The sequence below is a fragment of the Colius striatus genome, chromosome Z (genome assembly GCF_028858725.1).
Source record: "Colius striatus isolate bColStr4 chromosome Z, bColStr4.1.hap1, whole genome shotgun sequence".
In the NCBI taxonomy this organism is placed as follows: domain Eukaryota; kingdom Metazoa; phylum Chordata; class Aves; order Coliiformes; family Coliidae; genus Colius; species Colius striatus.
In genome coordinates this window covers 36406838-36478926 of record NC_084790.1, presented here as the reverse complement: position 1 = coordinate 36478926, position 72089 = coordinate 36406838, and the positions used below count along the sequence as shown (strand labels likewise).

The 72089-nt window shown below is 41.2% G+C and overlaps 1 protein-coding gene across 2 annotated transcripts; it reads right to left on the bottom strand.

Moving 5' to 3' along the window:
- Positions 1-24915: 24915 nt before the first annotated feature.
- On the bottom strand, positions 24916-68430 carry RAD23B (RAD23 homolog B, nucleotide excision repair protein). Of its 2 annotated transcripts, none has more exons than XM_062017399.1 (10): positions 68211-68417; positions 52358-52439; positions 46264-46343; positions 44049-44299; positions 40547-40602; positions 36703-36830; positions 30944-31067; positions 29702-29829; positions 29113-29289; positions 24916-27356 (listed from the first exon to the last, which is right to left on the bottom strand). In XM_062017399.1, the coding sequence occupies exons 1-10, from the start codon at positions 68274-68276 to the stop codon at positions 27243-27245; spliced, it is 1206 nt and encodes a 401-aa protein (XP_061873383.1). In that variant the 5' UTR covers positions 68277-68417; the 3' UTR covers positions 24916-27242. The 2 variants fall into 2 exon arrangements, with proteins under 2 accessions (XP_061873383.1, XP_061873382.1); XM_062017398.1 differs by lacking the exon at positions 24916-27356 and adding an exon at positions 27363-27630 and having other exon boundaries at positions 68211-68430.
- Between the last annotated feature and the right edge of the window lie 3659 nt (positions 68431-72089).

Genomic DNA, 72089 nt, shown 5'->3' with positions numbered 1-72089 from the left:
TTTTTTTGCAGATCAGGAAGCAGGCATGTACTAAGGGGGTCTGAACCATTGGCTGGAGCTCTGCACAACAGTCTTCTGTTAACGGAGGCTTGGGATGAGCTCTGCTGTCAGGAGTGCAGAGGTCCATTCCCACCAGAACAGTACCGCTTTCACCACAAGCATTCTGAGTTTTATTTGCCTCTTGAACTGAGTGTGAGGAGCACATAGAAAGTATAGGGTCAAGAAATGCCCTTTTATAGTGAAATATGTCAAGCAACACTATTTGTTCAGGCAGTAGAGCACACTGCCTGTCCACTTGGTAACACTTCCTGGCTCTGGTGCCCAAGAACCCTATCAGTCAGGAAACGCTAAAAATGCCCTTAAGTTTACTCATGGGATGTAGGGCTCTCTAACACATGCCATTAATGAGATTTATGCTGGCCTTTTCAATAGCCAATGTGTAAAAATGGGCACAGCCCATCGGAAATAAGCAGGCCAGTTTGGCCAAAACACAGAGGCTGAAGAAGCTGTGTCCCTCGGGGAGAGCTTAGCCTGCAGCTGGCCAGTGATGGAGTTTGCTGGAAGCACCTGGCTGTGGGGGATACTGATGAGATGATGCAGTCGGGGCTGCTGGAAGCTGAGTTGGGCACCCTGGCACAAATTCAAACAGAGGTTGCATGGCCACCAAGTGTTACCTACTGCAATTCTCTCCAAGCTAACACATGCCCCCTCCTCCACATGTCTGGACAGCTCTCCTTCCACATTCCCTCTGGCTCTGGCCTTTCCTGGTGTTCCTTTGCATGACTGTATTTGGTCACCTGCATGCTCCCTGGAGCACAAGGCAGCAGTAGTGCTAGTGAAATATGGAGAGACTAGGGCAGTAGACCCGTGTGTGAAGACTGGAGTAAAGCTACCTCACTATGCTAAGCCTGGGTTGCAGTAAGGCACAACTTGGACACTACCAGACCACTAAGCATATCAAACACCAAGTAAGCATCAGTTGTGGTGCCAGAACTCAGATCCTCTTCTCCTCAGTTTCACCTTTTAGATATTGAAAAAAAAAAAAAAAAAAAAAAAAAGAAAGAAAAGGGTTCATTTGTTCAAGTTTTGGCCAAACTCTTGCTTTCTGCAACAATATATGGATGTGATAAAGTTTACTCGACTTAAAACATATACTTAAGCCACCTGTGTGCTCAGTAAAGCTTACAGTCTTTCTTTGGAGAGCCAGTAATCTCATTTAAGGGAGCAGGACATTGCAGCAGCTTTGACCCCTGACTTAAGTTTCTTTATGTTTCTCCCAGTGTGGATCATGCTCCAGTGCCACAGCACAGGCATTGTCAAAGGGGAAGATCACAGAATCAGATAGAAGTGTCCTGAAGACATCTCTTTACCACTGTGGGCTACTGACTTTAGGTTCTTCTCACAGCTGAGGGTGTTAAAGAGTCCCTACCAGCAAGTTAGTCTTGGACCAAAGACCAGGTCAAGGAGGTGGCCTGAGCTAAGAGAAATGATTTCGCCTTCCTAAACCAGATGATGGACAAAGCTCACTCCTTCCCCGGCTGGTGAATGAGAAGTAAGTCAGAGACCTGAGTAGATCACTCCCCCTGTGCTCAGATCTCTGCTGCCACAGTCCTTGCTGCGTTATCCCATTGCCTGGCCACCTTCTCGTTCCAGGCGGCCATGGGGAGGGTGCAAATTCCTGAGGAGTCCACCGCACAGCAGAGGCAGGCAGACACTGGTCTTGGTGGTGACATACTCTGCTGGTGGAGATCACTAGGATGCCTCATGAGGAAAAGACCCACAGCTATTCTGATACACTTTCTTACACCTTTCATTACCCAGACCCTAAAGAAGTACAAGAGTTTGAAGTGACATCCCTCTCAGATCAGCTGCTTCATGAAGGTATCCCAGAAGCAGACACCCAAGCCACTATGCCACCACGGGAACACTCACATTGAATCAGTTTCTTAACAGCTTTCTACCCAATAGAATCATGTCCCTTTCTTTTTTGAGCCCCCCCTCCCCAAATATCCCTGTATCCTTTCCCTGTCTCCAGCTCGCTTTTGCTAAGAAACCACCTCTTTTTTACACCCCTTCACACCTCAAGTGAAGACAAGAGGAGCTGAATCACAACAGACATGTGGATTCAGGCAACAATGAGGTAAGAGGCTGGTGCACCAGCCCTTCCACCTCCTCATGTAAAAAATCCCTCATGATATGGAGTTCACATGCTCTGAGGCTGTTTACTGCTGGGTCACCTTTGTGTGGTTAGCAAATGTATTCAGAAATTATCCGGGGGTGAGTCCTCAAAGGCAGAGATGGTCAGAGAGGGACAGGCAAGGTGAATGCCTAATCCCTGATTTCCTTAGGAAACCAATTTAAAAACAACTTTGCATCTGAATAAGTACTGGTTTTCCAAAGCTCCTGGGAGAATTTGGCCCAAGGTGTTGCAAAAAGGCTGATCTCTGCAGTCAGCCAGGAAGAAGGTATAGTAAGTCCTGGGGTATCACCACCTATCTGTGCCCTTAATGATGTATTTACATCACCTGTTCCTTGATACAGGATCATTACAGGTAAAGGAATTCTGCAGAAAGTGCTCATTTACATTATGCAGACTTCTCCCTCTGTAGTTTGGCTAACTGATGTGCTTCACACTGAGATATCTCACAGGACTCTGAAAGAGGTTCAGGAAGCATTAGCTATGAATTGCATTTTTACTTTCTCCTCCCACAATGGAGCTGATGAGAAAACTGCAGTTGGAGGAAACTGGAAAACAAAGCAGCACAAAAGCAACCCCATGCATGCAGTGAAGGAGCCTGAAGTCTGTTTGCTATGTACATTTTAGATGTGGCAACACCGACACACAAGAAGAAGGGTTTAACAGCTCCATGACCTCACACACACTCACACAGAGCCAGCCCACTGCGGGAGCCTGCAGCCTGTGCCCACTCCATTGTCAGCCTCTTCGGCCATCCTCAGCGCACAGAGAGGAGTGCTCCCCCATCACAGAGCCCTTCACAGACAGTCCTGTGTGTTCCATAAATGCCCCGTGCACACACGCATAGACGAGCTCTGTTCTCACACACACAGGTGCCCCTTCTCACGGGGCTGAGCTCTGAGTGAGCAGAAATGCTGCTGGTGCAAGGGACCCCCAGCCAAACAGACTGCTGCGGGGTGGGATCCACAGTGGGATGATGCATGCTCTTCTCCTATAGTTAACTGCAACTGATCCAAAGCAGTGGGAGAAAGATGTGCCTGGTGTAGGAATGTTTGTGCGTGTGTTTTTCTAATTCTGGAAGAATTTGCAAACAGCTGGCCCACAAACTGCCACCTCATTTCTGGTACATGCTAGTGCCAGACTAACACCTTTGACTGCTGCTCCGGGGATATGCTGAAAGAGTCCACTTCACATAATTCATACTAGCCAGCACACCTTACAAACATTTTATTTCTGTGAGATTATTGTGTTGACTTGACGTACTTGAATTTTCCAGGGTGTTTTACCTTACAGTCTGCTTTAAGATCTTACATTACAGAGGTTTAGAGGATAGATATGATGATATGAATAAATACCATCTCCCATGACAGGTCTTCCAAGTTCTGTGGTTGCTAATGAGACCATGAGAAAGGTGTGGGTCTGGTTTACCAACACCCCCAGATGCAAGCCTTGCTGCAATATTGTTTTGTTTTACTACCTGCTAGCTAGACAACAATGCCAAATCTTTGCAGGCAAACTCAGTGGATGAATCAGAGGAGATAGGCCAGAAGCTAAGGAGGATGGGTCAGCCTCACAGAATGATACAAAATAACCAGTTAATGGTCACAAGACCACAGACATGTTTTTGCAGAGCTAAAAACCAGAAGCCATCTTCTGTGTATGAGAGCCTAAATCATGCCAACAACATGGGACACTGTCCTGACCCTCCCTATAGCTAATCCACATCCATCCCTCCTCCAAGGAGCCCAAAAGACCAGGTGAAAAGGGCTCATGACTATCCGGAGAGCTCCAGAAATAAAGTGCAGAGAATGGGAGGCACTGTGGCTGAGACACTGTTGAGCCCTTATGTTGGTGCATGGAAAAGGCCTCATGCTCACCAAAAAGGGCAGGACAGCTGCAGAGCCAGCCAGTAGCTGGAACTGGGCAGTTCTTAAGATACAGGCTGTAAAAGTTTACATGGTGCCAGCTATCAATACCAGCGTGTTTCACCCACCACAATTTACTTTTTTACTTTTTTTAACACATATATGCCCCAATTTTTTAACAAGCATTTAGTGCACAAGTTTAGGCAGGGGAAGCACAAGTTTTCTAGAGAGGCCTTCGTGCCGAGGAGAAACATGCCCTTGTTATAGAGGAATCAGCCTCTGAAGCTTTCTTAACCAAACAGAATTTTATTAAACCAATTGTAGCAAGCGATAAAAGGGCAAACAGCGCTGGGTGACCGGGGGAAGTCCAGCAGTTCCGCCACGGCACACACATTCATCCTTTCGTATGTACTTATATATGTTATCCCCGCCCTTCATGGGCTGGGACACTCCGACGAATCGGCCCCTGGTTGGTCAGTCGACAGTGTCCACGCGCCGTCCTCACTCATCTACCAGCTCCAGATTGGTGAAAAATGTTGCTGGGTGTTCCTGCCTCTGAAGTTCCGCTACTTTGTTGCACCATCCCAGCGCTGACCAGGTGTTGGCCCAACCACCACCACAAGGTTCCACAAAACATAATCAAACTTACACAAACACAGTCATTGCTTACAACAATATGCACAATACAACTGAATCCCACTCGATTTGCTCAACAATAACAATTTTGACCATCACCCATTACAATTCCCCCCTTTCCTTTTCACTCATTTATTTGTTGATCAAATCGAGTTACTACGTGTCGGGCTAATAAGGCCATTTTGGCTTCTTCATTAGTACCACGTTTCTGTAGCAGCATAAGGTGAGCCTGCTCTATGCGACTTTTAATTAGTTCAATAAATCGATTTAGGATACAGGGTCCAAAAGTTAGGGTAAGTAATAATATTATCAAAGGTCCAGCTATTGTGGATAGCAATGTAGTTAACCACGGGAACTGAGTAAACCAAGACTCGTACCACCCTTTTGCAGCTTTCCTTTCTCTTTTTCTCTGTTCCAGTCTCTCTCTTAATTTTGCCATTGAGTCTCGGACCACCCCTGTGTGATCGGCATAAAAGCAACATTCTCCTTTCAAGGCTGCACATAATCCCCCTTGCTGTAAGAAGAGGAGATCCATCCCTCTCCTGTTTTGTAACACCACTTCAGATAGTGATGTTAGAGATCTCTCTAAGGCAGTTATGGAGTTCTCAATCCTCTCTAGGTCCTCATCTATTGCAGTCCTCAAGGAGTTGAATCCTTGATTCTGTTGAACAAGTGAAGCTGTCCCTGTTCCTGCGCCAGCTGCTCCTAACCCTAACAACGTGGCTATGGTAATAGCCGTAATGGGTTTCCGCTTGGTATGAGGGATCCCTGTTTCCCAAATATTATACATCACATCTTCCGGATGATACAATATCTTTGGAATAATGGTAACTGACATGCAATACTCTCGGGAACTATTAAACACTTTCAAAGATACACATGGAGTAAGTCCCGTCCTGGAACACATCCATTTTGTTCCATTCGGGGGAATAATATATCCTGTGGTTTCATTAAGGCTTGGTATGATATTCCCACAAAGTGACCTCTTGGAATTTGGTACTTTACCTATACAAGTTCCTATCCCAACTACATGTTGCATAGTTATTCCCCTTTTTTGCTTTTCCCAGAGACATTGATTAGGCACAGATTCTTTGCTTATGGTATACAGACGACTGTCCCCTATAGCTTCATAAAAGGGTGGATTAACGTTATAACACAACCAACAACCAGTGTTTAGGTTGGGTTGAGTATAATTTAGGGTTTGATAAGTAGCCTGAATAATTTCCCATAAAGGATTCAAAGATTCCGAGACTTCAGTATTTAGAGATTTCAGGACTTCAGTGACAGTTTCCTCTCTTACTATTATATTCTGTTTTTCTACTGCCTTTGTATCCTTACTCAGAGGGGAAGAGGATTTCACCACTGGATTGGGACCTATCGCTCGAGGGGTCAATTTAATTTCTTCTTTCTTTATGATGAACATGCCTCCCCTATCATCTCCCAGTTCATAATACCGCATTCCCCAGGTTTTTCCAACAAGCCACCCACTATGCTCAGGATCTGTTACATTAAGGAATATATATTCACAGTTGCCGTCCTTTTCTCGCTCGTTTTGCTTGCAAGCATGACGGTGACACCGACTCCAGACTCCTGTAGGGGGAATGCATCCTGGAGGTCCCCATCCGACCCTTAAAAACTTATCAGTATTTGCTGAAGGAACTGGCCAGTTTGAGGCAATTGTTTCACACCCCCAATAAGCGCAATAATAGTGTCCTGGGGCATTACAGTATGAGGGCCCTGTACTGGGACACATATAACACCCTATTTTGTTAAGGCATGGCTTAATCCGAACTAATTGGCATAAGGTTGAAGTAAAAGAGGGTGACCCTGATGTGGTCTGTTGTTGTATTATCGTTTGGTCTTCCCAACAATAGAGGGTCCATTTAAAAGGTTGGTGGGAACTCCCCTGATTTATTGCTATTATTACTGGTAAGGTAAGGAGGATTAGGGAGAGCGACCCAGCCCCTGGTTGGCTGAAAGTCTACCAGCGAAGTCTCATTTTGTTGAGGGTTGTTCTATTTAACGGAGCTACTTTATTTTAGAAGTTTTCGGAGGCACTTGCTAATCCCCACAAGGATACCCCTCTGCCTTACCCTGGGCCTATGCCGTTGCTTCAGAATAGCCGGGTGAGTTATCTTCTCGGCAGCAGTTGTAGTCTTCAGGGGACTGCCTCCTAAATTCTCTCCTTGTTCTGCCACAATCCACTTTCCAATACTCAACCCAATAGGGCTATTTTCGAATACAAGGGTTTAGCCACTGTCCCGAATCCCCACAGTGTTTGAAACGTTCCCTGTATCTTTTTCTTACCAACACGCTTCTTACAGTTTCTCTTGGTTATCTCCCAAATGCCTGAACTTACAGTCCAGAGGGTACCTAAATAGTTTGCTACACTCTATATCCCTAGTTATAAATTCCTCCTCTAATTGTGGAACCGTTTTGTACCGACCTCCTCTACAGTATTCGTTATCTAAGGTTTCAAGCTTTTTCACTGCTGTATCCTGCACCCGTTACACACGTGACATACCCACAAATTGCATTGCTTACATACATGACATGCGATGTGCGACTTATATGATTCTTTACAATTGTCCATAAGAAGCCTAGTATCCAGGGCTATGCGTCACGTCTCTGTTTCCTCTTGAGGGTCAGCTTCAAATCGTCCAGTTTCCCGGTGACCTCCCAGTCTGTGTGCAGGACAGGACCCTTTATCCGACTAGTGTGTGTCCAACCTCTTTCCGCGGTGCGGACTGCGGTGTCTGTGGTAAGTAAAACAAGGAAAGGTCCCTCCCAGCGAGGGGTTAATGATAATTCCTTCCATGTCTTTATGAGTACCTGATCTCCTGGTTTAATACTATGTATTGCTATATCTAAAGGTGGTCTCTGAACCACCAGGCCTTGCTTTAACAGTTCTTGCCTCTTTTTCATGAGCTCTATAAGGTATTCTTGTAACACTTTTTCTTCCACTTTAGGATGTTCTATTGGTTTTTCCAAATCATAGGGCACTCCGTATAACATTTCAAAGGAGGAAAGTCCTGTATCAGCCCTCGGTTGTGTCCTTATGTTCAAGAGGGCTAAGGGGAGACACTTCACCCAACTCATTTTGGTCTCTATCATTAATTTGGTTAGGTGCTTTTTAATTTCCCCGTTCATCCTTTCAACTTTCCCTGAGCTTTGGGGGTGCCAAGGAGTCTGATACTCCCATTTGGTTCCCAGAGCTTCTAACGTTTCTCTAATTATTTTGGAAGTAAAATGGGGCCCTCTGTCCGAATCGATAGCTGACATGACTCCATATCTAGGTATGATATGTTCTAATAATATTTTTACTACCGTCCTTGCAGTGGCCCGAGCTACCGGGAAAGCCTCTACAAAGTGAGTTAGATGATCTGCAAAGACTAGGAGATACTTATATCTGCCTACCTTCGGTAACTCCGTAAAGTCTACCTGAATCCCTTCGAATGGCTTCTTGGCTAGTTGCCTCCCCCCAGGGACTCTTTCCCTAAGGTGCTGTTTATTTATCCTTTGACATGTTAAACATTCTCCAACAATTCTTTTTGCTAGATCATACACCCCCAGGGTCATATATTTATTGGCAAATTGGTCTACTAGAGCCTGCACTCCCCAATGGGTTTGCCTATGAAATTCTCTCAAAACTCGCCAAGCTACTCCTTTCGGGACTATTTCTCTCTCATCAGGTAACCACCACTTTCCTTCTCGTTCAACTACTCCCATTTGCTCCAATTTTCCTTTTTCCTGATTTGTGAATTTCATAGCATACTTAGTTTGTACAGGATCTTGTTCAATTGCTTTTATCACCAGTAACGCAGCTTTCTTAGCTTCCTCGTCTGCTAAATTGTTCCCTCTTATTCGTGTGGAGGTTCCCTTTCGACGGCCCTTTACATAAACTACCGCAATTTGTTTCGGCTCTCTTAATGCCTCCAAAGTTTGCTTTATTAAGGTCTCATGTATTAATCCCTTACCTTGAGAATTCATTAGGCCCCTCTCTTCCCAAATTTTTCCGAACGTGTGAACTACCCCAAATGCATATTTAGAATCCGTAAATATTGTTCCTCTCTTATCTTTTAACAACTGTAATGCCCTCAATACTGCGAATAGTTCACAGGCTTGTGCCGACTAACTTATATTAAGGGGGCCTGATTCTTTAATTGTCCAACTGCTCCCGTCTATTATAGCGTATCCTGACTTCCTTTTCCCGTTCACTATCCGAGAGGATCCATCTACGAACAATTTCTCTCCACATAACAACTCTTCTTCCTCTAAATCCTCCCTTATCTTGGTTTGATATTCTATTACCCTGATACAATCATGGGAAAGAGATTCACTTGGTTCTGCATACAAAAATTGAGCTGGATTTTGCAAATTAGTTGTTTCAAGCTCTAACTTGGGAGAGTGCAATGAGATCCCTTCATATTTCAGTAACCTGGCATCCGTAATCCATTTATCAGCTTTCTGCTGTAATACCCCTCGTATATTATGAGGGGTGTATACCTTTAATTCTCCTCCCATCGTTATTTTCCCAGCTTCTTCGACTAAGAGGGCAGTAGCAACTATGGCCTGTAAACAAGTAGGCCAACCACAACTAACTGGATCTAATAACTTGGAATAATACCCCACGGGTTTCTTTTTACCTGCCCATTCCTGCGTTAGGACCCCGAAGGCCGTTCCACCCTCCGTGTTAACAAATAGATAGAAAGGCCTCCAGGTATTCACCAGACTCGATACTGGGGCATTTACTAAATCAGTTTTTAAATTCTCTAATTGCTCGTCATCCTCTGTATTCCATTTCATCAGACCTTCCCCCACTAGTTTCTGATATAAGAACTTAACCTTGATGCTGTAATTTTCAATCCATTGCCAATCTTCCAACTTTTCTAACTTCTTTCTAATATCTGGCCATGACTTTGCCACAAACTGAGTTTTTAGAAGGGCTTGCCCGACCGGTGTCATAGGGTCTATCCCAGAGTAAAGCTGCAAGCTCTTTCTTAATCTTTCTAACCATTCTGTGGGAGTCTCATCTTTCCTTTGTTGTTCATTAAAGGCTTTATTTACGTTCTGCCCTCGAGGAACCGATTCCTTAATCCCCTGTACAATTATAGTGCAGAGATCTCCCATATGGCCCCTGTGTTCCTGGTTTTGATTATCCCAATTAGGGCGCTGCTGGGGCCACTTAATGTCAGCACCAGGCCCCTGTTGGTGTTGTTGGTCCCAGACTCTCATCCCAGCCCTTTGGATCATCTCCCGCTCTTCCGCGGTAAATAGTATCCCTAAAATGGCTTGCAGTTCATCCCAGGTATATAGGTTAGGTCCTAGAAACTGGTCTATCCTTTCTGAAACTCCTAAGGGATCCTCTAGCAAACTCCCCATTTCCTTCTTAAACTCTCTTACATCCCCCGAGCTTAAAGGCACTGACACAAATCCCACGCCGGGTTGTGGGCCTCTCATTGCTATTTCTCTTAGTGGGTATAGCCCTGTTTTTGATGATGTTTGTAGCCCCGTTTCTGATGTTATTTGCTGTCTAGCCCGACTCCTCGTGAGTCTTCGGGTCCCTCCAACTGTCCCCGAAGAATTGGGATTCTCCTCAGGGGCCGAAGGCACAGGGGGAGAGGGGGGCCTTGGATTTTCTACTGTCAGGGGATCATGGGGAGGGGGAGGGAGTGGAGGTTCCTCAGGGACCCTCTTCTTACGGCCAGATTTATTTTCACCTAAAGCGAAAATCCCAGCACGAGTAGCAGAAGATAGCCAACAACGCGCATACTCGCTCTCCTCAGGATTAGAGGGCTCCTTATCATTTACATAAAGGTTTAGAGCCTGACAAATCCAATTCTCATATGACCCAAAAATTGGCCAACACAAGTGATCTGGTCTAATCTGCTGGTTTCCCCAGACATACATGCAATAGTAAACCATCTTTTCCCTACTTTTGTTTCTTGTGCAAGGCGCACCTTCCCAATTCCTGAGCATAAGGCCCAATGGGGAATCTCGGGGAATATCCAGTAACCTCTCCTTGGGTCCCTTCCCCATGAGATCAGAAGGCTTGCTCTTCTTCTGTCCCATCTTCTGGAGTGCCTTCTTACACACACACACACGCACCCCTCGTTCATGGCTCACGCCCTCGCGGGCAATGAGAACCGCACTACAAGAGAGTCCCGCCCTGCCTCATGGCAGGGTCCACACTCGCTTCGCTTCCCCCAAGGGGGGCGTCTCATTCAAACACACTCCAGGAAACCCACCCCAACCGAACGGAATCCTTACCCTCCCTGGGGTCTTCGTCCAGTTCTGAACGGAATCGCTTTCTATACTTACCCTCCCTGGGGTCTTCGTCCGGTTCTTCGTGCACAAAGTTTACGGGGTTCAATTCTTTGCCCAATTATCGAAAATTTAGGGTTTGGAATTCAAGGGCCTCGAGGAGTCCTCAACTCACCCCGGGATCGTCAAAAAAAAGACGAGGCACACTGTCCTGATGTGCGAGGGTCCTCCACCGAAGCTCGAGAATCCGAGTCACGGCACCAAATTGTTATAGAGGAATCAGCCTCTAAAGCTTTCTTAACCAAACAGAATTTTATTAAACCAATTGTAGCAAGCGATAAAAGGGCAAACAGCGCTGGGTGACCGGGGGAAGTCCAGCAGTTCCGCCACGGCACACACATTCATCCTTTCGTATGTACTTATATATGTTATCCCCGCCCTTCATGGGCTGGGACACTCCGACGAATCGGCCCCTGGTTGGTCAGTCGACAGTGTCCACGCGCCGTCCTCACTCATCTACCAGCTCCAGATTGGTGAAAAATGTTGCTGGGTGTTCCTGCCTCTGAAGTTCCGCTACTTTGTTGCACCATCCCAGCGCTGACCAGGTGTTGGCCCAACCACCACCACAAGGTTCCACAAAACATAATCAAACTTACACAAACACAGTCATTGCTTACAACAATATGCACAATATAACTGAATCCTACTCGATTTGTTCAACAATTTTGACCATCACTTATTACACCCTCGTTACACTCAGAAGTCAAAAATTCCCCTAAAACCCAGGATGTTTATAGATGATGTGAATAAATTGCTTCCCTACAGCAGGTCAGGTTGGTATGGACACAGCAAGCAGGCTAACTCTGCAATAAATTACATGTATTGCCAGCAAGGACCACGGGGCTAGGTCCCAGAAATCAAGTCCCTGGGACTTCATCATCTAAGTGTGGCATAATTTAATCTCCTAAAAAGGGCAATACCTTTGTGTAACCTAAAACTCTTGGCAGGAGAGCGGGAGGTATTTTATTGTACTGCTGATGTTCCCTGGTTTCCAACTCCGATTTTTACAACAGAGCCTGAGTTACAGGAGATTTGAGTGGACCTGGGTAGTCAGAACAGTTCAGAAGCCCCAAGGACTTGAATTTTTCAAAAGTGATCCAGGAAGCTGAATACACAGGGCTCATATTTTCTAGAAATGTGCCTGGCATAATGTCTATCCAAACAATTATTTAAATGCATTGCTCCTTCCTGGAAGGCCCCCTCCACTCTTACTTACAGAATTCACTCTATGTCATGCAACACACCATCCCCTTCCCGTCAATTTTATGTAAAATGTAACCCCCAACCATGGCTGATAACCAAGTGTACCTAGGATGTCTCTGTTTTGGAAGAAAGCTTTTAGACTTTTATAGGAACTGCAATCCTCCCAAAAATCTCTGTTCAGAAAACATGCCAGAGATGCTTATATTTTTTGTGATTAGAGTAATAAATTACATCACTCACTCTCTCACTCCTTACATTGCAGAGTCTGCTGGGAAAAAAAAATCTCAGGCCACCTAGAAATGTTTCACTGGTTCAGCTCTGGAACCCAAACAATTCACAGATTTCATTTTCTATTCAGCGCTACAAGGTTCTGTAATTATTTTGAGACCTTCATGGCCACTGAGCAACAAGCACAGGACCATTCCTTCTTTTAAGTATTACACCTCACCAACAGGACAAAATAGCACACTGAAAGAGCTTTTACCCCAGGACAAAATAGCACTGTAAGAGCTTTTACCCCAGGCTTAGAGACAACATCACCAGCCCACGTGCTAAAAACATGAAGGACTTACCCCAGAACACACAGGAAAGCAGTGCTGAAGGTCAGCATTGATGTTTCTCCAGCACTGAACCAATACCCTGCCTTCTAAACACGGCAGCTCCTCAAATGCTGTGTGTTCACTGGTACGCTCAAACTCCAAAGATGCTCTAAAGGAGTCTAGCTCATTGTCTGATACAGGCTACAAGCCCCAGTAATGCACAGAGGTGTTTAATTTCACAGCTCCAAGATGAAGATGGCCTGGCCTGCCTCCCTAGGGAGGCTCAGGCAAGGGGTTAACCCCAATTCCCAGCCCCAGGGAGCAAACCCAAGCTCTGCTCCTGCACTCAGCTTGGGACTTCAGCCCCAGAGGTATGTGTGAATCCTGCCCTCTGTGCACAAGGCACAGAAGAGAGCTATTAAGACTATATTCACATCCATACTTTGTTGCCTCAGCTTTTGAGCTTGGGGTGGAGGGGGGTAAACAAACCACTTCTGGTTCAAAATACTTTTATGATCAGACTTTCCTTTTGAAAAGACTTAATTATCTAGCATTAAGACCCCACTCTCCCTCCCCTTCCATCTCTCAAATCCAACGAACAAGAAGCAGGTGGAAAGGAAACCACACCACTGCTGCTTCCCACACACAGGTTGTTAGTTTGACTGTGGCTTCAGCTCAGTGTAACAGCAATGTTGTCCCCATCCTAGAGGATGAAAAGAAGAAATTAGCTAACTAGAAGTCCTTGTGAATGCCTGAGTGGGTTTGCTAGGAGAAGGCTCAAAAATTTACTTTTCTCTTTCTGTGTAGTGCCATATCCGTATCCTTTGAGAAAGGGCATAGCATCTGCTGCTCATGGCTTTATTAAGGCTTAGGAAGAATTTAGTTGTCTACTTTCAGCTGGAAAAGGCTCTTTGAATAGCAGGGTTCCCATCATTTGCACTGTGTTAGCTCGAAGTAGTCCTGAGCTTATGTGCCACAAACTTTCCTTAACTAGTAACTGCAGTTGCTATTTTCCAAACCATCCTTCTCCAAAGTGCCCTGAATATGTACCAGTGTAACAAGAAGAAAATTTGGTAAAAAAGCCATGTTTGTTATGAAGATGTGCAGTCAGTATCTTTCATTCTGCAGCTCCACGCATCTTATTGCAATTCTTCTTACATTCTTCATTGCATTACAGGGTTTAGACTGTCCTTCATGTGGTTGAGATGCACTCGGGAAGTGTTTATGTGTTTATATATAATTATTACTATTATTATTACTATGAGACTTTCAACACTCAGAGACTTCAAAGATTCCAGGTGAAATGCTAGGTCTTCAGATCCTGGGCCAGGCTTTAATGAGGAACTCCATTTTTGGAGGTACAACTAATTGCTAGCATACCAAATTGCTGTAGCATGTGTATTTGAGCACCTCAGAGAAGCCATAAACCAGGGAAAAATCTTGTAGGTAAGCTGAGAGCTGGAGGGTTGAAGCAACAGGAACAAAGTGGTGGTTTCTGATGCTTCTAAAATACCTTTTTAAAAAAATAAGTAAATTTAAAAATCACATCAGACTGTCACTCACATGTTGAAAACCTAGCCTTTCATCTTTGCCACTTACACTCAGTTGAAGATGGGGACACACAGAATAATGGAGACACTATTAGTCCCCTGCCTTATCACAGAACAGAGAACAAGAGTAGCTGAACAAGACAGAGTAATCTTACTGCTGACTGAAATGCTCAGACACGATGGGGACAAAGGCCAGAACAAGAACAATAAAAAGGGACCCTGACCAACTAGTTTCTAGGAAGGAAAGATGAAAGACTCACACCCAATTGCCATTAAAGTGAGTGGAAAGACTCAGTCAAGTTCAACAGAAGGACTTGTTTGTGTTTTCCCCTGTGAAGCAAGAGGCAGGAATGCAAACTGCAGATAGGGCTGGGAACTGTCAGAGAGAACAAAGAGGGCTTCACTGCATATGGAGGGGGCAAGAACAGGATTTCTCATCTGGTTAAAAAGCAAAATGCTATACCCTCCAACAGAGTATACCGAACTACACAAAAAGCTTCAGTGGGAAGTAATGCAAGCAACACCTGTCTCAACTTTGGAGGAATCGCTTGCATTTGGCATTTGAAACTACTTAGGCTGACTTAGCCTAGCTATAATGCCACTTGGTTGGGTCACAGGTGCTTACTCTTGGAGCCTTATCTGTAAACCAAATCACTCCAGTCTTCTGAAGAGAAAATGCACCAGTAAATATGCTGTACAACCAACCAGAAGCGTTAAATGAGTATGATTACCTGTCAGCCCACAGGACAATGTTATTGACCTCTTCTCCTTCCACTCCCCTGCCCCAGCATCATGCAACTGGACTAAAGCACCACTCTGAGGAAAACAGCAGAGGCAGGGAGGAGACAGCTCCCAACCCAGTTCACCAGCAGTGAGACATGCTGCTCCTCGAGCACACTGTTACCAGGAATGCATCATCCGCTCCCCCGGCACCTCACCTTGAGAAGCTGGCAATGCAAGAGCGAGATGAGTAATGCATTTGCCATGAGTAATGCATTTGACGACTGACCAGACTGGCGTTCTAGCAAGAATGTCACCAGCCAGAAGTTAATTTCAGCCTTTTGTTACTACCCAGGAAGCAATGCATGGCAAAGTAATCTACTATGTAAAGAAGGAATGGAGAAAAAAACAAAATAAAAGAGAGAAAAATAAAAGAGCTGTTTATTAGCAAGTAATGAGATTACACTAGGAATTTCCAGAGGACTTTGGTTTGGTTTTCAGAAGTTACACTAGGAGACACCAACCTAGAAAACACAGAATGAAAATAACAGCTCTGCATTTTATTTTGCTCATGTGAATAACCCCTTTGAAGGCTACTTAAATGCATACTTGAACACTTTCAAGAGCAGGGCACTAATTTTCACTTTCTTAAGATGATTTCATCTGTAAAGCTAATAATTACAAACAAAACCGCTCATATTTAACAAGACCACCTGCCCATACAGTTACACTATTTGTACAGTCACTAGAACCACATTTCCAAATTACGCATGAAGCATAGACTTCTGTTTCAAAGCAGGCCTTCAATGCCCCCTAAACTGACCTAAGCAGATGGCCTTTTTCTAATTTTTTGTCTGTCTCAATGTTGAGGGTGTAAATCATCACACTATCTCTTAGTGACACATTCCTAGCTGAGATGAAGGGATATGAATCCCCTGACCAGTACAACTATAGTAATTTGTATCAGCAGATGTTCTGGCCCTTGCAATATCCTTTGTTGCTTGATTGCAAAAAAAAGGGAATTAATGGCTCTATTTGGCATCCCTTTGCACTCTAAACAGTGTCTGATTCTTGTTTATGCTTAGCCTTCCTTACAGCACCCTGGCTTTGAAAAGAAGCCTCCAGGAGATGTGGAATTTTCATGGAGACTTCTCACAGGCTTTGTTTCAGTTCCTCCTGTTCTGTAAAGTGCTTGGAAAAACAATCAGCATCAACACTGTCTCCCATAACATCATCAGAAAGCCCAAACAGTGTGACTTGGATGAGTGGACAGTGAGGTGGATCGAGAGCTGGTTGAATAACAGAGCCCAGAGGGTGGTGATCAATGGCACAGAATTGAGTTGGAGGCCTGTGGCCAGTGGAGTCCCCCAGTGGATGGGTTCTGGGGCCAGTCTTGTTCAACATCTTTTTCAATGACCTGGATGAGGGGACAGAGTGTACCCTCAGCAAGTTGGCTGATGACACCAAACTGGGAGGACTGGCTGATTCCCCAGAAGGCTGTCCTGCCATTCAGCAGGATCTCAACCAGCTTGAGAGTTGGGCAGAGAGGAACTGGGGCTGTTTAGTCTGGAGGAGACTGAGGGGAGATCTTATTAACATTTACAAATATCTAAGGGGTGGGTGTCAGGAGGTTGGGACATCCCTTTTTTCTCTTGTAGCTAGCAACAGGACAAGGGGTAATGGGATGAAGCTGGAACACAAAAAGTTCCACTTAAACATAAGAAAAAACTATTTCCCTGTGAGGGTGAGCGAGCAGTGGCACAGGCTGCCCAGAGGGGTTGTAGCGACTCCTTCCTTGGAGGTCTTCAAGACCCACTTGGACATGTTCCTATTTTGCAACCTGATCCTCAGTCTGCTCAGGCTCAAATCTGGAGATAGGCTGGGCAGGCAGACACTCAAAATGCAGACCTTCATTCAGGAACATAGCAGAACACTCTCCTAGCCTGAATATTTCTTTCCACATCCACTGCAGAAAGTTCTGTTCAATGGTTTGTAAGGACACTTTTAATGAGCTTGAGAATTTATAGGCTGGAGATAACTTAGATTGTGTGCATTAGCAAGAGACAAGCTTGAGAAGCAAATGCTTTCTTCTCTCTGTTTTCCCACAGCTCGAAAGGGAGATGGCAACTTCACGACAGAGGGAGTTCTTTGAAGTGAAATACTGACAGTTAGAGAACCTCATTTAGTGCTGTCTCCTGCCTTGTCATTCCAGAACAGGAATTCTTCCTCCCACCCCCAATCTGCTCTTAATTGTTCTATCAGGTGAAAAATCTTCCAAGAAACCTCCACATGGACATTCCTTTTAATTTGTCCGTTTTTCATTGAACAAGGTGCTTTAGTGACATGGAGATCAAAGCAGTTCAACCTTAAAAGGATCAGGAGACATTTCAAGATGCATCTCCCACGAAGCAAATGCATTACTTTTGTGGATGAAAGGGAGTTTTGACCTTTTGTCTCCTAGAAGTCTAGATAAAGATTAGACTGTTTTATACCTCATGGACTGACAGACTGATTCAGCTTCATTTTTCACTGTAGACAGTTGGAATGTGCAAGTTCCAAAGCATAAAAATCCAAGGAAGAGATGTGGCAGAAGTAGTCACCATGGTGAAGTGGTAAAAGACCGGGTTTGTTTCTCAGTTTTCAGTTCTAGCAGTTAAGATTGTAGGACAGATTTCCACCCCTTCCCAGCTTCCACCCAAAGAAATAAATTGACAAAGTTAATTCTCTTTAGAAATGCCATTGTGTTACTTCCCCCTTAATCATAAATGTTACGAGATGAACTTAAAAATATCCCAACAAAGTAAATGAACCCACTGTGGCAATTGCTTACAGCAGTGCCACAGCCAGAGACCACAGCCAGATACCAACCCAGAGCAGAAAGTAGGAACGGCAAATAGTGACTCATGCATCTGCTTGGTCCCATGCTCACCAGAATGGTCTGAAAACCAACACACTGGCACACTACAAAAGACTACCTTGATTCTTCCAACCTCAGCATATAATTTCTAAGCACTGCCTGTTACATCCCACAGGAAATCCACTACGTGACTTCTCCCACCTTGTCTGACAACTCATCCAAGGGACTTGACAGGTTTGCCTCAGAGGCAAGGCTGGGAGTCCAGGTGACTGAAATGTTTGATATTTATGATTTATTGTATTATTTTCTTCCCAACTCAACAAGACTGTTGAGATGTATGAGTGATCTGAAAATAGTAAAAGCTTTCTAGTAACGTTTTCTAAAATTACTTGCCTACGCATTTAGAAAAATTCATGTTTGAATTCATCTGGATGATCTGTTAAAAAAATACCACAGAATTAAGCTGTTGGGGAAGGCTTTTGCATTAGTCTGTTGTTTGTGATTTTTTCCACAAATGATAACCGATACAGCTATGTGAAGTAGATATGGGAAAGTAAGCCCATTGTGGAAGCAATGTCTGTGAAAACAGATGGTCAGCGCTTCCATTCCAGCTAAAAAAGGCCAGATAATCTTACAGTAAACAATGCAGAGATGCATAGGGCATTTATATTCTAAGCCACTCAAAAATCCTTTTTGGAATTTGCCTTAATGTCACATGCCATCAGCTAAGAATTGCCACCTAAACACCTGATTTTGCAACTCAGAACTGCAACTTGCACATTAGAACCTTTGAAAGAAAGAAACGTAAGCATAATATAACTTGCCTTGACATCACTGATGAATTTAAGATCTGTCAGCCAAGCTCACTGTGTTAATGTCTACAGGTCTCTACAGCTAAAGGAAAAAAAGAAACCCAAACCACAAACCAGAAAACCAAAAGAAAGGACAACATATGGAAATGGAAGATAAGACATCATAGAAGTTATATCCACATCAGAATGCTAATGTTGCATGATGAAAGTACTTAAGCTTGAAGCACCGCAGCTATCAGAGACCTCAGGAGATCCTTAGGACAAGCTCCTGTACCATGCTCAGAGCTTCAACCAGTCTGGACTCGAAAACCTATAAAGATACGAGACAACACAACCACTGTGGACAACATGCTCCCACATTTTACTCATATCTTGCTTCGTTACATTAAGAAAAAATGTCCTCTGTTATTCAAATAAGCTTAGACACAAATGATCCTGAAACATACAACGATCCTGTGTGAATGGCACATCCATCTGTCACCCTGACCATAAAGTTGCCCATGTGAAAAACTGATTCAAATTTCACTTCTTTGTGGTTCTTAGATGGCAGTCAAAACCTTACAGCCTTCATGCTTCATCTAAAGCAGCAGCGTATTAACTGTTACAGAGTATTATCCTTCAAGTAGAACTGCAACGAGATCAGGATGACAGAAACTTTCTTAATAGCCCTCACAGACATTTGCTGACAGCAGAGGACAGGCAATGCTCCAGCTTCTCAAGAAGCATTTCCAGAGTTGAACGTGCCATAGCTTGGTGATCTGTACATGCCCTGCGATCTGCACAGTATCTGCAAGTAGGCTCACAAACTGCTGCCAAAAATGGAACATCTCAAAATAATACATAAGGAAAAAGTTAATAAAAATGTCATCAATGGAGAGCTCAAGTTTTACATACTTGTAAATGGAAGTTATTGTAATAGCACAACATAGTCTCATTTGCTTTTGTCTATTTTTAGTGAGCCAGTGGCTCAGAAACTGTCTCTCTTAACTAAAGCCTGATTCCCCATGCTCTCCTCCTTTCCAAACTTCCAGCCCAGGGATTTCAAGTGCTTGTAACTTCTCACATCAGTCAACAGACACCTTTTCCTGCCCACAACAAACACATGGTCCGTGCATGAACAGCAAAATCATAGAATCATAGAATGGTAGGGGTTGGATACAGAGATTCAGACACAGGTCAGGTAACTGTTTCTGCATAGACCAGAAACATTAACTTGTTACACATGAGCTCTCAAATTCATTGACACTGGCATAATATATCCAAGATTTCCACTCTTTTTGCATCACATAACTCCAGCTTCTAATGTCCAATGGCCAAGCAAAGAGAAAAATAACAGGGACTGATGTGCTTCCTGGCCCCCAAGCACATAGTTGGTGAAAAAGAGACTTTATCCAACACCACCTAGATATCACAACACCTCTGATCAGTGAAATTAATTTGAAATTTCAAAACATAATGCATTTCCCTTACCCTAGTATTATTCTTCCAAAACAGCACAATTTTAATGCGAAATACATTTTTAAAAAGACAGTCAAAAGCATATACCAAGCAAAGAAAATTTCCTACGTCGCTAAAGCTGAAAGTTATAAAGAACTGATTAGACAATCTTAGAAGATTTAAATCAGAGTTTGAGAGTGAAATTCACTTTCTAAAAAGTCTGAGAATGGCATGTTGTTCCAAAACCCTCCTCCCACCTCCTCTGCAATCATTACTTTTTCTGTTGTTAGTCCTTTATTTAAGCTGCACAGATCTGTCAAACAGGCTGAACTCTGACCAAGCACAGGAGCAAACTCTAGTCTATTTATTCTCTCAGACAAACTCAAGTGACTGTATCCCACCCCTACACTCAAGATCCCAAGTTTCATTTGTTTTCAAATTTACATATCCAGATTTGTGACATCAAGCTCCATTGAGAAGTAGCACACATTCTTGCATCGTGAGGTTACACTCAATTTGTGTGAAAAAAGTGACCTGATTTTGAGCAGAAATAACAACTCAAGTCCAACCCTGATATTGCTACAAGAGAGAGGTTTCCTCAGGTACATTTCTTCATTTGCATCATCAGGCTCTCTGATCTAGGACCTTCCAGTTTGGCAGAGCTTCACAACTTCAGATTGCCATAGTAGCCTGCCAAACATTTTACTTTCCCTTGCTCCAATGTAAAATTAATAACCTTGTCTCTTTCTCCTCTCTTCTCACAGCTACCTTGTAAGTCAGCCACACAAGAAGCCTGGGCAGCTTCATGTGACCTCTATCTGCACTAGTAGCTGCTAATCTGATGGCTGACCGTTCACTCTCCATTTTTATCTCAGTGTAGCTCCACAACTACACAACTGATCCACAGTTAGTGTTAACATGAAGACAAGTAACGCTGTCAGAGGTGAAGGGACAGTAGGATTAAAACTAAGCAACCTAAACTCCCATCTGATCAAGGCCACTGCATAATGATGACTCCACTATTGTTTCTACTAAGGGAAAAAAAATGCAGTTTTTCTCACAGCACTGGAGTGCCTACAAACACACAACATTAGAGACAAGCAGGACATAGTACATATATAAAGAAAACTTAATTTCTCTCTGTGTTTTAAGTTACTTTTTTTATTCTTACCATAAAACAAAACTCCCAAGTAACAGCTACCTTAAAAAGAGAGACAAAACCAATCTGTTGGACACTAATTGTTCCATGCAGGCTATGAAGATGATGGGACAGACAAGTAGAGAGTATTTTTTCAGCTGGAATGAGAAATACAATGACAAGCTTGCAGTTTCTCCACCTGCAAAACACAATCATGCAAATAACATCTTACCATTAAGATACCTATTTATGTAAGCACAGGCTTCATCACCTACATACAAAGCATTCAAAAGGTACTACTAAGGTAAGTTAAGGCTTACTAAGGTATCATAAAGATACCATAAACTCCAGCAGTGCAGCAATGAAAAGAAACTACAGCATTAGTGTAGAATCTAAATACAGAGAAGATAGCAGAACTTTGCCTATGCACCGGACAAAGCCTCATTGGTCAAATCTACCTTTTTTGCCACATTGGCTTCCAAGAGTTTCTCTGTCATTAAAAACACTGCTTTACCTCTGCCATGAATGCCAGATACAGGTCATCAAATTCTTGATGCCAACGTCAGCCTCACTTTGTATCACTATGTTTAAGTAATGCGACTCTTCCCAAAAAAAGGCTGCAGTCTTATGACTTCATGAGCAACTTTCTCAGCTCTCCTCACTTGCACTCTTTGCTTTCAACTAGCCTCCCCTTTAAGCAGCATAGGATACAGAACTCAAGTGACAAAGCTTGCAAACCAGCATCTCCTTTCCAGCAGCTCTGAAGCGAGGTAAATACAAGACTGAATTCAGAACACCAGGCCACCCTCTTAGCTAGCACCAACCAACAAAGCCAGATTAAATGCTGTTTACGTGCCTCTTCCACAGACAGTCATGCCAAACAGTTGTACTCAGCAATAACACTTCTCAATTCTGCTATCCTGCATGTGACCAAATCATTACTCTTGCTCATGGCAGACTGAGGTTCAGTGTTTTAGGAATGTCAACTTGCTAATTTTGAACAGTGACCTAGGCACTGCATGCACACATTAGCCAGATACAGAAAATGGTCTTTTGTGTATCTTACCTCCTTGGTATTTGTGTACCTGTGAGATAGTTGCTTCAATTCTGAGAAATGTAAAAACCAGTATGGCTATGTAATCATTTAGCAACAACTTCTTACTGCAGCTGAACAAAAAATATGGCTCTGCTGATTTACAGCTGTATTTCATATATTCTGATGACGGCTTCTCATCTTAACCCTGCTGCTCTTCTGAGATTTGAGTATTCCCAGCTTTTGTGGCAGGTCACATTTACAATTTAAGACATCACATCACATTCACACTCAGAAGACATAATCCTATGAGGCACAGCTGTCCAATGAACTTCAGCAGCATTGCTCCACTGGTAAGCTTCACAATGCTACCCTTTGCCAAAGAGGAATACAATATTTTACACAGCGATACAATTAAAGGAAACTGCAGTATTAATATGAAATGCACAGTTTAGGTGAGTCACTCATTTCAAACAACAAAGGGTCCTGAGGAGAATCAGATCAGGTCTTCATAATGAAATATGTGCCTAGAAATAAAAATGAAATTACCGTTTCCTCTGCCTTTAAGCAGGAGCACCTCAGTCAGGTTGGACTACACATGACAACCTGTTGTCTGTGATATCTATGCCAAGGTTCAACCTGGTCTGTTTCTTTTTATTGCCCTCTTTGTTTTGTAACCTCTTTATCACCTCTCAGAGCTATGGAAAGAGCTACTGTTAAATAGTTATAACTCTTTGTTTATTTTTACTCAGAGTCACATTAGAAGTTTGCTCTTTAGCCCCACCAAACTCCGTCATTCCTCTCAATCTTCAATAAACCCTGTAACTCTTTCAGGCCTGCCGTGTCACAAACACTACTGCCTCTTCTAGGCCTAGGCCTCACTTCAATCTCCCCTCCCTAGATAGGAAATCTCTATCCCAGGTACTCAGCACTCAGTGTTTCATTTCATATCCTGCACAGAAGACTGATCATTTCCTTATTCAACACCTCGACTTCTCTGTTATCTCGTTCTTTCATTCTCTGACAGGAGTTGATAGCACTCCCTTTGCAGCTTGCATATTTTCTCCAACAGTGAAGGGGGAAAAAAAAAATGTAGGATAAAGACAAGAGCGTTGGAGGAGCGAAGGTGTGTGCTTAAATTAAGTATATAATTAACAACATGCACCTGATTTTACAAGATTTTGAAGGATTCTACAGATACACACAGACACCATGGAGACATTTTTTCATCTTTGGTTGCTGCACATTTGAGTCAAATGCTTCATATCACAACGACAGCAATGAATCCTTCCCCTGGGACAGCAAACAGAGCTACCTGCTAGAACATCTGGTTACTCGTAGAATCTATCTTGTAAAAAATCTCTATCTCAGGCAACAGTAATTTCAAGGACGTTGCTCCTTGTCTTCTGCAGGAAACTACTGCTATCTTTCCAGACTACTACTGTTACTGAAGAACAGGCATGTACCTTCATTAATTTCACTGCAGCCTGAACAGGAAATGCCACAGTGTCTTCATCAAACACGCTTAGAAACAGAGTGAAATTGTGTGTTAACGATAAACTATGTTCTCACTTTACCTTATTGTTTCCATTGAAATTGTACAGTATTTTCAGGTTAAGTTTTGGGTGCAAAAGCTGGGCTTGAAAGAAATTGGCAAAACATTTCGGAGATTTTAACATGCCTGCCTCCAAATCTCTGCAAACCCAAACAAAATACCCAATAAAACCACAAGTGACAGGTCTACCTACATTATTTGAGGACTTGGCTTTGTGTGTCCTAGTTCCATTCATTCATGTACATTCTTCAAGTAAGGCTCAAGCTGACATTTCAAAATCATAACCACAGTTTGATTTCATGAGTGATTACCTCACATTCCTAAAAAGTTCTCAATGTGGTAAGAATAAAGCATATCATCAATCCAATCTCTCGGGTTTTAGTTGGATTTGTAAAAGGATTCTGGACAAGGTTAATGAGCCATAGCCTTAAAACACAGCTGTACAGGGGACATTAGACAACTACAGAATTATCATGACTTCAGAGTAGTTTTAAAAATCCCAGTTAAACGTGCATCATGAACAGCTCTTCACTAAGCAGGTAGTTAGATGTTTTAAGACAAAGGTAGGGACTCCAGTAGCAAAACATAGGCAGAAACACTTGATATTCTTAACTACTGTTCACAAAGCCCTGAAGAGACTGCTTCCCAAACCTCTGAAGAGCTCTGCAGTAAAGAAGCTGAAAAGCACTCTGTGCAGACAAGACCTGATAGCTCAGCATATCTAGGCAACTTGTTCAGATCACACTTACCTTCTCAACACCATATCAGTTCCATACATTCTTCCCTTTTGCCAACAACTATAAAGGTGGATATGATTTTCCCTGGCAAGTACTTCACCATTGAACAGGTAACAGTTTTTGCTAGCATGTAAGGTCAAACACATGTTGTTCATCAGAAGTCACAAAATCAGCAGTTCCACTGCTGAAAAATGGGAACAGAATTACTAGTAAGGCTTCAACCACAGCAGCTATAAACCTCTCAGTCACTCATCACACAGTCACAAATGACCAAAGGTACTAGCTTTTTCAAAAAGACCAGGCTCAACAGTATTTAATTCAAATACATTTATAATAAGTAAACATTTCAGAATCAAAATTGTAGGGAGTAGACTGCAACACCCACAGATTTTCTTGCTTTACTCTCCATCTTCCAGGTGATGGAACACTTATTTCTGATAGCAATTTGAACAGTACAGAAGACTCCCACAAACTAAAAGCATTTGTCTTAGTAAGGTATTAGCTATGTAGTAAAGTACATTCAAGAAGTCCTTGTATCAATTTGGCATTTTTCAAGTACCTGGCAGCTGGTTCTTTTACAGTTAACAAATATCCCCTTTTTTCTTGCAGAGTGTTAGATTGAAATCCATCTCTTCCAGTCCATAAATATACTGAGAATCCTATTTAGCTCAAATGAGTATTAACTTGTCTAAAAATGAAAGCATTATGAAAGAGTTATTTTCTGTTTAGCATTATCACACCTCCTACTGATAGATTTGACATCACACACCTATGAAAACAATATAATCAGAATAATTAAAATACACACTATTTGGGAAAGCATCACAGATGTCTTTGTAAAGAAAGAAAAAGTAAAAGGCTTTAATACATTTCAGTACTTTGTGCAGATAATTCTTTCTTGCTCTTTTTCTCAAGACACTTGACTTGTACTTTGATCTTTAGTAGTAGTTCATTAGTTAATCCATTAATGCACAGTCTAAGCAGAAAATAATTTCTCAGTTGTACCACTACATTGTTAATATCATAAGTGGTACAACAGCTCAGCACTGTACTACTAATAATATTTTCTCAGTTACTGTAGAGATAAATTTGTAATTCAGAGAACTGGAGTAAAACCATAAAAATTCAAAATATCCCCAAGCTGTGTTCTGGAAATGTTGCACATAATAGCTTCAGATTATATTTCAATTTGCTTTCCTTGCTAGTATTGAAATGAAGAGCAAAATCTTTTCTAAGAGTCCATGTATATTAAAAGGAAGATTGTTACATTTTATGATGATTAAATAAATGGCCAGTAGGTACCAAGAAGTAAGACTCAAAATTCTGTAAGATGAGCTTATTTTCTATATAAAGGTATAAGTGCAGATTCTTTTAGGCTGAAGTAACTTGATTGCTTGCTTGATACCTCAGCTTCTCTTTCTCATAATTCTTTCCTGAACAGAAATAATTTGATCATTACAACCTGCTCAAGAGCAACAGAACACCAGTATCTTGAGACGCTTACAGCTGTGTTGTAAAATCTGTTCGACGAAGTTTGGAAGGTGAAATTTGATTTGATACAGTCTCATTGCAGCAGATAAAAATAAAGCTTGCATTTTGTTTGCTGGCAGAAGAAGAATATTCAGCTCACAAAAGTGTATATAGCAAAACCAAACATGCAATCTGTTGTTTTTAAAACTTTAACATAACATAAAAGTAGGGAAGAAATTCTTCACCGCAAGGGTGGCAAGGAGCTGGAATAGGTTGCCAAGAGGTTGTGGACACCCCATCCCTGGAAGTGTTCAAGGCCAGGCTGGATGGGGCTTTGAGCAACCCAACATACTAGGTGTCCCTGTCCACAGCAGGGGGGTTAGAACAAGATGATCTTTAAAGTCCCTTCCAACCCAAATCATTCTATGATAACATAGAAGTGAACAGTAATTAGATTTTTTTTTTTCCCTAAAAATAGAAGATGTGAACAGGAGAATAATTTTATCTATATGTATATATAGCTTCTCAGATCATTTGAGGGGGACAAAGAAGCAGGTGGTGTTTCTCAAAGATCAATACACTTTTAATCGAAACAGGTTTTCATTTGGAAAAAATACCAATGTTGTTTTAATTCAGCATTAAACAAAATACTGTACTTCTTGCACTACTTAATGCATCTGAGAAAGCAAAGTAACTACCATATTTTGACATTCATGTTTACATTTCCTCAGATCTCTTAGATTTCAGAAAGCTGATATCCAGTGTTGCCATGAAATACAGATTGCAGAATGTAGGCAGCACATGCTACTTCCAATATCAATACCAAGTAGAAAGGAACAGGAAGCAGGGCATTACATTACATTTCTGGAACTAGTACAGTAAGTGAATACCTAGCAAAAGTTAACCTACAGTTTACAGAAGGAACTAATGATCTGCAGAAGCTGATTTTTGGTTGTATATTATTTTACACTGTGATTTTCTGCATCTGCTAAATTAAAGCAGACACACTTGCTGCTTTCTTTGCTTTGTTTCCAATGTTCTCTTCCCTGCCACCCTTCCCATACACCTTATACCAAGCATTATGACTATAAGCCCAAATATCCCAGACAATCCAGTGAACAAAGTTAGTGTAATGCACCGGTATGAGGTGTGAAATACAAAAATGTCTCTCAATCTTCATCAAAGTTCTGTTGTAGAAGAAAGTTGGCAGCCAAGTTTTCATTCTTCTCACAGGCAAAATATGCCTGTATCACAAGTCCTTCGGGAAACCCTAATGCCTTCAACTGAAGAAAAGAAACAGACAGTACATTTTGTATATTAAGCTTCTTCATACATCTAGGACCTTGAGCAATTACTACTGCCTTCTTGAAACAAACATTGCTGCCTAGCCTTAGTGGATAACGAATAAGAAGGTGTTGCTTCTGTCTTTGCTAAACAGAGTTCCCGCATGAAAGAATGATTTGAATGAGTTTCATGAAGTGCCATAAAACATGTCACTTTTCTTTCACTGCCACAGACTTCAGTCACAGTAACATCAGGAAGTAATGGCACATGCTGCTGTAACATAAAAAAACCCCTTCAAACAATGCCCATTCTAAATTATTAATTACACAATGCTCAGGATTTTTCAGTGAAGTTGTTGGAACAAAAGCTCCCATCCAGTGATCACTAGTAAGTAGCCTAAGACATCACCTTAAGCCGTACTTTCAATTACTACAACTGGACTTCAAAAACTGACTACACATTGCAGCCATTTTTCTTCAGAAGTCGAGGAAGAAATTAATGTCTGTGACCAAATGACAACAGAGGATGAGAATACCATCTAAGAACTGTTTACTGTGCCAAAGTAAATGGGTTTAGTCTGCATCTGCATATGCCCAGTAAACCAATCTTTGTTTTAGCAAAAGGCAAGTACATACAACCCTTTGGAGATTTTCTTAAAACCCTAACAGTATGTGCAAGGTATTTTACATATAGGGCAGATCAAATCTGTGTGAGAAACTATGTCCTATCAGATTTAATTTCATCCTTACAAACAGCATGAATTTGTGAGCTGTTATACCAAGACACTGAAATTTTCAAGTGTCTATCACAGAAAAGGGAGGAAGCATACAGGCCTCTGTTGGGTTTTGGGACAGGTTGCAGAGGTAATGTTCTACTGCATAAAACAGCTTTAAAAGGAAATGCAGCAGACCAGATGGGATGATCTCTAGTCTTCCATGAAGAAGTACATGGACCAACAATTTTATTAGACTACTTTTACTAATTGTCAATTTTCTTGAGATCTAGAGAATTGACACCTATACTGAAATGGCTCTTTTCTGATGATCCCTACATAACACCTTAGAAAGTTTGGCCAGTTATCAGTTGAAAAACACTTGCATATACAGAAACGCTACCACAGTATGACAGCCTTGCAATTTGTTCTAAGTCTCGGAGTCACTGCCATCTACGCCAATCCATATTGACACACAGCATTTATTAATGCAATATACCACCCTGAAATATATTTTTATAGACATTGTTATCCATATTTTTAGAAAGCTGTAATTAACTAGTTCTCACGGACAGACAAATAATTGGGTCAAGCAGTGACTTTAATTAATCTGCTTAACTATGAGAGCTGTTACCACCCAAGTACTTTGCAAACAGTGCTCGTGTAGACACAGCTTTGTACCACAAAATTTATCACAGCACATCTAGGACAGTACAGTCCGAGGCTTTTGCAAGGGGAATTACTGCCCAAGTTCACACTCCTGAGGGAAATGCATTTAATCATCAAATACTACAGACAGCCTCTGATCACTTAAAAAGCTCTGAATCTTTTCAGCAATATAGGCTCAAGATTTTGGACTCGGGTGCTAAAAAGCAAGAGATGTGACTTGAAACAAAAAAATTTGCTATGAAATATAAAATATCTAAAATTATGCAGAACTACTGAGAGTAAACAAAAATGTTTAAGTTAAGGCATATCTTGAGCATGCACCAGAGTCACCCTACAGCAACAGTGAAGCAGCATTTCAAGGAAGAAAGGCTCACCCTTTCTATAGCTTCTTTTTCCTGAGGTGTTACTTGAATGTAGTTCATATGACCATTTCCAGCTTCTGCTACTCCTCCAGTGCTGGCACCATCATCACTGCCACTTAAACCTTGGCGGGACTCCAGAACTGGCTCATTCAACATATGAATAAAGTGTTCCTGGTGTTGGCTTATTTGCTGTGATACATAGGAGAATAAAAGAAATAAATACATTGGAATAAAGCATGTTTAAGCTCACCAACAAGCAAGTAAGGATATTTCTTTTCAGTGAATTAAATAGTCAAAAGACTGTGTGAAAAGTGCAGAGAGAAAAAGCATTACATCTAACCATAAGAAATGCAATTTCATGTTTTAGTTCAATTGTAGTGACCCTTTCCCTTTACTGATGTTCTCTGCACCTCTTACAAAGAGACCTGGACTAATTTCTAATGTCATAGAAAATATGTTCTGTACAGTAACAACTGCTGAAAAGCCATCAACACAATGTTGTGAGTGTTACTAACCCACTACCCCAGTTAACATCAGCATATCTCTTTCTTGTAAAGCTAAATTAAAACTAGCAGCATTATTTTGTTGCTTTCAGAGTCACCTGCAGTAGTTGAGGGTTCTCCCGTCCAATCTGTTGTAGCAATGCCGGTAACAGAGAAGGATTTTGCTGAATAATTTGTCTCATCTGCTGGAACTGAGGCTGATTTCGTAAAAACTCAAGTGGATGTCCTGAAAAATCAACAAGATAACATTTTTTAATGCTCCCAAGATTCTTACCTACACTATATTTACAGATGGGAGCAGGACATGAGAGAGTGGACAATAAAGCCCTCCCCAAAGAACGGAAGAACTTGGTCCATCACACTAGCTTATTCTAGGTTTACACAAGAATTCTTTACCTTACGGTTAAAACAATGTGCTTTCTATTCACCCAGTCTTAAGATCCAACGGTCTTCTATCCTTGGTGCCCAGCACTTTTCTCTTTATGTCTCATCTCTGAGTAATCTCATTCAGAGACATCTACCCAGCCTACTCTCCTGTCTCTATGCCTACAACTGAATTCTTCATCTCCTCCAATAAGTCAGTTCTGTCTTTCTCAAGTGAATCTTGCCTCCCATATGCTGTTAGGTACCTGAATGCAGCAGGGTCTAACATGCTCTGAAATATTCCATTCCACTCCACTCTCTTTATGAATGACACCATGTGTTCCTGTCACTACTACCTGTATGTTTAAACATTCTGGCCTCTATCAAGGCTTACATCTTGAACATAGTATCTGCTAGAGTGCAAGACAGTTATTTCCTTTTTATTGATTATGCTCCTTTAACATATTTACTTCCCTTTAAGACAGAGTTCCCTTCAGGAGGCACGAATCACTGTGTTCATGTGCTATACTGCTCACTGAGGAGTCATGGATAGGTCTTGGATGTTACATCCCATGGCCTTATTGCAAGTCTTTCCCTTGATATTCCAACTTCCAAGCAGTAAATGCATCAGTAAAGTCAGGACTGACAGTGCACATTTAGCCTAGAAGTAGGAAGCCAGACCTTAAGTGACAAAAAACACAACTGCCTCCACATTTGTGACCTTATATTTAAATTCAGAATACTGAATCAAAAGAATGTAAGTTCACAGTATTTTTAGAAACTTCATGCTTTATTCCAGACATATCCGCATACAACAAGCCACCTGTTCCAAACAAGTGCCACATTTGGAATTTTCATGTTATGAATCTTAATCCACTTTCATCTCTTCACAAGTAGAAGGAGCTTAAAACTAACTGAAGCAGGAGATCCTTAAGTGCCTGTTTCTATCATATACTCTCCAATATAATCTTTCTTACCTCCTAATGAACTAGTAGTTGTAGGTATAGTTGCTACTGCTGCTGCCACTGCTGAAGACTGAGAGACACCAGTGCTTCCTGCTTGAGTGGGTTCAGCCACAGCATGATTATCGCCAGGTATACCCTAAAGTCACAGTTCACATAATTACTTAAAGAATGCTAAGAAATACTTGTTTCATTTAGTTTTCAGAATAAAGGAAAACACATTAATGTTTTCACTGCAAATACAAAGGAAGATGCTGTGGTAGGTATGCAGTTAAACTGGAAGAGAATACTCTGAAAAGAGTAATCTGTTTTTTTGACAAGAAAAATACGTGGTTTACACAGCGAGGTAGTAAAGCACACACTGCATCAGTAAAATACATTTTACTCCGTAAACAAATACTTGCTGTGAATCCTGTTCTAAGAAGTTCTGCACGAGCAAAAAAGTTTAACTAAATATACCATTAAGTTTTAGTGTTATACAAATAAAGATACATTACAGCAACAGAACTGTAGTACACAATGATAACAGTGAGTTTATAGATGTCATAAAATCTGTCAAGAAATTAGGACTTCTTTTTTCAACATAATATGACAACTGTCATTAACTGTACCTTAAGCTTGAAAAGGCCTGTATGTTATCAAATTTTATCTGTTATAAATAGTTAACTTGTATTTCAATAATTTTCCATGTGCAAACAACTTTACATAGGAACTAATTTCTTGGGGACAAATCTAAGAAACAACAATTATAGTAAATTAGAATTTGGCTTATATTGTTGAGACAGACCTCACACTATTACCTTTCTCCTACATGAGAATCCTTTAAACTTCACATCCTAACCATGCTTTCCCTACTGTCACAAAATCAGATAATCTTAAGGGTTGGAAGGGACCTTAAAAGATCATCTAGATCTCACTGCCAGAGTAGGGCCACCTACAGTACGTCACACAGGAACTCATCCAGGTGGGCTTTGAATGTCCCCAGAGAAGAAGACTCCACAACCCATCTGGGCTGCCTGTTCCAGTGTCTTGTCACCCTCACAATGAAGAAGCTTTTCCTTGTGTTTCTTTGAAGCCTCTTATGTTCCAGCTTGTATCCATTGCTGAACTCTCTCCAGCAGCCCCCTGTCCTTCTTGAACAGAGAGGCCCAGACTGGACACAATATTCCAGATATGGTCTCACGAGGGCAGAGTAGAGGGGGAGGAGAACTTCTCTTGACCTACTGCCCACACCCCTTCTAATACACCCCAGGATGCCATTGGCCTTCTTGGCCATGAAGCCACATTGCTGGCTCATGTCATCCTGCTGTTCACCATGACCCTAAGGTCCCTTTCCTCTACACTACTCTCTTAACAGTTCATTCCCCAACCTGTACTGGTACATGGGGTTATTCTTTCCCAGATGAAAGACTCTACACTTGCCTTTGTTGAATTTCATGAGATTTCTCCCTGCCCAACTCTCCAGCCTGTCCAGGCCTTGCTGGATGGCAGCACAGCCTTCTGGTTTGTCAACCACTCTCCTCAGTTTAGTATCATCAGCAAACTTGCTGACAGTGCCCTCTGCTCCTTCATCAACGTCATTAATGCATACATTGAAAAGTATATTGTCCCACCACTGATCCCTGAGGGACTCCACTAGATACAGACTTCCCTGCTCCATTGATCACCACTCTCTTCCTTCTTCCCTTCAATCAGTTAACAATTCACCTCACCACCTGATCAACAAGTCTACACTTTCTCAGTTTTGCTGCAAGGATGCTGTGGGAGACGGTGTCAAATGCTTTACTGTTCACCTGCACCAAATTTATCCCTTTTATTCTCCTCCCTACAAACCCTGGCAGCTTTGCATGGGATGGACACTAAGACTCCTACATGGCTACAAACACAGACTGATATATACACTGATACAAACCTCCTGATACACACAGAGTAATAGTGGGGAAAGTTCTGTTAAACTCAGCCTCCAAGGACAAAACTATACAGCATTATCTGTGTCACAACACTCAGATTCCTGGGCATTAAAAAATTCCCTTCTACAGTCTTCCAGTATATTCAACTCTGGTAAGTCTGAGAAGGCAAAAGCACTGGTATAAATATGCCTTGAATGAAAAAGGCATCCTTCAGTTTGGAAACCACAAAACATAAGGAATAGAGTATACGTAAATAATCACAGAGCTTCAGTGTAACCAGACAAAGAAGAAGTTGGGCAAACCTACCACAGAAATCCCTGATAGGTAATGTAGATTGAAAATTCTGCTATGTCATGCCCTTCACACAATACAGTTTCTGTAGCTGAACAAAAAGAATAAATACACAGCCAACACAAAGGCTACATCTAGAAAGGCAGAACTGGACAATGTTCCAGGCAAAACTTGGCCTTCCTTTTGAGATAAGCAGCACATGAAGGCACAAATCACCAAACCAAGTACATGCACCTCAGAGAAATAAATGCAACTTTTCCATGTCACACACTGCATTATTATTTTATTGCTACACATCTCTCCCTCCACAGCAGGTGAAGCAAATTCTACTTATGACACAGTTCTGAGATAACTCTCTGTTATCAATGCCTTACGGAGCACTGTTTAATTACCTTTTGCCATCAAATCAACCACTTCTGGGCATTTAAGTATAATGCAGTAACTTGAGTTCATCTTATGAAATTAATGGTTGATTTCACATATTCTCAGGCATATCTTGCCACTGCAATCTATGCCCAAATTAAACAACATATGCTTCTTTAAACCTTAAGTTTGCTCCTGAATGGAATCACTATGGAAACCAGTCCACCAAAATTTACTTGGAGATCATTTCTCATCTTGAACATCACTTAAATTCATAAATACAAAGTGTTGCTCCCCAAATAACTAATACTGTGTACAATCACAATCAGATAAAACTATGCACCTTGTTCATAAAACTAGCCAACAGAAAAAGCATGATGCCTTAAAACACTGACAAGTATGATGTATCTGGAGCGTCTGTTCAATGTTTGATTATGCTCGTGGTAAAGAAATGTTTCCTAAAAATCTACAAACTAAGAGGCTGCAAACAATGGTCTGGCTGATGGCAGAAAGACAGGACTCCTTCCTGATTAGGGTTAGGAAATCTTTGGGTCAAAAACAGATCTGGATCCAAGTGCTTCCAAAGATAAGTCTGAGGCACAGAAAAAGAAATAGCATCATCTGGAACCGAGACCACTTCCTTTCATGACTATAGCAGCTCAAGGATGAAGGATTGTTTCTAGTTCCTCAGCCATAAAGCCATGAAAACCGACTAATTTGTCATCTGAACTATGGACAATAAGTGGAATCCTCAGGGCTCATTTAAGGAAAAGCCATGCTTTAAGCATAGATACTCTCTTGACATTCTTTTTCCAACATCTTACAGGTACTGATTCTTTACAGGTATACTGATTCTTTAAACCAGTACAGTGGTATATACTTACAGCTCTCAACATCCTAATCCTAGCCTGCCAATGTATAAAAGATTATCTGCCTCCAAACTTTCAGTGTTAAATAGATAGTTGAAGAACAATGGAACAGTATTTCCTAAGAAGTTGTTTAGGTGCAGCAAGATAGTAAGGAAGACATTTAGAATCCAGCATATTAAGAACAGTTAGAAAGATCTTTTGCAGCAATAGGACAATAAGAGTACTGCCAGAGCAAAGGTGTTCCTCCCCATTCACTTTTCCAGCAGAAGAGGAAGAGCCAAAACAAAATTCTCAGTAAAGAACAAGAGGAAACAGAAAGGGACCAGCAAGGGAGCCAGCAATGTGCCCTCATGGCCAAGAAGGCTAATGGAATCCTGGGACGCATCGAGAAGAATGGGATCAGCTGGTCAAGGGAGGTTCTACTCCACCCTTTCTCTACCCTGGTGAGGCCTCATCCAGAGTCCCGTATCCAGTTTTGAGCTCCCCAGCTCAAGAGGGAAAGGGAACTTCTGGAGAGGGTCCAGTGCAGGGCCACTAAAGTGATGTGGACTTGAGCATCTTTCTTATGAGAAAAGGCTGTGGGACCTGGGGCTGTCAAGCCTGGGGAAGAGGAGACTAAGGGGGAACCTCATTAAGACTCACAAGTATTTAAAAGGTGTATGTCAAGAGAACGGGGCAGCATTTTTTCTGTAGTGTCCAGTGATAGGACTAGGGGCAATGGACAAAAGCTGAAACTCAAAAAGTTCCCCTTAAACTTAGCAAAAAACTTATTTACTGTAAGGGTGAGGGAGTCCTGGCACAGGCTGCCCAGGGAGTGTGTGCAGTCTCCTTCTCGAGAGGTTTTCAAACATGCCTGGATGTGATCCTGTGTGACTTGATCTAGGTGGACCTGTTTGAGCAGGTGGTTGGACTAGATGATCTTTAGAGGTCCCTTCCAACACCTACCATTCAGTGATTCATATCACAGAAAGACCCATTCGAAACACAGGACCTACTGAATAGGTAGAAATTACCTGCTCAATTCAGTCAAATAATCTATTGGGAAAATATGCTATGTGTTGAACTCCATCCAAAAGGGCTTCCTGAAAAGAAATAAGCTACAGCAGGGAAGTACCACACTGAGTGTACAAGTACTGTACATGATTAGCACATGCACAGCAAACCAGCATGTAGAGGAGGCACTGGACTTCAAGTCTGTGCACAGACCAAAAGAGCAAAATCAACATATTTAAGGCATGAAAAACAAACATTTGAGATTTCAGACTTCTGGCAGACAGATAGAAGCTACTACATTATCTCTTAGGGCAAGACAATATTTATCACCTTTCGTTAATCTCCTAGTAGATAATTGAACTTTTTACATTCATGCACTCAAAAACATTTGTTGCCTGTTTAAAAAATGCAGGCTACAAAGTCTAGGGATCATTAACTTAAGTAGCAAGCACACCAGTGACTGGTAGTTGCAACTACTGAAAAAAGAAAGCTTTTTAACTTCAGGTAAAGATGTCAATTTTCTTACATGTCAATTTTAATAAATTTCAGATGTGGAAAGAGAAAATCAAATCAGGGGAAAAACAATATGTTAAGAGTACAAATCAGATGCACCAGAAATACTGATTAAGCAACAAGCTTCCAGACAGATTATCTGGTGGTTACAATTGACTTATCAGATTGAAATATACAAGGAGAAATAATCCCAAAAGTCCCTAAAATAACTCATAAGATTTCCATTAAAGTGAAGCTACTCTTCTATTTCCTCTTTCATCAACGAAGTTCAATTGTCTCTTCAAACTATACTTATTAAATGAGAAATTATTTCTTCCACAAAACACTAATTAAACTAAAACAGTTAAACATTTAATCTATTTCAAAACATACTCTAATATTTCTGTTTGGAAAGTATATTAAGAATGCTGTGCATTATTAATGAAAACAATGAGCTGGAACTTGAAAAAAGTTTTTGTGATGTCAAAGATACTAATACAAAATATAGCTAATATTGTCACTATAATGTAACAAAAAATCATCAGCCAGTCAAAACTATCACTGTAACTGGACATACTTTAAATACCTATTCATACAAATCAACAAAGAATAAAAATAAAGCTACAGATATAGTTAGAGATTACTTAAGTTCCTCTAACACATTTAAACCCCTTAAAATCTGAATGTCAGTCTTCCAGATGCTCTGCTTAGAGATCTTGTTCCTCTATAAGCATGTATTACTCTCACTGATGAGATAATATTAAAATGAACAAGCAAATCAAAGTTAAAATTAGTATTTTAGTGAGGAAGAAATAAAATGGGAAAGAAGATGATGTAGGTAAATTCAACTGCTCACCATTAAAAGGTATTCCACTGCTCTGTCAGGATTGTTGAAGCTGGCCCTCAGTGCTGCAATTACTTGCTCTCGTTCATAGCCCATTGACATGATCTCAGTCACCATATTCTCATACGACTGACCTGTCACTAGAAGTAACATGATTAACGTTTAAAAGGAATAAAGCAAAAATCCCACAAGAAAATGTCAATGGATAAACTTAATTTCCACCTAAATCTGAGTTGTTCATTGAAAAGTAAAAAAATTGTTCATATTAAAATTGCCATGGATCTGTGTCTTTAACTCCAAATATAGTCTGGTGGTTTCATTACGCATTGGATTGGAATAGTAGAGGGTAATGAACACAATATAAACATCTATGAAAAAAACAGCAGTTGGGATACTTTTGTACTTGTAATTAAAACAATATTTCCTCTCTATGCTTTCAGCTAAGATAAAAGGCATTCTCACAGCTAAGATTCAAATTGTGATGTATCAGGAAACAAGAAGAATCAAGAAAAGTATCCTGCAGTGTAACTTCAGAAATTAAACTTTCTAGGCATAAATCTGCCTGTCTAACTGTTAGCCATTGAGGTTTTTCCAAATAAAGACTTAACACTATGCTATGGTGACAGAGATGACAAATAGTGATGACCAAGTTACAGTGGTACATTGATATATGCCAGTGATGATGATGATGTCATTTAATCAACCAATGGACCAATTCAAGTCAGGCAGAAGACTTGAAGTTCTATCCAGGAAAGTCACTCAAGACTTCAATGAGTGTTCAGAAGCACAAGTTATCATTTAATTAATGTATATTTGACTAGACATCCATCTCAACAAATCCCCCTCTCTTACAGCATAAATGGACTAGAACCATCCCACACCTGCTGCCATCAAGACAAAAGGACACATTCACTATAGATGGAGCAATTTAAGGACAACCGATCTCTGCACTAATGGTAGGTAAAATTCTCTCTTTTCATTATCCATTTCTTCTTCCTTTAAAGAGGACAGCAGGTTTAATAATTAAAAAAAAGTAACTATTGTATTATAAATCGTAACTGAGCAACATCTTAAAGGTTATCTTCCCATGCAAAAACAGAAGAGGAACAAATCCAAGCATTAAAATACCATTTGTTTCCTCAGACAAAGGTATTTCTGATTTCAGTGGTGCCCTACTACCGGCTCTCTAACAATACGACGTTAGTGGAAAGAGAGTTAAATTATTAACAATCATCACAAAACTTGACAGATTAATAAAAGGAGAGGAAAAACATACTGCTATTCTGCCAAGGCAAGTAAATCACAACTAAAAGAATCAAAGCAAACATCATTCTAATTCTTTAGGGAGAAGGCGTTTAGCTCTACACAACACCACCACCACCATAGTGCTTGATTTTTAAAGAATGCTTCTAAATAATCAGTAGATGTGTGACTGAAGGCAATATAGTCTAGAACAAATGAAAAAACAGCTCTAGCCCAAGGACAGTTGTGCATTATCTGTAAATAACAGATTTACAACCCTTGACTAATTTTGAGTATTTATCATTTAAACTTCAAAATAATAGTGTCAATCTGACTTAGGGAATTCTAAGTTCATGTCTTCATATCTAACTACAAGATCCATCAAAAGCACTTAAACTTCCCTTCCAAACAAAAATACTTCTCCATATACCTTCAGAGAAACAAAAAAGACAAGCCAACAATTGTTTCCACACAGTGATTTTGTAAAACTTACTGCTTGTTTTCTGGCACAGCACTAGTTTACCCATACTATTGCTAAAAAACTAATCAAGGTAAACAGCAAGGAGAATTTATCTAATTAGTTACTACTTAAATGTGTCTGTAGTGCTCTTTTGTAAGCTAGGTAAAGACTTGAAGAGCATGACAAAATTTGGTACAGAAAAAAAAAAAAGGATGCAAGGAGGTAGCCTTGCTCTGAACAGACTGTTACATAAACCATAACTAAAAAGCCAAAGGAGGAAACAATTACTGTGAATTTACACACATGTATGTACTCCTATAAAGCTTACTTATACAAGTCATGCAAAAGTAAGACCAAGAAGAGTAATTGAGCAATTTGCACACCAGAAATATTGTATGTAAATGCTACTGAGAATATGTGCAAGGTCAATGCTGAACTGATTCTACTCTTTGCTTTTGTCTTTCAAATAATACTTCAAAGCTGGATTAACTTCCAAATCCAGTTCACCACACTACCCACAATAACTCTTGTCCTGTGCCCTAAAGAAAGCTTCATCTGCTCCAGTGAAAAGGCATGATTGCACAGGAACTGCAAGACGTGCAGATCTTCATGTAGCACACAGAGCCACATCAGTTTTCAATCAGCCTATGTAACTGGAAACAAAAGCAAATCAGTAGAAACCAATCTTTGCACTTAAAGTGAAGTAAATTATCGTCAGACAATGCAAGTGACAGTCCACAGTAAAAACATGCCTAGGATCCTACTTAGTATGTAAAGACGTATCACTTGAATTAGTGCAAACAAATTCCTTTTAAGACAGTTTCTAAAGAAAAAGAACCAAAGAGTTAATGACTGTTGTCTTTGGGTTCTGCCATATACCCCTTGCAGTATGCTTACACGGTAAATAACATATAATGTTTATTATTTCCAAACTGTCAGGGACACAGGGATTTACTGTATTAGATAATAATCAAAGAACTTTTAAGTAAAATGAATTGTAAGGTGATGCTTTCCTGTTACCTTGAAAGATTTTTTTTTTCTTAGTTCTGAAGATAAGTGAATCAACACCAATAGCTTCCTTAAACTTGTTGGTCAATAATGTAAACAGGAGTATTTGTGATCATATCTCAGTCATTAAGGCTCAATGAGTAGATGATGAAGCCAGGACTACCTTTGGTAGCACAAGTCATTTTAAAACTGTAATAGAACTCAACTGGTTGTTTCCTACAATATCTAACAGCCATTTCAGCTCATACATTTCTTCAGCCTAAAACCCTATGTCTTAAGACCCAAGTTGCAATTAGGCTAAACCTGGAGGTTACTACCAAGAGATATAAAACATTACTGCTGCTCCTAAATCACCTTGGGCTGCTTAGTCACATACCTGCCTCCAGTATATCCACACAGATGTATTAAAAAATTTAAGCAAAATTCTTTAAGTAGTTTAAGACTTTATATTAAGTCCCAGCTCAATGTCTATAGAAATAAGACAAAACTTTTTTAAAAATCTCTTTATTTCTGTGCCTTAATTTGCTACACTCAAAAAGAAAATCCCCTCCAAAAGTTTAAGCAAGAAATGATGGCTTTGGCTAGTAATTTCATAGCTGTCAGAACCAGCATAAATGAGGGATTTTACCCTTTTGGAAGAAAAATGAATTGACTGTAAGTATATGGAGGCATTCATTCGTCAATCCAGACAGCATCAGATTTGGTGAATTTATCTAATCTCAGTGTGTCAAAAAACAGTACTGTCAAAGGTGGAACAAGTGAATAACAAAGGCAGACATGTTATTAGACCTACACACCAGGAAGCAAAGGTGAAAAGCGCATACATATTTATGTCCAATTTTCTGTTCAAGCCACTTTAAATTGAACTAACTTCTAACTAGAGGAGAAATTAAGGAAAACAGGTAAAGTAATAGGAATGATAAGGATCTTCCTTTCACACAATGAAAATATCTGAAGCGAAATATTCCTCGGCAATGAAGTTCTTGATGCTGGTTCTAAGATTTCAACTTCAGGTTTCAGAGAAGAGTACTTTGGTTATAACTTTATCAATGACAGATACAGAAGAGAATGTCAACATCTGCTAATCTGTCAATTGTTTCTGCTGCACCAAAATAATGTCTACATTAAAAAAAACACTCCACTTACCAAGTGCACTTATAGCATCCTCAAAAAGATTTGATCGAGATGTATCACCTGTTGTACTGTAAGATGAAGACAAGTGCAATGGTAATTACAAAACTTTGGAAAACTTCCTGTTTTTTTAAAAAAAGCAGCAGCAGCTGTAACTAATAGCCCCTTTTGTTTCAAAAAAACCAACAAAGCCTTCCAAAGAGTTCTCTTTTGGTCTTACAGTGAGACCAGATTTTACAAAACTTACAATGCTATCATTTTTAACACAAGGACCACCTTCCCCCTACCCTCTCAACAGTTTGGCTCTTGCCCATCTGCTCAGGGATTAGCCATCTGTTCACTTGAATGCTTTAAAGGGTGGAGAACAAGGTGTGTTTTCAAAAGCACACAGCAGTCTCACTAACTGCTCCTCCAGTCATTGGTCTGATCTCAATGAACACCCAAGGAGGCCAGTAGCAAGCATTTATTAAAAACTCAGTACTCTACTTTCCCAGGAATATAAACTGCTAACATTTGCAACTACTCCATCTCAAATTATCAAAGCCATTTGGACTATTGGATTAAAGGCTCACCTCCATGAACACCAAGGAACACAGAGGCACACCACTAGGTAGATGAACCCCAGTTAACTCAGAGCCAAGGATGCCCTTTTCCCAGCTCCTCCCGTGGTTGAAACTTAAAAGCATCATCCCCTTGGTCTTGAGGTGCCACCCTGATGGGTTCACAGGAGAGGGTCTTCAAGTCTCCTTACAGATCAAGGACGTTACTGCCTACAGGGTGGTGAAATGCACCATGAGGTGCCAGGGAAAAGTGTTTGGGGATTATGCAAGACTTATTATGGAATACCACGAGGAAGAACATAGGCAGGGAAAAGGAAGCATCAAGGCACCCTGCAGATGAAAAGCATGGTAAAGCACACAAAACCAGGAGGGTCAGTCATATGTGAACAGTACTTGCCTGTCCATGCCCTGCACCTGATCCATCCTGCCTTCCAATTAAAATCCATTTCTAAATATTTTTTTCTGCGGGGGGGGGTGGGGAGGCCAGGCATGTATCTCTATTCTACATGCACGTGTGTGTATGGAAGTCCAAGTGTTTACAATTTGGCAGGGAACCATGACTGATAGGGATCCACATGTCTGTAGAGCCAGCAACTACAGAGATCAGACACCATGGGAACCTCAGTGCCAGAAACTGAAGAAGTGGCCATAGGGGTCCATGTGCCTGGGATGTCAGCATACTCTGTCTAGATGTATATGCTGGCACTTGTACTCACCAGCAAGCATCAAACTTGAGTACAGTGAGTAGGGTAACACACTTGATAGCCAGGCGTTGAACAGCTGTAAGTCAGTCAGCTGTTGCAGACAGAGCTGAGAAATGACCTGCTGGAAATACAGCAGCATTTGGTAGTCAGCTACTGATAAGATCATAGGCCTCTAACAGCTATTGGAGAGATGTGTTCACGTGTCCATGAACCAGGCAACCATGTACCACTGGACCTAGGGACTAGCTCCCAGATTCAGTGCATGTCTACAGACAGTTCCTGAATGGATCCTTTGTGTGCACACATGCATACAAAGAGAATCCAAGTATCACCAACTGGAGTAGGGTTTCAGGGCTCAGGCAGTCACATGCCCAGGTACCAAAAGGTCAAGAGGCTGGGAGATCTAGGAGGCAGCTATTGAAATAAACTAAGGGCAGTTACTGGAGAAACTTGTATTGTTCATTTATATGTTTGTACACATGTATTTTGCACTGGTGGGCTTTGCTCTGAGTAGCTAGAGAGGAATGGGATGTGACTGATGGTGGTGTACAGTTGCTTGAGTGCTGCTTCTTCCTGCCTATGCTGAGCTATGCAGCATATATATATAGATATACACTTAAGTTTATGTACTGGGACTACATGTTCAATCTTGATACTTGATAGACGCTGGGGACATGGAGTTGCAGCAGCCTCTCACCTATCAGGCTATCAGAGTCAGCAACTCTTATCAGCACATGAAAGATGATCAGATTAATCTGAATCGGTTTGCTGAAGATGACACTAAAATTCTAACACGGTATTTAAAGAGATTATTTTTTTTAATGCAAGAAAAAATTTGTTCCAACTAGAATGCTTCACTAGTATCTATCACTAGTAGGGTTTACATCTGAAAAAGGTTAAAACAGGACATTGGCTTGCCTGGCCATGGCTCAATAAATCTATACTAGCCTCAGTAATTTAATTTCTAAAGCAAATCAGAAACAAGGGCTACTCATAGAAATCATGGCAGGTGGTAACTACAATGTATTTATTAAATTATTCTCTTCCTTCCTGTTAAATATGTACAATTGAGGCTCCCTTAATGCAGTTTTACAACACTGCAATCTTGGAAAACTTGGAAAGCACTGTTTCAGTATCAAAGATTTAATCTAATCCTTGGACCTACTAGACAAGCTGAGCAGCAAAAAAACTCCACTCATCAATATTTAAAAAAAAAAAATCTAAACCAACTGATAAATGAAGCTTCATTTGTACTCCACTTTAAAATAACATGCATTTCTCAAAATCGCAAAATTAAATCATTAGGGTATTTAGTGCAAGAAATTTGTGATGATATTTTCAAGCTACTAGGCAACGCAAGTTCTGTTTCCTTATCAAATCAGTATTTGATGGTGTTCAAATACAACCACTTCAAAAATTACTGCCTCGTGCTCCAGTATTAACATAAATCATACACAAATAATCAAAAAATAGTGTATGGAAAATGAAGTTTTGATGCTATTCAAGGGCTATTACATTACAGTTAACGATATTTTTATCTCATGTAATACTTCAGCAACTTCAAGTGAGCAAAAAAGGCCACAGTATATAACAGGGATAAAACCTGTAACTTCATTTGATTCCCTTAAATATAGAGAATTAAGGTTAAAAGCTATCCCAACTCCTATAAAGATCTGCAGATGGGCTAAGGACCATTAATAACAATAAGGCTGTAGATTTAAACATTACATGATTAACAGCAATACTATATCCTACATTTTGGAAGAAAAAGCTCTTTCCAGAAATTGAGACACTCTTATCAGCAATAAAGTACTTAGGGTTGAAATCTAACCGACATGACTCAAAATACAATCAGAGGTCTATGAATAGGACAGGATACACCCCCCTAAAGTCTAGTAGCTTTGTGAACAGTACATTAATATCATCAGCAGGTGAACATGCTCAGACTGAAAAGAAACTTGTGCCACAGTAACTATGAAATGCCTAACTGGAGGACACTAGATGCCATTTTCCACTCCATCAGTTTAGCCTCAAGACTACAATTCCTATAGGAGAAGGTGTAAGTGGGAAGGGGCACTTCTCACTATCTTGATACTTGAGCCACAGACTAAAGTTACAGTTAAGAAAGAAGAAAAACTATGCAAAACCGAGAAAATTATTAGACTAACACTATAATGGAAAATTCAAATTAAAAGCCAAAACTAGAAGCAATAGAAATGAACAGGGAAGCCACTTTTGAAGGCTCATTCATACCTGTCAGTTGATGATGGGCTGGCAGCAGCTGGTGCTTCTGGTGGTTTTTCTGCTGGCTTTTCCTCTTCAGAAGCACTCACAGGTTCAGATTCAGAAGCAACTGCATCTGGTGCTGGTGGTGGTGGAGGGACAGAAGCTGGCACAGGGGCAGCAGCGGGGACTGGTGCAGTAAGTGGTGTGGGAGTTGCAGTTGTCAAGCTAACAGTGGCAGTAGCATTTGACTGCTGAGTCGCTCCAGCTGCTGCTTTGGGCTATAGGAAGTAAACGCAATTCAGACACAGTACAAAGCTCCTAAAGTCACACTTTCTGTATAGTCAACACATTACGTCGTCAAGGACAATGTTAAAATATTGCCAAGAAGTCCACAATGCCTTTTACTGTGTTTAATCAAGCAATGGCTACTGTCACTTAAAGGACTTATTTAGACACCTAAGCAGTCATGCTATTTGACTATATGAAGTGAAATGTAAAGATAACATTTAAATATTTATATACTGCAATACTCTAAACATGAAAACAACATTGTGCTCTTACAAAAGTGCCCTTTTTTTTTGGAAAAAAAGTGACACAGTTGTCAGAAGACATCTGGCAAATGTAACAAGATAACATTTTCTCACCACTCAAATTTGAAAACAGAAATAAAGACAAAAATCACATTGTGTTGTGAATTCTATTTGCTGGAAAGTGCGACGCTAAAAAAATTTAAACATAACCTGCAATGAGTTTTACTTACGAATGCTTACATTCAAAGCACTACATAAATAACATTTCACATACTTGAGTTCAGAATAAAGCAGAATAAAGGACTATCAGATCCAGAATGACAAATTACTTGCATGTAATTGTGATTTAATCTTGGAAACATGAGTTTTGCTTGAATGCAGTATTAACCCCATTATATAGAAATTACACTTTTCAGAATGATTGTAACCTTCAGATAATTACAGGGTTCTAAATTTTTCAAAGCTGTAGCACTGTAGTGTTTTATCCACAAATACCCTTAAGGACTGACAAGGCTGACTCCCCATCTCTGCCTTACTAAGAGAAAGAGTTGAACTTTAACAAAACATAACCACTTGTTCAAGAAGAATCACTTACAACAATTGCTTGAACTAGGAAAATTGTATTTCCTACTGTTATCTGAAAGGAAAGGAGAAGCTGAGAACTAATAGCTTCCAACATGACATAAGAAGCATTCCAAAAAAACCAACAAAATGTATCTGAGCTTCAAAGTGGTTGTGTTTACATGACAGGGCATGCCATAAAGAAAAGAACCACAAAAAGCAAAATTGAGCCTGAAGACTTATCACTGAAGAAATGTCCACTCCAAAACATGGGTACTTTAACATAAGAAGGCATTGCATTTAGCAGTTCTTCTGGTCTGTTTCTTTTGCTACGAAAAAAAATGAAAGCTGTACCCTGAAATCCTATCTGCACCTGTTCTCTTGTACTGATAAATGTCTGTTCAAGGCAATTCACAGGACAGAATACTCATGGAATGACAAAATGTTCATGAAGACAGCAGTAACAGTTACATTCAAAACAGAGACTCTAATAAGCCAATAACAGACAGAAATGGAAGCTAACTGAACACAGGTTTTCTTTGTCAGAAGGAGGATGTCTAACTCAAAAATCTACTTCATATCTCAAGACAGAGATGAAGACAGTTTTGTTCAGATCCCAAGGACCTGCAGTAAATAGAAAATTAGCTATTTGGTTAATGAAAGCAATCTAGCAACTGCTTAAGAGGAGGGATAATTCAAATACTGCCATATGCAGTCATTCAAGATGCACAGGTTTGTTGATTAGCATAGACCGTTGAGCTTCAACAAAAGAAACAGACATGAGTTTTGAGAATCTATATGGCAAGACTGGACAAGTTCTGTACAGAGACTTAGTAACAATCTACATATTCCCTTCTCCCTTTAAATAATATTAATGGAAAAATAATACAGAGACACAAGAAAGATGAAGATGTAAAATCAGCCACTTGCACATTTTTCTTTGATTTTTTTTCTTTTTAGCACAGAATAGCAACAACAATCCACATAAACAAACTAGTATTCACAACAGCATTTATTCTCACTGCTGACCAAAACTTCCATATGATCCAACTCTGCTGATGTTAAAGGTGAGCATATACAAACACTCATTGCAACAAAAAAGGAAGAATGAAATAAATGCAATTTCCTTTTCAAACATAATGGCTACTCACTTTTGTCACCATAACCACCACAAAGTTCTTCTCATCTATTTTGTATTCTTTAAGAGCAGTATCATCATTAAGGATTTTACCTGGCAAATTAAACAGATACAAATTAAGAAGTTATTAATGGATCATTAGGATTAATCTTGGGATTCTTTCATACAAATGCAGCTGCAAAAAAACTCACCAAAACCATTTTTTTGTGCAGATGTATAAACACTCATAACCCTATAAAAAGTGTTTTGGCTATTAAGCTGTGGCAGTAGAGCTACAAGTAATTTTCTTTCTACAATGTCCCTAGTACTATTTAGCTTGAAAGCTGTTGCCATATATGTTGAAGATGCTTCCAATTTCAAACAGAAGCATTAAATCTAGAGAAAGATTTATTGGATCTTTAACACAGACACCAGTGATGTAGAGGAAAGGCTTTAATATACAATAAACTTAACTGAATAATTTAGGCCTGGTTATACACTTCAGACACAGGAAATAAAACTCCTTCTTGCTCATCTTCTGATTGCTCTTCAGATGTAGTAAACTGTCTACAGTTCCTTGTCATAGGTCAAGTTTATTTGCCTTAGATAAGTTTGTGACTTCACAACTTTAACAATTTGTTCTTAAAAGAAAGCTAAGCATTGGAAAAAGCTAGAACTCTTCCACATTGTGCTACCTTGATAGAAGGACATCTAAAAAAAATAAAATCAGACAAAACCAGAAGTGTTTGTTAAACTACAACTTTCAATGTTTCATAGCAGAAATGGTCCTGGGGCAAAGTAGACTTGCCTCATGTCTACAGGAACTCTGAAACATACTATGTCACACAGATTTTGGTTTTTATCTAGGTATAAGCTGATGTTGAGAGTATCACAAGTCAAAAAATTCAGTCTGTATTTCAGCAAGTTTTATAGAACCTATTTCTTTTACAAAGCTTTCAGGAAACCTCCACCCTCCATCAGATTTTTTCACAGGCCATATGGGACTATTAAATGGGGAATGAGTTTTGCTAATTACTCCTTGAGCCTCCAGTTGTTGAATCAACTCACGGATGGGAGCCAGGGAATCTTGGTTCGTGTGATATTGAGGGTGGAGGTTAGCAGTAGACTATTGTGGCCTGAATGAAATGACACCACCACTGAGTGCTGCTGTACCAGACATGTTGGAGCTCCAGTATGAACTGGAGTCAAAAGCAGCCAAGTGGTATGCTACGATTGACATCGCCACTGCATTTTTCTCAATTCCGTTGGCAGCAGAGTGCAGGCCACAATTCACCTTCACATGGAGAGGTGTCCAATATACCTGGAATCGATTGCTCCAGGGGTGGACACATAGTCCTACTATTTGTCATGGTCTAATCCAAACTGTGCTGGAAACGGGTGATGCCCCTGAACATTTACAACACATTGATGACATAATTGTATGGGGCAACACAGCAGAAGAAGTGTTTGAGAAGGGGAAAATAATAATTCAGATTCTCCTAAAAGCTGGTTTTGCTGTAAAAAGAAACAAAGTAAAGGGACCTGCACAAGAGGTCCAGTTTTTGGGCATAAAATGGCAAGATGGGTGTCGGCATGTGCCTATGGATGTTGTGAACAAAATAGTGACTACGTCTCAACCAACTAATAAGAAAGAAACACAAGCCTTCCTGGGCCTTGTGGGATTCTCGAGGATGCATATGCCAGGTGATAGTCAGCTTGTGAGCCCTCTAATTTTTAGAGTAACCAGTAAGAACTGTTTTGAATGGGGCCTTGAGCAACAACAAGCTTTTCAACAAATTAAACAGGAAATAGCTCGTGCAGTTGCCCTTGGGCCCATCCGTACAGGACCAGATGTGCAAATATCCTCTACACTGCCACTGGAGAGCATGGTTTCACCTGGAGCCTCTGGCAGAAAACATCTGGAGAAACCCGAGGTCAACCATTAGGCTTTTGGAGCTGAGGATATCAAGGATCAGAAGCCCACTACACTCCAACTGAAAAAGAAATACTAGCAGCATATGAGGGACTTCGAGCTGCTTCAGAAGTCATTGGCACAGAAGCTTACCTCCTCTTGGCACCACGTCTGCCTGTGCTACACTGGATGTTCCAAGGGAAAACCCCTTCTATACATCATGCAACCAGCGCTACATACAGTAAGTGGATGGCGTTGATTACACAGCGATCTCGGCTGGGGAAATCTAATCGCCCAGGAATCCTGGAAGAGATCATGGACTGGCCAGAAGGCAGAGATTTTGGAGCACTGCCTGAGGAAGTAGCTCATGCCCAACAGGCACCACCATATAATGAACTATCAGAAGATGAGAGGCATTATGCTTTGTTTACTGATGGATCCTGCCACGTGGTAGGAAATCATCATAAGTGGAAAGCTGCTGTGCAGAGTCCCATATGACGAGTTGTTGAGGCCACTGAAGGAGAAGGTGAGTCGAGTCAGTTTGCTGAAGTGAAAGCTATCCAACTAGCTCTAAAGACTGCAGAACGAGAGAAGTGACCAGTGCTCTATCTTTATACTGACTCCTGGATGGTGGCTAATGCTCTATGGGGATGGCTACAGCAATGGAAGACCAACTGGCAGCGGAAGGGTAAACCCATCTGGGCTGCTACATTGTGGCAAGACATTGCTGCTCTGGTGGAAAACATGACTCTGAAAGTACATCATGTAGATGCTCACGTGCCCAAAAGCCATGCCACTGAAGAACACCAGAACAATCAACAGGTAGACAAAGCTGCCAAAATTGAAGTAGCTCAGGTAGACCTAGACAGCGAGCATAAAGGTGGGCTATTTATAACTCGATGGGCCCATGAAACATCAGGACATCTGGGAAGAGATGCAACATATAGATGGGCTCATGATCGAGGGGTGGACTTGACCATGGAAGCCATTACACAGGTCACCCATGAATGTGAAACGTGCTGCAATCAAGTGAGCCACATGGATCAAGTCTCCCTGGAACAGAGGCTGATGGCTGGGTTTTCAATATGGTGAGGCCTGGCAAATTGACTACTTTGGACCGCTACCACGAAAACACCAGGGCAAGCGTTATATACTCACCATGGTGGAAGCAATTACCGGTTGGTTGGAAACACACCCTGTAAACCATGCCACCGCCCGAAATACTGTCTTGGGTCTTGAAAGGCAAGTTTTGTGGTGACACGGTACTCCAGAAGAACTGAATCAGACAATGGGACTCATTGTCGAAATAATCTCATAAACTCCTGGGCAAAGAAACATGGTATTGAGTGGATACACCACATCCCCTATCACCCACAAGCCTCTGGAAAGATTGAGAGATATAATGGATTACTAAAGACCATGTTGAGGACACTGGGCAATGGGGCATGGAAGCAGTGGAATAAAAATTTAGCAGAAGCCACTTGGCTGGTTAACAGCAGAGGTTCAACTAACTGTCCTGGTCCTGCCCAAACATAACCCCTACATACTGTGGGAGGAGATACGGTCCCTGTAGTGCACTCAGGGAAATGGCTGGGGAAGGCAGTATGGGTTGCACCTCCCATGGGAAAGGGCAAACCCATTCGTGGGATTGTCTTTGCTCAGGGGCCTGGGTGTACTTGGTGGGTGATGAGAAAGGATGGGGAAACTCGATGTGTACCTCAAGGAGATTTAACCTTGGGGGAAAAATAACCTGTTATGTGAGTTGTCTGTTGTAGGAGAAGGTACAAACTTCAAAAGAAACTGGACAAGTGGACAAACCAAGCTGGTGCTGGTGCCCAAGACTGAAAACACTGTTTCCCCTGGCCTGGATATCTATCTTGATGGATGAGACATAAGTTATGGTCTGTTCCAGTGAACATCTAAGGAGGATGAAAGACACAAGAATGTTGTTTGTTTGATGCAAGATTCAAGAGGGAATACAAGAATGATGTTTGTCTGTTGAAGAGTGGGGGATACTGGTTAATGAGAGTATATAAGAATGTATATGGGTTGTTAAGATGGTTTGTCTGAACATGACATAAATGGTATGGAATAAGGGGTGGAGAATGTAGTAGGTCTGGGTTGGTAGTGATTTTCCACAGCAGCTCTTGCTGTGCTGTGCTTACTGTTGGTATCAATATTATGACTACTGCTTGCACAGCATCAGGGCTGTCCCTCCAGCATTCCTTCCCCCACCTTCACCAATAGCTGTGGGTGGGCATGATCTTGGGAGGGACCACGGCCAGAACAGCTGACCCAGGCTGACCAAGGAGATATTCCATACCATATGATGTCAGCTCAGTAACATAAACTGGGGGAGAGGAGGCGAGATTCATTTCTGGCCTTCCAAAAGCAACCGCTACGCGTACCGAAGTCCTGCTTCTCAGCAGGTGGCCGGACATCACTGCTGATGAGAAGTACAGAGTAACAGCTTTATCTGCATTTGCTTCACTTCCCGCATGCGCGGCTTTGCTGCTTCTTTATTAAACTGCTTTTATCTCAACCCACGAGACTCCCATCTTATTTTCTCCCCTTCCCTGGCTTGCTGAGGAGGTGGGGGATAGAGCGGTGTGGTGGGCACCTAGCATCCAGCCAGGGTCAAACTACCACATGAATACTCAAGAATTTTTATAGTAGTAATATTTGTGGCAGATGGTGCAGCATGTGACTCAGAATCTATACAGGTTTACTTACAAATTTCTGAGTTACAGACACTTTGGGAAAGAGCTTGCAAAATGTTTACATGCAGACATTCTGTCTTCTCAGGACACACCACACTCAGGGTTTCTAGACTTTATCCTAACACAGATGACAACACAATAGACCTACTCCATCATTGATTAGTGTAACTTTTTTTTTAAAAAAAGTGCAAGTATTTTTCATAACAAATTGAGTACTTTTAATCAGACAGTAATCAGCTTTACCAAACTATGAATGATCTAAAGCTCATTTTAGTCCAAGTAAAAACATCATCAATACACCCCTGCATCTCTTGTCCAAGAAAAAAAACACAATAAGTCTTTGGACCGTTTTCTACTCTAAAGCTTATTTCCTACTGTTGTGAAGACTATATAATGTTGCAGAGAAATTCTGGCTTCTGAAAATAGTCAAATCATAGCATATGATCTTAGAAAACCCTTTATTTTTTTTAATCACAGAAATGTAACATTAAGAGTGTTACACAATTACACATAATACACAAGGCCTTATGCCTTGTTCATATTTCTTTATTATATACACAACTTGGACAAAGGACACAAAACTTGCTAAGAAACACACTACTGAAAAGTCTGTACAAAGATGGGGAAACTTACGACTTCTCTTCCAATAGCATCTTCCTATTGTGATCAGTGGCTTTAGCTTATTAGAATTGAAAAAACAACACTGTTTACAAAGCAATACACTGAAGTAGTAAGAAGACCATCAAAGTTTCTTTCAAGCACAGTTTGAGAGGAGAAAAAGCACTGGAAGTTCTATACCAGTACTCCTACAAGTTCAGACATTAAGAGAGAACAAAAAAACGCACATGTATATTAGTTCCAGAATGGGTCAGATAGGTAGAAAAACAGTGAAAATGATTGCAAAAAAAATTTAAACTCTGTTAGCTCCAATACAGTAACTTTATGTTTTTATTTTACATTAACTTGCTTTTTGCAAGCACATAATACATGTTTCTAATGATAGGCTTTAGAAGTATCGAAAGTACCCTTTTACAGCAAGAAGTTTATGTTGGGTTTCTTTTGTTCACCCAGAAGTCTGATTTTTAATTCTCAAAGGTATTTACAGGAACATCTCAGCTATGCACAGCATAAACTGAACAAAAGGCAAAAGAGTTAACTCAGAACATGAGGTATGACCTGCTTAAATACTTATTTGGGTGTAACAAAAGCTAGTTCTACTTCATCTAGCATATTTCAACCAGGGTTAAAGCTGTTAGCATATAAAGCTGTAAGAGCAAAGATAAGAGATACACTTGTATGAAAACCTGAAAAATCCTGATTCAAAATTTAGAGTTTCCTTTGACATTGAGGTTTGCTGTTGATTTTGTTTTGTGGTGGGTTTTTTTGTTTGTTTGCATTTCAGTACTTACCATCCTTAGAAGACTTAACGTTAACATCAAGCTCAAGAAGAATGTAAAATATAAGGTGGATTCAGATATCTTCAGAACATGAATTACCTGCATAAATTAGTTTTTGGCCAGCTACTGGAAAAGCATCTTTCCCCCTTTCTGATTCAATCTTCTCTTTCAGTGCCTTCACCTAAAGCACAGAAATAAGTCTTAATTAAAAAAAAATAGTTTCAAAATACAAACCTAATTAAATATACATTGTTCTAAGTTTTATATACTGAAAGTACTTGTCACCTCTATCTTGGTTATGTCAAGTACATCACTCTTCCCAAGGCTTACTTGTACAGCATCATGCTCCCTTCCCAAATCATTTCTCATGCTTAATCAAATTAGGTAAAGTCTTTTCCTAGAGAAATTCCTTACATACAAGTAAGGTGATTGTGACATTAAATTGAATTCAATGGAATGATTTGAAGACTTGATCTGCAAAAACATATGCAAACTATCCAGTTATTTCTTTCATATAAGCTGTTTTCAACACAACTTGATTCCATTCACTCCTTTAAGCTACTGCCTTCACCCTGTTGGGCTAAGGATACAGGATCCCCTTGATCTTGTTTGTTGTTTTTTTTTTTTTTTCTGGTTCCCATTTCTGTTCTAAGGGAGGGCAGTACATGGTTCCACTAGTCTCTTTCTCAGACTCCCTGATGCTCTTTAACCCTTCTACTTCCTCCATGAGGCTGAGCAGACTATCCACATGGTCATACATCACACAGGTGTTCTGACTTCCACCATCTGTTACCAGTAAAAGGCTCCGGCACACCCGGCAGCCTGAGACCCAGATGGCTGCATGTTTTCGTGGGACCTCTGTCTGAGTTACCATATGCATTCTGGCAAGTGCAGAAGACTTAGCTGTCTGCCCTTCTGAACTGGTGATGTCTATCAAATGAACTTACCTCTTGAGGTGGCAGGATGACAATACTTCCTTCTGCATGAATGGCTGTGCAAACCAACCTCTTGTACTCTGTTCGCCTGCTCTGGTTACAGTGCTCCTGCTCACTCACTCATTGCTCTGGCAATGCCCAGGCTTCGTCCGCATCTACCCTGAAAGCTGCCAGCTCCTGGCAGGTCTCTCTGCTGCCCTGGTATTTGCCTGCTGCAGGTAACACCCCGGTGCACCAAGATTTGCTGCTTCGCTATAGATCAGGCTGGCTCTATAGCAGCTACCCTCAGCTTCAAGTTAATACTGTAGTTCTAGCAGCTCTGGCACTGCCACACTGAATGGTAGTGTTACTTTACACAGTTAGTCTCCAGTCCCTTCTGGTTTCTTACACAAGTTAGACATGGCTCTTGACAGGTGAATGAATTCATGCAACCACACCTTGACAGTTCTTTTGAGATAACTGTATAAGATAAACCAAATCTCTCTCAGTCCAATATTGTAACCAGGGATCCATTTGAGGTGCAGCCAGCATTAATCAAAGTGATGCTTGCAGGTCTACTACTAGTGTTCCTTCTAAGAGGCCAGGCCGTTGAGGTATCAAAAGGGTATCATTACTGATTTCCACAGTAGCAATACTAAATACTCAGTGTCCTTGTGGATCCTTAAAATAGCTGTCCCTCAAAAAAGATGCAAAGATAAGTCTCCTTACAACATCATAAGCTTTATAGTTTGTCTTAGTAAGATTGAATTCAGCTTCTACTATATGCTGCTTTCAACAGCCTATACAGAGTACCAGTTAATGTTGACTTACCTTTGAGCTACTGTTATCCTGTATACACTGTTAACTTACGAGCTCTAGTAGGGATACTATCTGCACAGTTTCATCGACTCCCATCCTGACCATGAACCCTCAGGTTCCACAAAATTACACCCAGGAAAACTAACTCAGCAGCAGCTGCAGGCAATTTCAGCCTTACACATACTGAAGAGATCACATTTCAGCTGCAGAGTCCTCTTCCACAGTTCAAAAACCTGCTTTGGATTTTGCTCTTGACATAACTTTTATCAGTGTTGTGCTTTAGGTCAGGACAGACTAAACACATATAGTAATTACTATGCAACAATTGGAAGGAATTTGGTATTTAAACACTTCAGTGTAGTAGTTCTTATTAATGCAAATAACACTACAAAGTTAATGTGAAAGCAGTCACGTCTGCATCCCCTTCTCTTTCTGATAAGAGCAGGGCTGAAAGCAGTCAAGAGGAGCAGTGTGATGAGTTGGTGGTATCAGAGCATAGTGACTACAACTGTGGAAGCCTAGTCCCAGGTATTCCTAGAGGTTCTCCACAGCCAGCTCTCACAAACCACAGCAGTACTCAACATAGGGACTATGCATTTACTCCTCAAAGAAGAGAGGCAATCTTTGGCTAAAGCCTGCCAATACAGTGGTCAAGACTAGCTTCTCAAAGGAAACTGAAAAAAATGGAAATGCTGGAAGGAAAGGTCAATGTTACCATTGAAGGCCAATGTCACTCCAGTCTTCAAAAAAGGCAAGAAGGTCAACCTGGGAAACTACAAACCAGTCAGCCTCACCTCCACCCCTGGAAAGGTGATGGAACAACTCATCTTGGATGTCATCTCTAAACACAGGAAGGGAAAGATGTTTATCAGGCGAGTCAACACAGATTCATCAAGGGCAAATCCTGTGTGACCAACCTGATATACAAGTGCATAACCAGCTGGCTAGATGAGGGGAGAGCAGTGGATGTCATCTACCTTGACTTCAGCAAGGCTTTTGGCACTGTCATAACATCCTCATCAGAAAGCTCAGGTAGTGTGGCTTGGATGAGTGGACAGTGAGGTGGATTGAGAGCTGGCTGAATGACAGACCCCAAGGGTGGTGACCAATGGCACAGAATTGAGTTAAAGGGCTGCGGCCAGTGGAGTTCCACAGGGATATGTTCTGAGGCCAGTCTTGTTCAACATCTTCATCAACGATCTGGCTGAGAGGACTGAGTATACCCTCAGCAAGTTGGCTGATGACATCAAACTGGGAGGACTGGCTGATTCCCCAGAAGGCTGTGCTGCCATTCAGCGGGATCTCGACCAGCTTGAGAGTTGGGCAGAGAGGAACCTCATGAGGTTCAACAAGGACAAGTGCAGAGTCCTGCATCTGGGAAGGAACAACCCCATGCACCAGTACAGGCTGGGGGTGAATTGCTGAAGAGCAGCTCTGCAGAGAGAGACCTCGGAGTCCTTATTTATAATAAACTAACCATGAGCCAGCAATGTGCCCTTGTGGCCAAGAAGCTCAATGGCACCCTGGGATGCATCCCTGTGGCCAGCAGGTCAAGGAAGGTTCTTCTCCCTCTCTAGTCTACGCTGGTGAGGCCTTATCTGGAGTCCTGTGTCCAGTTCTGGGCTCCTCAGCTCAAGAGGGACATGGAACTTTTGGAGAGGATCCAGTGCAGGGACATCAAGATGATGAGGAGATTGAAGCAACCTCCTTATGAGGAAAGGCATGGGAACTGGGGCTATTCACCCTGGAAAAGACTGAGGGGGGACCTCATTACTACTTACAAGTATTCAAAAGGCGTATGTCAAGAGGATGGAGCAATACTTTTTTCTGTAGTATCCAGTGATAGGACTAGGGGTGATGGACAAAAGCTGGAACACAAAAAGTTCCACTTAAACCTAAGGAAAATCTTCTTTACTGTAAGGGCGAGCAAGCACTGGCACAGGCTGCCCAGGGAGGGTGTGGAGTTTATTCTAAATGAATTCTAATTTCATTTTTCATTTTCCTCATGAAGCAACTAACAGAGAGTGAACCTTGACATAGAACTCAGTTTTGTCACACTTCCACAGTCATATTAAAAATCACTTTTTGGAATTGTTAAGTGATCAAAACACTAAACAGGATCCTAAATCTGGATCTGTGACAAACTTGTGTAGCCAGGAGGATAGCATGTAGTATCACTAATTGTTTACAGAGGTACGGTGTGAGTCCAACTCCCAGATTCTCAAAAGAATGAGCTCGGGATAACTGGCATGAGTAGAAAGCTGAGGAATAACAGCTAAAGGTGTTCAGGGGCCATATAAAGAATGGAAAAGTAACTATATGCAAAATGTGTGGCACCTGCCTAGAAGCCATTTGTCAGGAAAGGAAAATCCTGAACAGAGAAAAACAAGATCTGGGAGAGGAAATATAAGGCAGGAAGGCAGAAGAGTTACTACTGTCTTTGAAAACTGAGCAGCTGCCAAAACAGTTATCAGAAGGAAAAAACAAACAAACAAAAAAAGGCGAAAAAAGGCTCCTCCTTCCCCTGACTTTTTACATATTTGGAAGTTAACTGTGTCTCCTGAAGAACAGCGGAAAATGATTCTTTGTTTCCCTCAAACGCTTTGAATATGAAACCAGACTCATCATTAAAATGGAACAGTCTGAAGGACCTCAGTGTCATGCTCTTCAATATACCATGCAAATCACTCCAAGATCTGTTACAATGGGCAAATTTTTACTAGTCTGCCTAAGCAATTAAGAGGAGATGAGGCAAATGCTTTTTGTAGTTTTAAAGTTTCCTTAAATTTAGGACCAAATCCAGGAGATGCAACCCACTCTATCACCAGCCCCAGTAGCTTATTGGGCTGAAGGAAGATACACTACAGAGATGAACCCTCCATCATCCCCATGATATCTCTTTTAAGAGCTCTATACAGCAATCACAAAAGCTGCATAAGAGCAAGAAAGTGTTTTGTGCCCAACCATGAAAGCTGTGCAGTTAAATATCTATCTTGCATTTAGAGGTTATGATCAACTGAACTTGCTGCCTGCTGGATGACGGCATGTCGTCCTTCAGTTCAAATGTCAACCCTAACCCTGATAAAAATCAGGAGGCTACAGCATGCACACTCTGCCACAGCCCCTGCACTGCCCAATTCAAAGATTACTAAAGTACTGCAATACCCAGCTTCTGCTGTGGCATGAAACAGAAATTGAGGTGACAGCAGACATGGAAAAACTATATTATTTCTAGAATTTAGTCCCCATACAATTAATCATTTGTTCAGTTCAGAAACACCCTTGGGTGGCAGGGCTATATGCAAAAGGTATTTTTTTCATGGTTCCCTTGAAAGGAGGAGGATAAAGATAAGTCTGCTTTCACTTGTGAGTGAATAAAATACACATTTAACTGGTATATTGCATACCCACAGGGGTATACACATTCACCCAGAAATGTTCATGATAGCCTTGCTGAAATGTTAGTGTATCACCCCGAGATGTGAAACTGTACCTGTATGTATTATAATCAGAAGAATTACCCCTGAAAAGGTAGGGGATGTGCCTGCAGCAGTGTGGTAAGCCCTATACAAAGAAGAAATTTGAGGTCCCACCCAAGAAATACCACGGGACTTGGATGAGAAGTAAAATTTGTAGGTATTTGGTGGATTGCAGGTAGTGTAACAATTTCACTAGACACCAGCAGCATAACAGAACAATTGCAAATGCCTCAATCTAGGAAAGAGTTACAACAGCTAATGGAGACTTTAGGATATTGGAAAAAACATATACCTGCATTTCCTGTCCTTGCTTATGGAGAGGAAAACTCTGGGAATGGAAACTAGAGCATATAGAGGTGGTCAAAACTTGAAGAATTAAAAATTTATCCATCACTGGGAACACTACACGCTTAGGAATCCATGATAGCAGAATAGAGTTTTGCTGAGCATGGTAATTACTGTAACCTGTTACAAACCAGCCCTAGTATCATTGAGCTCTGCTGCATTTAAAGAAACAGAACAACGGTACTATGAGTGGGGAAAAGGACTTTAATCCAAGCAGTTAAATAAGTTGAGTCACTAAAGTATAATTCATCCAGAACCTTCAGAACCTTGCTCCCTCATGGTGACTTGTACTGTTCTTCCCTTCCAGGACAGATACTGGAAATAATACCTGCACACTTTCCCTGGAGACTGGGGTAACCATTGAAGGATTGCTTACCCTTCTTGCAGGAGTAATCAGTGCCAGCATGAACCAAATTCAGTTAACATGTCAACAAACTCAACCTGGATGAAGGACAGAGTGTACCCTCAGCAAGTTGGCTGATGACACCAAACTGGGAGGACTGGCTGATTCCCCAGAAGGCTGTGCTGCCATTCAGCGGGATCTCGACCAGCTTGAGAGTCGGGCAGAGGGGAACCTCATGAGGTTCAACAAGGACAAGTGCAGAGTCCTGCATCTGGGAAGGAACAACCCCACACACCAGTACAGGCTGGGGGTGAATTGCTGAAGAGCAGCTCTGCAGAGAGAGACCTCGGAGTCCTTATTGATAATAAACTAACCATGAGCCAGCAATGTGCCCTCGTGGCCAAGAAGGCCAATGGCATCCTGGGATGCATCAAAAAGAGTGTGGCCAGCAGGTTAAGGGAGGTTCTTCTCCCTCTCTACTCTGCCCTGGTGAGGCCTCATCTGGAGTCCTGTGTCCAGTTCTGGGCTCCTCAGCTCCAGCAGGACAGGGAAGTGCTGGAGAGAGTCCAGCACAGGGCCACCAAGATGATCAGGGGACTGGAACATCTTTCATACAAGGAAAGGCTGCGGGAACTGGGGCTGTTTAGTCTGGAGGAGATTGAGGGGAGATCTTATTAACATTTATAAATATCTAAAGGGTGGGTGTCAGGAGGTTGGGACATCCCTTTTTTCTATAGTAGATAGTAACAGGACAAGGGGTAATGGGATGAAGCTGGAACACAAAAAGTTCCACTTAAACATAAGAAAAAACTATTTCACTGCGAGGTAGACGGAGCAGTGGCACAGGCTGCCCAGAGGGGTTGTGCAGTCTCCTTCCTTGGAGGTCTTCAAGACTGCCTGGACATTTTCCTATGTGACCTGATCTAGGTGAACCTGCTTTTGCAGGGGGGGTGGACTAGATGATTTCTAAAGGTCCCTTCCAACCCCTACCATTCTATTATTCTAAGGTGAAGACCCCCACTTACTTATGCTAATCAATATCGTAACTACAGTACATTTTGCACTATACATGTTTCTCCGTTGTGTTTCTCAGTTACTCATTGAAACTCAAAAGGTAACTAAACTTGAAAAAAAATAGTTCCAGTCTTGGTGGCATCTAGGTAATCTCACTTATGACCCTATTGAAAGTACAGCGACAGCTTTTCTTTTGACAATGTGCAGTGCTTCAGTAGACACCATACATCCAGTCATTGCACTGAGATTAAATCATCTGGAAACTATATCCATTAGAACATAAGAGTATGAGCCCAATAAAATAAGAATCCCTTGTGATTTTCTAGTCATAGATAACATTACTGGAGGGACAAATAATCACTCAAATATCAGTTTTGGCAATTTTACCGTGATGAGTGGGATATCTTATTTGGATGGTCACTAACAACAACAGAAAACTTATTTTGTTAGCTATAGCAATACTATGCTTGTTACCTACAATCATTTTATGGATAAAGGTTTGATATGTAACTAAGCAAATACTCCCTGTTCACCACAAGGAACCTCCCAATAATGTAATTAATGGAAATATTTCACACTAAAAGCTTTTTGCTAACTGTGAATCTACAGAATCCACAACAGTAACAAACAAAAATGGCTTCTACTTAAGTTGACTCTTAAGTACTATAGCTTGAATCTGCAAGAGTATCCAGTGAGCTGTAGACATCAACACTCTCCCATCTGAGGCAGAAGTTCACGAAACTCAGGCTAAAATGAGTCTTTAAAACAGTACCTGCCTGGTTTTTTGGCTTTCATCACTGCCTAGCCTAAGAAGCCAGAACAATTTGTTTGAAGATGCTACAGTACTAATTCTTAGAATAAAAAGTGAATAGGTAACATCAGACACATACAGTTTAACAGCAACAGTGGTATAAAGATTTCCTTTTTCTATTTATAACTGGAGTGATTTGAAGACTTAGCACCCACTAGTGAAAAGACAACCTGTGCCCTTAATTCTGCCAACAGAAAAGAATGCATAAGAGAGCTCCCTAAACCTGTGTGGCAGACAGTAGTCTGAACAGCCTTCATTTAAACTGTAAATGCTTCTTTTTCAATAATTTAGTTTTTTTAATAAAAAATTCTCACTGCTTTTCAGAAAGGCAGCTGCATCTTCCATCTAGTGGTACAGTGAGCTGTGTAAAACAGCCAACATCCTAAACTGCCTCTAGCAAATCAAGTCACTGAGAATGTAGACTTCAGCTTCACCATCGTTAAGGGTTATTACGTGAGAATTAATTTTGGGAAAGCACACTTAGCACATTGATCTGTCAAACTTAAGAATCAAGTTTAAGACACACAACCAAGCTCTGCATTCATAACATCATGATATTCTTCTCAAAAATACAGATCCATAAACCAAACCTTCAGACTAATCAGCTTTATTCTACCTGATCAGTGTTCAAAATGTATTTCAGTTCTCAGAGAAAACTATTTTTCTCCTGCCTTAATAAACATCACAGTACAATACTGGGAAACCATGCCTTACAGTATGTTAAAGAATGAGGATCAGTTAATCTGCCATCACACTAAAAGTTCAGAAACAGCACACTTACACACTGCAGTGGCCAACTTAAAAGACAACACCTTCTTCTGACCCCTATGAATTTAGATTTGAAACTCTCTCTACAATTAATAGACAGTACTAAACAAAACATCCTCAAGAACAGATTCCATACAACTGGATCTTTTAATTAAAGACTGTGCTAATCGACTGCTAACTGAAAAACTGAGGTATTCCAAAGAAATACCAGCCCCTAACTGCATCCTAAGAATGGGTTACATGAAACTGCTAGTGCTAAGTTGCCCAGTTGTTCCCTACAGTTCCCAGTCTAGGCAAGTAGTTCCCAATTCACTGCACATTGTGCAAATTCTCTCCCCTCCTGCACAGCAATTTGAATTTCTGCTACCTTAAACACTATGCTAAAACAGAAGAGGAACAGCACAACAAAAATCACTTGACTTAAAGATATACCTCATAACACTTAATAAAAAGTAAACAGTACACGTTCATCAATTTCAACTTACAATTACACAGGCTGTACAAGACAAGTAGGATACATTCTGAATTTTTTATATATATAGAAAAATTGAATATAAAACTGAAAAGGATCTCTTCCAACATCAAGCCACATACCTGTCTTTTCACCAGAATCTTCATGAGGAATCTTATCCACCTTTACCTAAAGACAAGTAAGGCTGTTTCTGCTACTTCTAACACAAGCCCAATACAAAGTTTATGAAAAAACTTAAAACACATGAATTTCCATCTCTAATTCACAGACTATGAATACTCATTTTTTTCTTACACTAATTTTACAAGTCAAGGATGAACAGTCTTTCTACCTCTCATGATGCTCACCACTGTAAAATAATAATACAGTATTATTCAGTTTTTCTCTCAGCTTGTCAGCTAAGCTAGCCAGGAACTTTTAGTTTTCTGTGATGTGGGGGTTTCAGTCTTCCAAATCATCTTAGCACCTCTTTCCAGGTGGAAACACATGCCCCTTGGGAAGAGCTGGCCAACATGCATGCAGTAGAGTGGCATCACTACTCTTACTGGAAGTCCTGTGATCTATGAGCTTTATGCTGGCACAAACCTATAATTACAACAATCTCTTATATGGCCTTTCAGTACAGGATACTCATATTTAGTCAGCTGACCACCTGAACACTTGCATTAACAGATTACTGCCATACTTCAGGTCCCAAAGGCACAGTAGATAAGAGTAATTAGAGAAGAACCATAACAGATGAAGAATCAATCCACTCAGGCCTACAACTGGAAAAAAAAAGGCATCCTATTTGTACTCAACTAAACAAGGCTTTTGAAATTATTCCAATATTTAAAAACAGTCCCACAGAATATATGAAGCACTTGTAAACCTCTGTATTTACTGTTTGCCTTTACTTTGATGAAGTTTCTGTATAAACAAGTGGCATAGTCTAGAACTGGCAAGGTACAAATCTAAATTTAATTCTGCCATTTACTTCCTGAGCAATCACCTCTACCTTCCTAATTCCTCTCAAAAATTGAGCTCACACACACCTATGTGAAGTTTATCAGTCTTGTGGTTGCTGCTGCAGAGATCAACAGAACAAATTTCCAATCTCAACACTGATCTCTACACACTTCTACCCTGCATTTCAAAATTGATCTAAGCCCCGTTTAAAAGAGGAGACACTAGAGACAGTTTTACGATGCTAAATAGTAACTAGAAGAGCTGCATACATGCAGCTTTGCACTAACATACATATGGACCCATACATCTCAACGTAGAGCAGAGCTTTAAGCAATAGGTGAAAAAAAAGCTCAATCATCCACACTTTTTAAAAAAAAGTAGAAAGGTGTGGCTGTTGACAGCTCAGAACCCCCAAGGGATCATTCTAAAGAGAAAGTTTACATTCTGAGAGCTGACTCTTGCATGGTCACGTTGATTACAAAATGCAACCCTTCAGTACCTTTAAACACACAATTTTTACAAGGATATTCACAAAATTATTTATAATACACATCAAAGCAATCTAGTGGCTAGAGTATGAAAAAACACTTTAAGTAATTATTTTTAGAAAAAGTTTAAAAAATGCCCCCATACTGCATACTGACAAATAACTGAGATGGGTAAACCAAGGTATATTTAGGTAAGCATTAGCAATCTTCATTCGGATAACTAAATGTAATGTAGTTAGAAATACAAGAGGTAAGGGTTTCAGTCCCAGTTGTGTTTATTTCCATGAGGTTAATGTGCTTCTGATACAAAAACACTGGAGAACTAGGGAGAAATACCTGCAAAATAAATAAAGAGCTATTTGTAAGTGTGTACAAACAGTGTATTTAACTTTTCAGTTTACTGGCTGCCTTGGAAACGGCAGTCCAAGAAAGTTTGATCACTGAGAAATACAGCATGTAATATTGACCAACTACGAAAAATGCAAAAAGTAGCTTTTTCTTGGTAACAGCTAAACTGGATAAGAATACCCCAAATAAGACAGTGTTCTTCAGCCAAGAATTAGAACAATGTCCCTTGCCTGAAGATTCTAATCCTAGCCAGGAAGCAGGGAAAAAGACAAGCTACTGAAGAAAAGCACCAGCAAAAGTCCCAGACAGGTAATAAAAAAATACATTAATTATCAGAGAATATAACTTGAAGATGCTACAGTCTGCAAAGAACATATTAAAAAAAAATGAAGAAGAAGAAGAAGTAGATTCTCCCTGACATTTGCATTCTGGTAATTTCTGAAGCTATCATTTTCACAGAGTCATCTATCAAATCTTAAGCAGCAAGTTCACTCTCTTCAAATTCTCACAGAATTTGAGAAAAATATAAAAACTTGTGACAAAGGCAAGTTTAACCTGGAAGTTCATTTATAATTTTCAACAGGATCATGACAGTGCTTTTCCTCCAACCACTAACATTATAACTCCCAGGGAAATATAAAAACAATCCTCTTATCACCAACTGCTGCAGGATTAACCTACACTGAAATATACACATAGGAAGGAGGTTCTAAGACTCTTCACAGGTGACAAACCTCAAAGTCAGATTTTACCATTTCACCCAGTAATATTTTCTGTCTCCCGCAGAACTCTTTCTAAAGTTAAGTCTTCTGACAAAAACTATAATTTACAAAATAAGCAAAACTAAAAAACCTCAAACCAAATCTATTACTTTTATACCTTCTTATATCACATTAAAAAACAAACAAACACTTTCTTATGAAATAAATGCATTATCACTTAAAATTCCCTTATATACTGAGTTGTGGTAACCTTATTTTCAGTAATGCTACTAGATCAACTGCTGTTTTTGCAACATAAACTCACGGCTCACCAGGAGAGCTCCAAGAAAAATTATTGATACCTTTTACAATCACCCATTATTTGTTTCTTTCCTAGCCCAAGAGTGAAAAGAATTGATACAAAGTATGCTTTAAAACTACATAGGCTTTCAATATCCATCTCTTTTCCTTGATAGTTTCAAATATCAAATAGATACAAATACATGCAACAGATGCAACCAACAAAATTTTGTGGGTTCTGTAACTGTATTCACTTCATATGGGTTCACAAATCATAATATATCCATTCAGATGACAGTCTGCACTAATTCAGAAATGTAATACTGCACTCTCTGAAGACAGGCAGTTTGTGATTTTATCATAGACACCCACATGTACGTATTTAAACATATCTCCTTTATATGTCACACACCTCATTATTGTACAAAGACAACACAGTTTTATACTGTCTACAAATCAGAAGATATAAATTCTTTGTTATGCAATTGTCTTTTGAAAAAAATGAGCACAGCCTATCTTCTTCCTTTCAGTATATCTATTTTATCTGGAAAAAAAAAATATGCCAAATTTTACTTTTTCTTTATTACATACCTTTTGGATCCTGACTCATTTTTGCTGAAACACACTTCCCACACACTTTATGTTGCTTCCCTTAGTATCTAGACCAAATTTTTAGTCTTAAAAAACTAGTCCTCACAGTACCAAAGGGCATTATATTCACATTCAAAAATCTCCATACACATGTTTAACAATAAAATGTAAACATACTAAGGATGCACTACAACCTACAGGAGTATGAACTCCCACAGATAAGCATCCTGTTGACAGGGTATTAAAATAAGCAGGCATTTTCTGGGTGTTCCAGCATTGTGGCCACAGCAAAACATGAAAGCCCCATATTATGGGACAGAAACCATGGGCAAAAGACTGCTAACATCCTGAATTTTCCTTATACTTCTCTGCATTTTGACAATTTCAGGTTAACTGCATATAGAAGATGAAAAATAAACACTCCAGACTTTGTTTCAACTGGTACTTCACTTTCAAAGAAAGGGGGTTTTTTTAATTAAATTTCATGTCTACATAGTGATAACTAGAACAGATGAGGCAGATTTAGAAGTCTACAGTATCCTCACTGCCACTTCAGCCAAGAGATGTGGCTACACAAGTCTGCATCACTTTCAGTCAGGACTTATTGTTTCCTTCTAACACAATGCTTAACTTATTTCCTCTCTCACAGACAGCCAACAAATACAAGAAGCAGCTCGAGTGGAAAAATACGTGCTTTAATTTAACCTGGTTAAGTCTGAATGCTTAAGTACCAAACTGCACCACTCATAACAGCAGAATGATTACAACAGGTAAACCCACCCCTTTATAGAGCACGGTATGTATATTTCCACATACTCCAGAGATTTTTCTCAAAAACCTTAATAAAAACAGCTATGTCTGCAAAAAATCCTCCATTTGATAATACACATTCTGATATAATAAAACCTGTTGGTAAATATTTTCCACTTTTTTAATCAATGAAAATACTTGACAGTCTTCCTCTAGTACTTTCACAAATAAGAATAACTCCTTACTTCAAGTCTAATTTTTATTCAGTGGGACAATACAACACATTTAGACCAAAACTAAAGCCACATTATTAAAAGCAGGTTTCAAACTTTAAAATTCAATTGTCTGATTAAGCAGGAAAAAAATCTAAAAAACAAAATAGTTCCTTGTGTAAATGCTGCAACAGGTCTAAGTTGATACTATGAAGGGTGTTGCTCCAAATTCTCATTACAAGGTTTGCGTAAACATTACTATTAATGATGGCTTTCAGTTACAAGCATAAACTCTTATTACAAAACTACCCTGCACTATAACATCAAGTCCCTACAGATTAATTACATATTGAGAATAAGGGGAGAAATTGCTAGAACTAGAATCCAATTTTAGAGCAACAAGTTTCCTAGGCCTATCACAATTAGATGATTTTTGGCCTTGTCACAGTATATGGCGCAGCTCCAAGTAAATAAGCCTACCTCTAGCCGAGAAACATACACATGCAGTTCATAGACTAAAGTAATGCTTCCTGAACTCTGCAAAACAAATACATGTGTTTTAAAAAACCAGAACACAACTAAAATTACTACTTTTCAAAATCAGACTGAGAACTTTCAAACATACCTGTGAAACACTGGCTTAACAGCTTATATTTGAAAGCATTTTCCAGTTTTAACAGATTTGGTTTCTAACTGATAGCTCAAAAGCGTTCTTCTCTTTGAGTGCTACAATTTACAACACTTCCAAAAAGAATTTCTACTAATTTTCTAAAAAGTAGACCAAGAAAACTAAAATAGATTTTTTTCAGCTCCACAACTCTACAGCTAGTTAGATTGAGGCTTCATCCTGTCCCCTTTAAAACAAAGCTCTGCTGAAATTCTACCCACATTTCCTCTCTTTAACCACTTATTCCTATACAAAACCTGAAATATTATGCTCATGAGAAGCATTCTTCTCTCAGTTACTGAGCTCCTGTAGAAACTGAAACTGGGTTTATAAACAGAGTGCAGTGTAATTTCCCATAATCCAACTTTCAGGTAACACATTTATTTTGCTGTCTCATGAGCTACTGAGGGTTCTGACTGGCAACACTCCTTTAGTCGTATTTTTGATTTTGTTTCCCAGAACCTTACTGAACACAGAGGATACAAGAAAAGATGACAGAAGAGCTCTTCTTAGTAACAAGAAGAGTAATGTTTTAAATCCTTGAGGGTTTCTAATGCACGCTTCAGCTAGATATTTGCCATCCCCCTCTGCCACACCTTTGTCATCTTTTATTTTTCTTTAGATGGAAGAGGGTAAACCAACAGACTTTACAGAAGCAGACGCAATGTTCCATAGTTTCACTGCCCAGATGTCACATTAAAGGTTGCTGCAGACATTTTCACACCATAAATTCCCCACATCTTTGAAAGGAAGGCCTCAAGGATTTCTGGACTTGGCTATCAAAGGCAAACATCTGTGCTCAGGCAAGTGATAAGACAACTTCCAATTCTGCAAACTTAAGGCCCTTCCTCTGATCTCAGAAGGTGGTTTTTCCCCTGAGAATTTTTCAGCAGACTCTCACGTGCCAACAAAAACGCACCCTCTCTCCCCTGCTCCCTGCCTCGTAAGTACAGACGCAGTCACTGCAACCTGCTCAGAAGGCAGACTAACTCCATTATAAATCTCCCCACATACTCAAAATGCTTGCTCTGCAGAAGATACCAACATTCATCCTACAGTGGCTAGCGAAATCTCACAGGCAAAACAATGAAGCCTCCTCACATTGACTCACCTTCAACAAACACAGTATACACCTGCCTAAGTGAGCAAATTCTCATGTGCTCCTCTCTGCAGGAGTGTGTACTGGAGAAAGGCTCTACAACTCTCCTGACACTTCTTTTCTAGCCAGGAATCCGTAGAGAGTAAGCACCTTCTGCTTTTCCTTCTGCTGTAGTATCCCCCCACCCCCAAGAGGTCACAACCCACTCGCAGCACTCCCTAGACCAGAAAAAATTGCTACTTTGCTCCATTACCCACTAATCCATGGATATGGGCTCGGATGTTTCTGAAAGGAAAAACTTTAGCTTCCTATAGTGCTCTTGCACGCAGAGGACAGGAGCAAAGTGAGCAATTTTCCATGCCATCTCCTGGGCTTTTTTTCTCCAAAACAATGAGGTAAGTCTACGCGCTGAGGAGTGGCCACAACAGGGCCTTTCCTCCAGCTACTGAGTTACCCACCCCCATCCAGCAGCACCCGCAGGAACCGCCCGCTCTTCCGCCGGTAAGGGGTCCGCATCATCCTTGCCTCTCCCATCATGCGCTCCTTGCTCCTCTACCCCACAGTGGAGCTCTGAACCCTCACTCCTCTGCCTAGCCCCGTGCCAACAACTCCTCCTGGACGACACCCCGAAGCCTTCGGCCATAGGCCTCCGCAGCGGCCGCGGCCACACTCGCTGCCCGTCCCTCCCCGCCGCTAAGGAGTCCATTCTTCCCGCTTCCCCGTCTTCCCCCTCCTCCCTGGGGGAAGGGGAAGCTCCCCCCGCTCTCCCCACGGCCGCAGCTCGGGCCGTGCTCTCTGCTCCGGGAACAGGGAGAGAGGCCTGAGGCTGGAAAGGAGGGAGCGCGGCCCTCCCACCATCGCCCGCCCCTGCGCAGGCCCGCACCGTCTCCTCGGGGTCGATGTCGATCCGGAAGGTCTGCTGCTGCAGCGTTTTCAAGGTGATCTGCATGGCGACGGCTTCGGGCCGCCCGTAGCAGTTGCACTCCTGCCCCCACGACCCCCGCAGCGCAGCGGGACAGGCGTGGAAGAGGAGGAGAAGGAGGAGCTAGAGGCGGCAGCGGAGGCGGGGCAACGGTTCGCCGAGTGCCGCACGGCGCCAGTCACGCTCACCATGCGGCGGCGGGAGGGGAGAGGGCGGGGCTCGGCCCCGCCGTTCGGGCGGCAGCAGCGGGAGGGAATAGCGGGAACGGGATGGGATCGGGATTGGGACCGGGTCCGACGCACACGCCGGCGGCTGGCGGGACAGGACTCGACGTTCTCCTCCCGCCCGCCCGCGCAGTGCGCAAATGCTCGGCCTGGCTGGCGCCCACAGGTGCGCCCACAGGTCTGCCCAACGCCGCCCCCACACCGCCCCGGCCGCCTCGCGCCCGCGGTGCCACCCGAGGCGCTCGTCGTGCGCAGGCGCGGAGAGGCGCGCCGGGCTCACTGCGCAGGCGCCCTGACCGCTGGGTCGTCCTGCGGGTGGGCTGTAGGCGTCTCGGAGGGCGTGTGCGTGAGAATGTTGCAGGGTAACACGTGTGCACGTCAGTACGGCGCTCGTAAGTTCTTGTAACAGGTTGATCAGTGCATACATAGGTGTTTATACGGGGTAGGAGAGCTTGAAGGATGCAGCCATCTGCAGAGTCGTTGTGGGTAGTGTCTGGTTGGCGAGGCCATGTGGCCATTTGTCCATGTGTCCATCCTGTGGGTCTCCAGTGCTTGGAACCTGGGGCTGTTCGTCTTCTCCTCACTGGCACGCGTGTTAAATGACATCAGTGCTGCCAAATGAATCAGGTCCTTACTTCAGCACGCTGAAGGGGCAGAATGCTCCACGGGCCCATCCACATGCAGTGGATAGTAACATTTCCTTCCCAATCTCTTTCATAACAATGCTGTAAGATGATAGGCCCCTTCAGCATAGGTGCTGTTTGTTAGCAGCATTGACTGTTTTGTAAGGACCTCAACTGACACATCAGGAAGGAAGCTTACATTGCCAATGTCAGGTTTGTAACAAAACATCTTTTAATTCATTATTACAGTAAACTTGGCTTCATAACTTTTTCTTACCAGCAGCACAGCGGAGCAGAGGCCAGCTGCCTGTGTTACAAAACAAAGAGAAAGGAGAAGACACCTCTCCGTGCAGGAGTGTGCAAATGTGTATATGTATTGCATACATTGCTGATGATGCTGTTTCTGTTACCATCCACCTCAGACTGTAACACACAGCTGCTAGGCAGCCAAAGCCTCTTAGAGCTTTCGCAACCAAAAAGAAACTGCTGACTATTGCCAGCAGGAATCCAGCATTCTTGGCAGCACAGAATAACTTGCTTGCAGTGCATGGAGATGTAGTTAAAAAAAAAAAAAAGGCATGAGATAAAATATCACTCGCTATTTATTGCACGGGTGGTTACAACTTAAAATATGCTGCGTGTTCACTGTCACGATTGTCTGATACTAGAGCTAATTGTGTATTTTGCAGATAAAAGGTTTGGGTTTTTTTTTAACTTTCATTCTGCAGCCCAGCAGATGTAAGTGCTGAGCTTCATGTGCAAATGAAAGTACCTCTTGCTGAGGAGTACTGTCAGTTTCACATCTGTTTTCTGCCCAGAATATGCTAAATGTAAAATACTCATTCTGATATTTGTGGTTGCTGGTTGTACTATGAAACAGTTCTGCCCAGTTTGTAGTAGGGCAAAGGTTCATTTTCGTGATGGCTATTTAACTCTACTGTGAGGGCTTGTAAAAGTCTCAGTGTAACTGAGAACCACCTCCAAAGACTATGAATTGCTAAGAATGAAGTTTTTCCTGACTGTCTATTTGAACTTGGAGCAAATAGAATGAGAAAGACAAAAAAACCCTGGTTTTTTATGTTTTGTTTTGTTTTTAAAAACCTGCTGGGTTGTACAGGAACTTATTTAGTAAATTATATTAAATGTTTTTCAGAACTCTTGGATTTTAAGTTCCACATACCTTGATCTCTCTGGCACAGCTACTCCAACATTATGTCACCATGGCTTTGTCCTGCTCAACTCTTTCCAGTCATCTGGAAAAGAAAACACAGTGAAACCAAAATCTGGTAGGGAAGGTAACTGGAAAGTATTTGTACTTCTAGTACACCTTTCCCCACAGCCAAGTTTCCTTATAAAACCCCAGTGCTTAAGAAGTTGAAAAGATGTGCACATTTAAGCCACATAGAGATAGGGATATGAGTGCTGTCTGCTTTCTGACTTAGAGTTATCCAGAGCTAAGAGTTCTTGCTGGTACTTTATCAGTGTACAGATGCTGTGGAGCCCATAGTAGGTAGCAGCTGGAGTCTATGACTTTCCAGGACTCTCTCAGTAATGTTAACGTTTAATGGAAGGATGGTCTCAGGGCAGAGACAGTAAACAGGTCTGACGCAAGGCTGCTTATTTGCAGTGAATGTGCAAGGACCTGATTCTTTCAGCTGCTGGTGGCCCAATGAAAGAGGTTATTGCTGATGTTGGTAATAGACCATGGTTCTTGTGCTAACTGTGAGGCTAGAGGACCAGGGTCTGTTGTGCTTGCTGACTTGTTGTGAGAAATTAAGTTGTGAAAAAAAGCTTTGTAATGGTGTCTTATGTTACAATGTGCAGTTAGAGTGTAAGAGGACAACAAAGATGTTGAAAACATGGATGTGGGCTAAAAGAGCATCCCCAGGTCTACAAAAAATTCACTAACAGTTACTGATCACTACAGCCTTGAGAACCTGAGAAAAACTGTATCATAAAGAGGAAAAAAAGAGAAAGAAGCTACAGAAGAAAAAATGCTGAGCAGCAGTGTAATACACCTGGCAGCCTAGGAAAGTGACACCTTCAAGCTTTATACTGTGGGAGGTCCATCAAACAGAGCCCTAAGGCTAAGATCCTGCCTGGAGAGTCAAACATCTTAGATCTCACCATTGAGAAAAATTTTCTCACTACGTGTACTGATTCAAAGCTATAAGCATACTCCTGACTTCAAGCAACCTGTTTACAGATTCTCAGACACAACAGCACTAACCAGGGCTGTGCATAACAAGATCATTGTGTACATGTCTGTGTGTTTTTGCCTTAAATTATGTGTGTTTCACCTCTTCACCCTAAAAAAAAATCCCCTATTGCATGTTACTAGTTTGTCTAGTTACTTTTGTTTGGTGAAAGGCTCTGCGGTTTCTCTGGCAAACACCATGGTGAACACTTGCATCAGTATTAAGTCAGCGTGTTCAGTCTTTGCACTAACTTGCAAAGAGTGCCCACACCATGTCACCTGGGTCATCCCTCTGTCTTAGACACCTGTGTGTTATTAAGACTGCCAATCATTGTTAGTATTACCATAAATTTTACAAGTCTTAGCAATATAAGGACTGATGGCAGACAGAGAATATGAAGATATTTCTCACTTCAAAGAACTGACAATATAAGGAAGCAAGAAATGAAATGGTGCTTGCAAGAAAGCAGCACATTCACTGCAGAAGTTGTGTTTCAACCATTTGGAAGTGAGTTCAAAACCAAGTGAGAACTGCTGGGAACAGTAAGTAGCATGGTGCGCACAAGGCCCTGAACATGGAGAGAGCAGCATATGTTGTTTGTGCTGAGCACGGTGGAGGTATGCAGAAGACAGTATTCCAAGTGGATACTTGTGTCACGCGAGGCATATGCTGGTTATGCAGAGGTGAGGAAAATTAGCAGAGCGACTATAAGACATTAGCATGAAGAGCTCCCTCCTTGCTCTTAATGAAAGGCAGCTTTTACACCTTTCACAATGAATGACCTAACCCAGCAAA

Coding starts and splice junctions, on each gene's coding strand:
- RAD23B (XM_062017398.1), bottom strand. CDS start 68,276: ATGCAGATCACCTTGAAAACGCTGCAGCAGCAGACCTTCCGGATCGAC. Junction 52,440..68,210: donor ACATCGACCCCGAGGAGACG/GTGCGGGCCTGC, acceptor TCTGTGCTTTAG/GTGAAGGCACTGAAAGAGAA. Junction 29,290..29,701: donor AGAACCCTCAACTACTGCAG/GTGACTCTGAAA, acceptor TATGTATCACAG/CAAATAAGCCAACACCAGGA.